Source organism: Lactuca virosa, chromosome 9, assembly GCF_052849685.1.
Source record: "Lactuca virosa cultivar CGN04683 chromosome 9, Lactuca_virosa_CGN04683_v6, whole genome shotgun sequence".
In the NCBI taxonomy this organism is placed as follows: Eukaryota; Viridiplantae; Streptophyta; class Magnoliopsida; order Asterales; family Asteraceae; genus Lactuca; species Lactuca virosa.
In genome coordinates, this window is record NC_136434.1 from 25,305,282 (window position 1) to 25,377,370 (window position 72,089).

The window sequence follows — 72,089 nt, forward strand, 5'->3', positions numbered from 1 at the left end:
AATTAAAACGTTGTAATTCTAATATATTTGCCACTTGTTATAAACTAAAATTAAAACATGCCTTGTTTATTTTAAAACAAAAGCAAAACTCAAGGTCATTTGAGTCCACTGAAGTAGTTGAAATGTGGTTTTGAATAACATAGTCAAATCGAAGTTCCCTGGTTTGACACCCCACAACTCAGCTAGTCAATATTAGAAAAGATCAAACCAGTTTATAGTTTAGTTCTTGATTTCACCAAACCGCATTTATATATACCATAAAATTGATTCATAAATGTATATATAGAAAGTTTAATTGGTTGAAATTGTGTTTTTCTAGACCGACTAACTTCTCTCAAATTCTATTGATTTGAACCTTCAACCTATTGACTAATAATGAATATATTTCAAACGCATGATATAGCAGAGTGCAAGTCCTTTGGTTGAAATTAATTTGACATTAGCTTCAAACTTGGCTAACCATATAATTGGATGGGTAAGTGTGAAAGAGTTCGGAATAAAACACTTCAAAAGAGTTGCTTTAAATTTTATTCATATATGCTTCAACTTTTGGGAAAGGTTTGCCCGGTGGCCTTTACATAAGAGATAAGACAACAAAGTTGGTTCTTATGAAGTTTACCCTCATTAACCAAAAGAGCCTGGCTGTTGGATTTTTTTTTTTTTTTTTTTCCATTTATAATCTTTTATTTCAAAATTTTAAAATGTGTTTAACCCCTAACATTTTACTTTTAAGTATAGATTGTTTGTTTTTGATTTGTTATTTGAAAATTGAACTAATTAATTTTCGAATGTACAGGTAAGTATATTTTAAACAATGTGAATGAATTATATGTTTTGATCTCTAATGTTTTCATATGATTAAATCTATCTCCACGCAATACAATGGAATCTGTAGAAATGATTAAATAGAAAAAATGGCAACATTGTTTTGGATCATATTATAGAATTTGATTAAAATTTTGATTAGAATTGTACGCATGAGAAGTCAGAACATCTTCAGTGGTTAACCTATATTATCATATAAAATTATTGTCACCTCATCATTCCATTAACTTTAACCTATAATAAAATATCACCTAATCTATCATTATCTATTTAAAATGTTCTATAAAATCTCCTCCATTTAATTAATCATTTTTTAAAAGCACATAATATTTTATAGACGTTGATAGCCACAAACGAAAATAGAAATAAAAGTATATACCGGGTCTTTATTTTATAAACATAGAATACGAAAAAAATTAATATGCCATAGTTATAAAAAGAGATTGAAAATATTATACACTTGTTATAAATTTATATTTCATAAATAAAATATCATTAAATATTCGATAGAAATAATTAACTAGTAAATAAATTAAAAATATTTAAAACTAAAATATAATTAAAAGGTAAAATGAAATATGATTAGAAGATGAGGGGTTAAATATACAAAACATGAAAGTATTTTGATTATTAATATATATCGAGTAATACAAAAAAACAAATAAATTATAGCTCCAATTGTAATAAGTTATAAATTGAATAAAACAAATAATAATAAGCTATAAGATAAGCTCCCGTTGGAGATGTTCTGAGATTATTTAATCAAATTATGTAAAGTAGTTTAATATTTTTTTATGGATAAACAAGAACTCGACCGAGATTCGTATTTTGATGATATTTTCTGTTGAGATAAACTACAAAGAACTTATCATTGAACTTGTTAATATATATGACTACAATTTACAACAGTGAAATTAGTTTGTAAACCGAATGGTATTTTAGGTATCAAGTTAGAATGGAAATTATTTACAATTTATTAAATTAATGTGGTTTCAAACCTTCGTAAAACTTCATATTTAGTATGATATATAAGAACATACTTTATAATGATATAAAAACATATTTTTTAGTGATATACATAAAAATGAATTTTAAGACCAAGAATGTGTCATGTTTGATATATATTAAGACAGATTTATATAATTATTATGTAGATAAAGATGAGACATTGTCAATAATATATTTGAATTTATACCCAGCATTATGCAATAAAAATTATGATAGATAATTAGATTTTGCAAATTTAATCAAATATAAGAACAACAAATTAAAAAACAATACAACTATTTGTGTCTTTTTATTATTATTATTATTATTATTAGAATGACATATCTACACTACTTCTAATACCATATATGTCTCCAATAAAACTTGAACCTTCAACCTTAAGGAGGGAGAACAACATCCAGTACCGCTGGGCTAAAAGCCATTTGTGTCTTTAATGATGCACTTTAGTAAACACAAGAATCATTCGCATAATTTAATCCAATTTTAACTTCGAAATTTAAAAATAATAACACAAAGCAAGTTTTGACACATCATAAAGTGTGCTATGTAGAGAAAATATGTTAATATAAAAGTATTGATTTTTATTTAGTAATTTCTAGATTACTTGACATATATCATCACCGACTTATTGTTGATCTTCATCAACTAAGTTCGGTGTTTCTTCATATTCATTGATTCAACGTTTTCTTCTTCATTGATTTAGATCAATGTCTTCTTGATCCTCATTGATTTAGATCATCGCCTTCTTTATCTTCATCGATTTAGATAAAAGCCTTACCCATCCTTATCGACTTACGACAAATGGCATGTCATTCACATTCTTTGATTTGTCTACCAGTGTTTACTTCATTTTTAAGTCCTATCTTCTTTGTCTTCATCAAAGTTAGGTCAAAACATTATAATGTTTGCAACCACACCCAAATGTATGATCAATATCATTTACAATATCCTGTTTGTTTTTTTGGTTGATCCTAGAATCAATACGAATCTCATAAACAAGTTGTTCATTTCGATCGAGCCAGATTTCAACTCCTTGTGTTTGTGTTGACCCTGAATTGTAACATCTATCGTGGGTACTTTAATAGACGTGCCATGGTTCTTTAAGATGTAGTACGGTGTTGCTTAGATATAGTCATATAATAATGTCAAACCAAGTTATATGCTAAATTTAAATAAGGGTACCCTTTAAATAATGCAGTAATTATATTTTGTAACAGTATATTATAAATAATAAATCAAACACTCGAAAGAACCGATAATCTAATTCTCATCTAAGCAAAACGCGTCAAAATATATATCTCGTGCAGTGCACCACTTCGAAACTTCCTGTAACTTTGGGTTGCCTTCTTATATATTATATTATTATATATCCCTCGTTTTTTTTACAACAAAATGTTCTGATCTAATTTTCCCATTTTGTAATAACATAAAAATTTATCGACCTACTTTTTATTCGGTTTTCAATCTCTAAGAACTTATATGAAAACAATAATCACGAAACGTTATCAAAGAATGCTCAAAACTACAGATAAATGAAGCCAATAAAATAGTCAAGATCACATTTAATCAATGACTTGTTTTGATTTATTCCAAAAAAAAAAACTTTTACAGTGTCCACATTTGAAAATTGACCCCAACAATTTACATCGATCACCACACAATTCACGACTTTGACGGACAACCATTCCATCCCTTTTTCTCACTTGTTTAAATACTCCATCTGATCTCCTTCAAAATTCATCGTTCTCGTGTTCTCGAGCCGATCCCGACCTGACTCATTTTCGGACTTCTTCTCCCTCCACCTTCCCTCTTCGCCAGTCCATCTCCTCACCCACCACCTTCCACCTCCCACAACTCCCATTCCTCCATGGATCTTTCCGATCTTCATCACCTTTTCCAAATGTTCGATCACAATGGTGACGGAAAGATCACAAGACAAGAGCTATCAAAGTCTCTTGAAAGCCTCGGGATTGACATTCCTGATCCTGATCTTGAACACATGATTGATCATATCGACTCAGATGGTGATGGGATGGTGGACATAGAGGAATTTGAGGTGTTGTATAAGATGATATTAATGGAGGAGGAGAGGGACGAAGAAGAGGATATCAGAGAGGCGTTTAATGTATTTGACAAAAACGGAGATGGGTTCATTTCGGTTGAGGAGCTTCAGTCAGTGTTGATGTCGCTTGGGTTGAGACAAGGTCAAACCATCGAGGATTGTCGACTCATGGTTAATAAGGTGGATGTTGATGGCGATGGGATGGTGGATTATAAAGAGTTCAGGCAAATGATGAAAGGTGGTGGCTTTGTCAACTTTGAAACCCTTTGACATTAATTTTCATTCGTGTGAACATTCTTTCTGTTACCATCTTGTTTGATCATCATGTATCTTTCCGAATTTCAAATTCAATCTAAGAATCTAATCGTTTCTTTCTTATAATTGTGTGGTTATAGTTGACTCGTGTTTGTGTTCTTTGAATCGTAAATCACTACTCAATTGGAACAAAACCATAATTGGAACCCAACCAACTTATAAATTTATGGGTCGCAAAAAGTTTTTGCAATGGTTAAAATTTATCAAAAAAATTGGAATTCAAAAGAATGGGGATATGAAGGAATTATAATTTATCACGTGTTTGATTGGTATAATATAAAACATGATTCAATCACATTACTTTATAATGATTGAGTGACGCGTGAACAATGGAAAAAAAAGTTGGAATGCGGTTTGTTTTGATGGGTTTATGAAGAAGATTTGATATTTTAATGAAAAAAAATGACCAATGGAATTCAATTTTTAGCATCCTCATCTATCAACAATGGAATTCGAGATTCCTCAGCATTCCACCAATATCCGCAAACCAAACACACACTAGAGTTAAACATACATTTTGTTTTAACGGAAGAAATATAATAAGCCCATTCTATTCAATGTATATTTATTATTCTAATAAATAAAGATCTATGCTGTGACATGTCAATATCTTTTTACACTTATTATTTTATGGTATTTTTAAAATAAATAATATTCACATGTTATTTTTATTATTATTATTATTATTTTTAGATTAAAAAGCCACATAATACAACAAGAATTTGGAGTATTAGGGACGTCGCTTTTTGCGACGACATAAGCAATAGCGGCGACACCAGAGTAGACGCGTTTGGTGTCGCCGCTAAAACATAGTTGTCGTCGCTAATAGCGTCGTCGCTAAAGATAATCACCGGCGATCCATCGGAGACACGCCACTTTCAATCCTCACCCTTGGTTCGGCAAATAATCCAACGGATAGGGTTTGTTCCTGTGATAAGGCATTAGAGACGACACTTTTAGCGGCGACATGTCGCCGCTAAATGTGTCGATCCGTTGACCAACCTTAGACCAGATACTGGCCCTACGATGCTTACCCAATCCAACGGTTGGGAATCGCCAGAAAGCGCGCGTATGCTTCCCTCCAGTTTGTCGCCGCTAATGGCCCTACGATCCTTTTAGTTCCAGTTCGTCTTTCCAGACTCCATTTGCTCCCATTTGTTTGATTCCACGGCGATCGTAATTATCTCCGGCGACGACCACTGATTTCCACCGCTGATTGGGCTCCAAACTCGACTCCCACCCCCGATTTGCCTCCAAAGCCGAGTCCCACCACCTCCTCAGCCGACTGCCGCCAAATTTCCGACTGGAACTTCGATTTCCTGATCATATCTCCGGCGAGGTTTGTTTTCAAGACCAATTTCTCTTTCAATTCTTCTGTTAACACACATAAAAACCATCGATTCCTATTTCAAGTGTTTTTTTTTCTCGTTCCAGTCGGAGACACCGACGACTGCAGCTTCACCACCGCATTTACCTTCGTTTTTCCGGGCAAGAAGAGGTTAGTTTCATCTGTTTCAGTTCTTAATATTGATTGTATGTGGATATTCATAATTCATGAAACTGTGAAATTTGGAAACTGTGAAATTGATTTTGACTTTGAAATTTGGAAAGTGTGAAATTCATAATTCATGGAAACTGTATGAAATGAAACTGTTAAATTGAATGTATATGTAAAATTGATTGAATGTATGTGATTGAAACTTGTTAAGTTTGTTAACTCATGGAAACTGTATGTAAAATTGATGGAAACTGTATGACATGAAACTGTTAAATTGAATGTATATGATTTTGATTTTGACTTTGGTTATTTTGATTTGTTTCACTTGTTTGAATGTATGTTGTATGTTTAACTTGTTTGAATGTATATGTAAAATTGATTGAAATTGTTAACTTTGTTTGAATGTATATGTAAAATTGATTGAAATTGTTAACTTTGTTTGAATGTATATGTAAAATTGATATGTTTGAATGTATGGAAACTATTGTATGCAGGAACATGGTAGTTTGATTAGTTTGATATGTTTCATTTGTTGATAATGTAAGAATTGATGAATTTATATGTAAATTGATATGTTTCACTTGTTGATCATGTATGATCATGTATGAGTTGATGAATTTATATGTGAAGTTGATGTATATATATGTGAAACTATTGTATGTTTAGTGTGAATTTATATGTAAAATTTAAGAATGTTCATATGATTATTAGAAATATATGTGCGTGGTATAGAGGCCACAAAAATATTGCAAAAAACCGTTTTGATGATTTTGCAGGGAATGTGGAGGCAGCAAGGGCTCAAGCCCCTAGGGGTATGGATCGGCAGCTTTGGAATGCTGGTATTGACCATTTCTTAACAGAAAAACATCAAAAACGATCCGCTGGAAACAAAGAATGTCGGAAGAAGCAAGTAGTGAAGAATCGTGGAGGGACGTGCAGCTACGGTAGTGTTTGTTTCAAGAAAGTAAGTTACAATAATGTTTATTCAGTTATAACATATTTTTTAATGTTTATTCAAATATAACATATTTTGTAATGTTAAACAGAATTTGAATAGACTTGAAGTATTTCATCGTGCGCATGTAAATAAAAGAGGGGAATTTGTTGATCCTTTGGTTGAAGAGCAATATGTAAGTTATTATTATTTAAAAATGAAGTAGATTGTTGAATTTTTTTTTTGTTAGTTTTAACGTATATTAACAATCTTTGTGAAATACAGAATGCCTTAGTTGCTGAGGTTGCTCTACAGACTCATCACATAGCCGACTCTGGTGGTAATCCAGACACCATTGATTGGATCGCAATATTTGAGAAGGTGTTGGGTACTCGAAGGGGGCATGTGAGAGGCATTGGGCCTAAAGCTTCTTCAGCTGCGGGTACAAGTGCTCCATCTCAATGGCAGTCACAGTCACAAGCATCGCAACCAACACAGGTACTTGTTAAATTGTTAAAGACTTAATTGATTTGGTGCTTTGATGGTTTGATAGTTTGTTGAATTGTTCATGACTTAATTTGTTTGTGACTTAATTGTAGGATGTTGATGTGAATGCTTTTCTTCAAAACCCGATATTTGTGACGGCCATTGGAGACATTATTCGCTCGTTTAAAAACCAAGTCAACGAGGAAAACAACGATGGGGAGGACGGTGGGGAAGACGAAGACAACTAGTATTTCTTGTTTTATGATATGGAGGATGTTATTTTGGATTTGGAAAATAGTTTATGTATGATATATATTAGATGTTTGTTTGAGATTTATTAGATATGGTATGTTTGATGTTTGTTTGGAAAATAGTTTATGAAATATGGTATGTTTGATGTTTTTATATAATGTGGTATGTATTTATTTATGTATTTTTATCAAAACAACATTTTATAATATATATAAATTAATATTATAAAAAATAAGTTTTTTCTCAAAAAAAAAATTAAAAAAAAAAAAACATTAGCAGCGACGCCTTTAGAGACGACTACGATCAATTGCGACGACATGGACCTCCGGGGATATTTGCCGGAAAAACTCCGGCCGGTAGCCGGAATATTAATAGAGACGACGGTTTTTGCGACGACAGTGGTGTATTAGGGACGACATTTATTAGAGACGACAAAGGGGCTATTAGCTACGAGCCAATTGCGGCGTCGCTTTAGCGACGACATGTCGTCGCTAATACCTTTAGCGACGACAGTCGTGATCAATTGCGACGATTTTTGTCGCCGCTAAATGTTAGTTTTCTTGTAGTGTAATTATATATGTAAAGTATTAAATATAATAAATATGATACTAAAATTCCAATAAATATATTTATTCTTTCCTTGTTTTGAAATTTTACTTTAAAAAATACTTATATCTTACGCTTTGATATTTAATTTTTTTTAATCAACCTATGCAAAACATAAGTTTCACACATAATAAAAGAACGTATAAAAGGTCTTAAAATAACCACGAGATTATAAAAAAGCTTGATAGGAAAGTAGGAAATCAATAGAAAAACTATTATATATATATATATATATATATATATATATATATATATATATATTAAATTACAAATTCTCAAAGAAAAGTAATATAGAGATCAAGGGTAATTTTATAGAATTTAAAAAGCTTAATTAAATTTTAACTATTTGAAAAAGTGTGAAAAGTAATATAGAGGTCAAGAGTACCTTTAATAGTACTTTTTTTATAAATGTTTTATTATTATTTGAAAAAGACAATAATAGTCTTTTTTAATCATGGGAAAATAGAGTTCTTTTAACATACCACTCCAACCATTTAAACGTCTTAACCCTAAGTCCCTAACATCATTGTTTGATATAAAAAATGTGTAAAGAATGGTGCAAAGATGAATCTCCAACCTTATATTACATTTTACATCAAAAACAATATCCTAAATGTGTTCTCTTTTTGTGGCTTATTTAGATTTTCAAAAACACTTTTTCATTTATTATGGTTTTTTTTATAATAAAGTTGTTTTATAGCCTTTTGTTACAACTTTAAAAATATATTTAAAACAATCATTACATCTAAATATAGTGATCAGATATATTTTATTTCTTTCAAATATATTTGAAATAATTTTTATATTTAAAATATAATTATACAATTAACATGACTCAAAATTTATAAACTCAACCTTTAAACAACTAAGATAAACTACATATACGTTAACTCAAACTTAAATGACCAATAAAGACACACAAAACCTTAACAACACCTAATTTGACAATAACCAAAATATAAAACCAAAAAAGTTGGTGTTATATTATTTAAGGTGGACAATATTGTGTTTGGTTTGACGAGTGATGAGGATGTACCATCGGTACCTCCATGAATACCATTTCCACCATAAAATTGCTTTCAAAATGCTTGTTTCAGCAGATTGGATAATACGCTCCATCATTTTCAATCTATGCATTGTATGTTTATACCACATATAGTTTTGTATATTTTTAATTATTTTATGAATTAGTATTGTATGTATTTAATATTTTATGAATTAGTTTTGTATTATTTTAATTAGTTTGTGTTTATTAAATTAAAAATCTAATGGGTTGAGAGAGATGAGAAAAATAAGTTTCCATATGTTGTAGGACAGAAGGATGGAAGTGAGAGAATAAGAAAAAATTGATGTGAGAGTAATATGACAAATAAGTTGTAAGGAATAGGAAGTATGAACTCCCTCCACCTTAATTTAAATAACACCAAATTTGATGTAAAAATTGTGTTTGTTAGAATGTATTTACATCATCTTTTACATAAAAAAATGCCAACATAATATATGGTATTAGGTTGGCCATATCCTCCTACAAATGATTCCTTTTATAAGTTTTATACATTTGGCCTCTACATTTAAAAATAACATTTCATTCTAAATCTTAAGGGGAGTTTGAGTTTGTTTTTGGAACTCTAAAAATACTTTTGGACAAAAATGTTTATTGACTTATGATAGTGATAAAATGAGCTTTTTAAAAAGTTTTTGGATTAGCTTTTGTGGTAAAAAATCAGTAAGTCAATGAGTTAAAAATATTTGGCTTAAAATCTCATTTTTTTTAAGTTATTATGGTTAAAAAGCTAAAAAAAGTTGCAAAAAAATCAAGTTTTACATATTTTTTAAATCTCTTTTTTGAAGGATTTTTGAAGCCAGTGAAAAAATCATTTTAGAAAATGTTTTTGAGATTGCCAAACAATTTTTTTGACTTATTATCTTTTCAAAAAAAAACCCCAATAAATTGATTTGAAAAACAATCACAAACACCTTCTTAATCATATTTGCATGTTAAATGTTCATTATCATCAAACTAGTTAATCTATTTTATTACATAAACAAAATAATAATAATAAATATACTTTATAATAGATTATAATAGATGTATATGTAAAGTCATTTGAGAAATATATTGTTTGTTTAAAGTGACAAATTAGATGTTATATACTCAATACAACCATCTCAATGTACTTGATTTTGAAAGATATATTGAAACCCAAAGCATGAAGAGAATAAGGAAACATTTAGGTAGTATTTGTTTTTTGTCTGCAGATCTGCATGGCCTCTTTTGTCTGCGCCGCGCAGACAACGCGCAGACATTAGCCTTCACAGACTGTTTGTTTTTTTGAAGACTGCATACCTAAAAATGTCTACACGTCCTCTTCTTGGCGCAGATGTGGACCAGAGTCTTCTAACATCTTCAGACATCTTCTAGCCTCAAAAAACATATATATCTTTATTTTTTTTAAGTTTTTTTTTTAATTTATATTTTTTCCAACTTTATTAATGATAAACAATTTGAAAAAAAATTACAAACTTAAAAAAAAACGTTCGACGATACAAACATGATATTTTTGACAAATTTATAAATAAAGATTTATTACACTAATAGTCGTTGAAGTTGTTTATATAAATATGAAAAAAAAATCATAATATATTCTTAAATTTTTTTGCCAAATTTTGTAAAACATTATTTAATACAGTATCGTCAATTTATCGAGAAAATATTTCTGGTACGTTTTTAATGGATTTAATTGAAAAAATTGAAGTTTATTTCCATCCATTTATGTATCAAATTCGTTGATCACTAATTATAATGTTTAGTTATAACTTTGCAACCAAAGTTGTTGGTTTTTATCAAATATATACGTTAATTCATACCATTTTTATTTTTATTTTTTATACAATAATACATAAAAGTTGATCTAGATTCGTTCATTATTTATAACAAAGTCATAAAAATATTAAAAAATCATTTTGAAGGTTAAAAAAATCAGTTTATTTAGATTTCAGTTTATTTTAGTAGTCCGCAGATGTTAAAAAAACAAACAGTCTTCTTTTTTCAGACTGCAGACGTTTGGTCCACCTCTTCTACTGCAGAGGTCTACAGATGTGGTCCGCAGACTGCAGACATTTTGCGTCATAAAAAACAAACAGCACCTTAGAGTGGTTGTCTATGGATGCAAAATCAACAAATAATAATTATTATATATCTAACTAAATGCAACTGACAAATGAACAGTAGGTTTTTTCATTTTATACTTTTAGCACAAAGATTTTGGATATTGCCACATTTAGTCCCTAGAGGTTTTTTCTTTACAAAAAGGTCCCTATGTTTAAGTGTGGTTTGGATATTGCCACATTTAGTACCTAAAAGTTTTTTTTTTAATAAAAAAAGTCCATGCGTTTAAGTTTTTTGTATGTCAGGTATGTTTGACCTCTAATAGAAAATTTACAGATTACATTCCCCACAATATATTGCCATGTTTTGTCCCTATCTTTTTTTGGTTTCACATTTTGGCCACATGAATTTTATATATTTGCATAATTGCCCCCTATATTTTTGTAGTTACGTAAGTTTTGTCCACCCGTAAAACAGGGATAGTAACCTACTAGTTTACAACTAAAAACTAACGATGTAGGACAGAAAATGTATAATAGCACCCCATCATATTTCATTAAATAAAAATGGATGTTAATATAAATATTCAAAAACAAGATAAATATTCAGAATAAAGTCCCTTGTAACTATTACATAAATATACATGAGGTGATAAAGTTATTCAACGACAATGATCGTTGTAAAGCCATCTACAATATTCATCAATAACCATTATAATTGTGGGTGTCACATAATCACCATATTCCTATCATTAACCATGAGATACCTACCATTAAACACACCATGACACCACTCCATCTCATTTTTTTTAATTAAATTTAATTCAAAAATACATTAAAAACATATAATTTATTAATACTAGTTTTTCATTAAATTAAAATATCACATTTCATTAAAAAATAACAATAAAAAACAAAATAAAAATAAAACACATAAAACTACCAAACATAACTAAAAAAATTACCCCTTATTCCTATATCGAGCTCGAACGGACTATTTCATCGCGAGAAAAATCTACAAAACTTCGCCTTCAAGATCGTCCACTTTCATCTTCAAAATCTCTATATCGGTTTTTGTTTGAAGTGTCGTTTGCGTCTCTTGGAATGACGTTTGCACTTCTATCATTTTTTGTTCCACCCGACTCAGCATCTCCGACTTGGTTTCTTGAATGTGGACATATCGATCAAATTTCTCTCCAAAATGATCGGTAACACTAGAACCCGTAGCCGACAGATCGATTGGATCATCGTTGATTTCGATGTGTGTCCGTCCGTCCGATTGTTGGGAAGTTGCATCTGGGTTGGGGTTGTTTTTTCATCTTGAAGACATCGAAATCGTTTGACCCGCTTTTGCGGATTTTTTGGAGGTTGTTGTAAATTCCTCAAAATTCGGTGCATTTTAGTCGAATATCACGCCACTTCGAGCTAATTTGATCGTGATTTCGACTTTCTTCCCGTTAATGCATAAAATACACTTCAAACTTTCTTCCATAAACAACTGAATGTTTGATTATCTTTTTCAATTGGGTCTTGGGAAGCCGAAACCCACACCTTCGCTAGCTTTTTTTCTTCCTCTTTTGTCCATGGTACCCTTTCGTGGGTACTGAGGCGAGCCAGGTTTTTTTTTTTTTTTTTTTTCCTTTTTTCTTTTTTGGTTGAGGTGATGGTGGTGAAGATTGTGTTTCCAAAACAAAATCTGACGAATGAGGTGGTTGTGATTGTGAAGGTGGTGGTTGTGACGATTGTGAATGAAATTGTTGAAATTGGTGGAATTGTTGTTGAAAGACCGAAAATGGTTGGAATTATTGTTGAAAGACCAGGAAATGTTGGAACTGTTGTTGAAAGACCAGGAAATGTTGGAATTGTTGTTGGAAAAGTGGTATATGTTGGATAAGGGAACCAGTTTATAGCGAATTCATAAAACCACTTTGAAATGATTCCATGGTTATCTAACACAAAAGCGTTATCAGATTTGTGGTTTCTATAGTTTTGGGGGATATTTTGGTTGGTAACCATTTTTGTTGGTTGTGAAAATGTTGTGTGTATATTGTGTATAGAGAAAGAAAAGAATGGTGTAAAAAATGTGGGTGTATAGTGTGGTATTTTGAAATTTATCCGTTCATCAGCTTGTTCAACGGTCAAAATCAACCGAGCCTTCCCATTCGTCGTTGCACTTCGTCCTCCCCACCACAAAGCTCCACAAAAACGTTGGACCACGATCGTCGAGGATGGTGTTCACGGACCACGAACGTGGCCAGCTAGACCACAAAGTCGTTCGTTTTAGGTATACATGATGGTCTAACTTGCAAAGCTTTACAACTAATTTAAAAGCATACAAAATCTTCGTTATTTTTGTGGAAAACGATGATTAGTGGTGTTGAAGGAGAGGGAGGCAATAACATTAGGTAACAAGAGCAGTGAGAGGTCGATAACATTGTGATATTCACAAGGATGGTGAAGGGGTCTTAAAGTGAAACCCGGGCAGAAACACGACCAAGAAATAAGTTCATAAATCATAATCAATTATGACTTTCAAACATTAGTACAGTATCTATATAATAAAAAATATATGTTATTTATTTTGGATTTTCGGATATCCAAAAATTTATAAAACTACTATCCCAGTCCGAAACCAAAAAACCGAATATGTGAAAGTTAAGTCCCAAGTTGTTTCAAAATTAAGCAACAATATGAAAGGATAAACCAAATTTAGCACAGTAAACACAGCAAAATGATGATTTGATATAAAACAAGATAAATTTATAAAGTTACAAATATAAACTTATCAAGTTTTTAATCCTTCAATTTTAGAAAGACCTCCTCTATCAGGGAAGATGAGTAATTGGTATTTCAATTAAACTGCTGGACACCAAAATCTTGAAACCTAAATCAAAATCACAAATCCAGGGTTTTTTTTTTCTTTCTGAACCAGTTGACCAAACCAGGGATAAAAACTGGTCTCACTTAACCTAAAATCCGACGTGGATACTTAGTTTTCTAAATTGTCCTCTTTGATTTATAGTTATGAAACTTCCACTCTCTTATTATTATTATTATTATTATTATTATTATTATTATTATTATTTTTGCAACCAGAATAACAACTCATTTCATGGTTAAAATAATTTCTCTACAAACAAAATTGAATTAATTTAACAAATACAGATTTCATTCAAGAACAAAACAACGTTAACAAACTACAGTTTCCAAAAACAAAAGAATCTATACATCAGCCACCACGATTAGATAGGACTAATAATTGTTGTAAAATGTAATTTTCCTTACTTATAATCGTTCCTGTTTTCACCATTTTTAATTATGCAAATCAGTAACAACTTATTGGCTACAATATGAAGGAACAATCTATCAAGAAACATTGACGAGCTCTTGAGAAAACAACGCAAAAATCTTTGCAACGCTTTTCATTTGTAGAAGAAAAATTGACACAACATTAACATGCAACATACAAAAAAATTATGAGTTTATTACCATCCATACTTGGCTTGTGTTTCTGCTTTTGTGAGAAAGCCTTTTGAGCGCCTTTCTGCCAATTCCATCTCTTTAGATCTCATATCAAAGTATAAAGATCCAATCTGATGTTTCCTCTTGTGCAGCTTCGTTGGCTTCCCCTTCCCTGAAGAAGCCGGCTGAAAATAATCCAGAATAGGAGACTATAAGTACAATTCTAGAACATCAAAATCATTTTCAATCTTACAAATTGAAACAGGGTTCTTACTTCTTACTATGAGACCAAGAAAATATAACCAACTACCTGATATGAGGGCCCAAAAGCTATTCCAGTTGATTTGACTTGGTCTTCTCGTGGTCGATTCTTCATCAGTTCATCCTGACTAACCTCAATTATCTCATGCGGAATCTCATTCCTACCTCTCTTGCCAGGAACCCTCGTCATATTTTGTATAGCGGCTGCTTCTGAAATTTCTGGCTGCATATCTCCACTTGATCGATCAATCCACTTGCTTTCATACTGCGCATAGTTCCCATAATCACTGTAACCCTCGTAACTATTATAGTTTGCAGGATCTTCACTTGTTGGAGGAGCTAGGCCGTAGCTTGAATGATCCGTTTGAACATTCTCATACGCATACCCTCCATTATTGCTGTAATCATAGCTCGCATAATCTGCAGTTGTTGTAACTGCATTCTCATTTGAATTAGAATTCGCATATCCACTGTAGGTATTATCGTGGTTTACATAACTCTCATCAACAGACAAATTCACATTGGAAGAGCTATCAGTAGCGAGAGAACTGTTATTATGATGCTTCACCTGATTATCACTGGCTTTATTAACAGTGTCCTTTACAACTTTTGAATTTGATAATGCTGGAACTTCAGATTCCAAGATCGATCTTCGACCCATGCCGGCGGAGGAGGGTAAAGCTCCAAGTGAACCCGAGTTCCTTGGCGCAGGGATACTCGACAAAAATGACTTGACAGAGGGCGCTTCAGGTATGGAACTATCCTTTTTCGTTTGTTCTTCCTTATCATCGTCTTCGTCGTCGTCGTCGTCATCAACAACTTTGCTCATTACAGGTGGCCGAAACTGAACAACTTTTTTAGGTTTAGGCCCCAGAGAAAACGGGTCAGATCTTTCGGTTTTTGGTTGAGGAAGTGAAGAAAATAAAGAGGCGGAGGATGATGAATTGAATCCGGATTGTGGCTGTGCAACCTTCTTGGGTTTCGAAGTTGTTAGGGTCTGTGGGGGAGGGTTTGAAAGTTGGGATTTTGGTGTTGGGAGAGAAGATAAGAAGTTTTCCCCAAATTTGGTTGCGGGTTGCGAAGGGAAGTTTGATTGGCTTGCTTGATTCTGTTTACGTGGTTGTTGTTGATCTTCATCTTCATCTGAAGATGCATACGTAGCTAGCAAAGAATCCATTACCGGAATCTGGAGATAAAACCCCCTGATTAATTTGGGGAATATGTAGATAATATCTAGGGTTTTGATCAGAAAATCGATTTCTATTGTTGCAAACAACTCGGAGGCGAGATGTCGCCGACTCGCCGGGTTGAAAAGATTGGGTGAGGAGAGACGTTAGTGGGCCAAAAATGAAATGGTCCAAGACTCCAAGTTCTTTTAAAAAGGTGAAATTTATTAGATATGTGATTGTTAAACAAAATTTATTAGGGAATAGCGATGGTAAAAAAAGATTTTTTAAGATGTGTTTTAAGGACATCCATAAAAATATTAATTATAAAAAATATTAGTATAATTAAATATAAAATATATTTTTATAAAAATATTTTTTATTGAAAAAAATATAAAATACATTGATTATAAAGAATATTACATATAGTTAATATATTTCATATTTAATTATGATAATATTTCATATAATTACTATTTTTTATATGTATCTGAAAGACACATATTATAAAATTTCAAAAAAGAAAATGAAATTTTGATAAACTAGAATTTATTTTTTAGGCTACTTGAATTATCGAACCAATATATTAATTATCAGGTTAATTTATATGGTTAATTAAATCAAAGAAAATATTGGTTTTCCGATTAGACATTGATTCATAATTTTAGAACAAAGATATACATATTGAACTTGTCTAAATGTCATATTCTTGTCATCTACTTATCAAAAGATTATTTTGTTTTATAATTTTATATGTTCTTTTTGCGTTATATTGATCGTGCATGTATTCTCCGACCTTTTCAATAGTTTTATTATATTTTACATGCTATTATTATAAAGTTATGTCAATTTAGTATTCTTGCCTATATTATTTATGATTCTCACAACATTAATCTCATGCACCAATAGAGTCCTAGAGTCTGACACTCAGTAGTATCAAACTAATTAAAAGTATTAATAAGGTGTTAGGTTTGTGATATTTTTCAACATATTTTTAGAAAAAAAAATCATTTTTTAAATGACAGACCACTTCAATGTTGAACTTGGGAGATTCAAATATGAAATTACTCTATTCTGAAGTGTTTATCTCAAGTGATCACTACTAGACCACCTTCAAGTGATCACTACTAGACCACCTTCATGGTGATACTTTTTGTAAGTTATTTACTCTAAATATAACATAATGTAAGGAGAAAACAACAATGGTGTTGCATCAATGTTGTTTTAGTATCATCATGTGATGATGGGTGTTCGTCATAACCATTGTAAAAAAATATCACATTAATTGGTTTTCTAGATTTACAACTAGAAAACAATCAACATTTCCAAAAAAGTTATCAATTTTTAATAACACAAACTATATGAATGTTATGATGGAACAAGAATATATTAGCTTTGATATTTTTTTTAACATGGAGGTAAGAAAGCAACTAAAAGGCCTATTCTAAGTTATATTTTTTTTTAAACAAGAAACTAAATATATTTTAATTTAATTATCATCGTACAATGAGTGGGATGGAAAACGGGTAACAAGCTGCGCCGCTAAACCTTTTTGTATGGTAAGCTAATTCTTTTAAAGACTACATCCATAGATCTAGAGGATGTACATTGCTATGCATGATCCATTGTACTCTATGTTTTACCAATAATGCCACAAGATATTTTAATTGTCCAAGCTATTATCAGAACTTTGGAAATTGTTTTCTTTTAGTGACATAATTATAAATTCAAGGAGGACGTCATTGATGATGGATTACGTTTAAATGTTAGTGATGCTCAAAGACTACTATAAATCGAGGCAAGATGATACAACTTTTGAAGATTGTTTGAGTCCATTAGAAACAGAACTCTTTCAAGATGAAACTGAAAGTCAAAAGGGATATCCAAACACATCTCAATATTGGGGAGGTCCGGAGGTCGGGAATTTGGACGCTTTCAATCTAGCGTTGTTGTACAAATGGAGATGACGGTTTGTTAATGAGAAACTCCTTGTGGGTTTATCTTACTAAACTCTTACATGGAATTGTCGGTGGTGTTGTAGGTGGAATCACCCATACAACTAGTACCATGGTTTGGTAAAAATTATTTGGTCCATAAATAAGTTGCATGATGTGGGGATAGTTGATAGAGCTACCATATTTCGAGTGCTAATATATGGGTCGTCTACTTGGTTCCGGTTCGATTCTTGGTGTGGTGGTCTGATTTTTAAAGATCAATTTGACATGTTGTTTTTTCTGGTGATGGATCGGGAGGTAAAGGTTAGAGATTGTTGGGTCACACAAAATTGGGTTTTTTCTTGGAGAAGACTAATAAGGGGAGGATAAGAGACTAGGCAGTTCGAGAGCATGCAATCCTTGTTGAGTTTCGTTTCTCTTGGGGTGCAAACTGATAAATAGGGTTGGAATTTGGATCTGTCAGGAGTCTTTACGGTTAAATCAACTCGAAACCACATTGATGAGGTTAGATTACAAACAGGAGGAAGGAAAACTAGGTGGAATAGAAGTTTCCCCATCGAGATTAACATATTTATGTGGCGATCAGCTTCCCGCCTTCATACTCGGGTTAATTTTATCCATCGTGGAGTAGACATGGAGTCGACTTTATGTTCGATTTGTGAGGTTCGTCAGGAGGAAGGTTCTCACCTGTTCTTTATGTCCGATTTGTGAGGTTCGTCAGGAGGAAGGTTCTCATATGTTCTTTAATTGTGATCTAGAATTATATGTGTGGATTCGTATGGCGTAAGCATAAAGCTTAGTGAGTTTCCCTCAAAATATCTCATACGATAAACATACTGTTAGATGCATTTCATGCATGCATTTTGTAGTTTTAATCCATAAAAGTGCATTGCATTTAGATTTAAACTCATGCATTTTGCATATTTTTCGATTTTTCATGATGCAATTCCATTCACACACTTTTATGATATTTCAGGGACTTTTGAAGGAAGAATCTTAGTTGAGGTGATGAAGAGGAGATATGGACAAAGTTTCGGGACAATTGGAGCATCGAGGAGGAAGTTATGAAGAAAATGAAGATTTTGGCTTTACAGGAGTTTACACGGCCGTGTAAATGGAAGCCTATAGTTTACACGGGCCGTGTAAACGCATACTCGTGAGCAATGTACTTCAATGACCTGACAGATTTGAGCAATTTACTTTTTTGTATTTACACGGCCGTGTAAACGTGTCGCCAGTTTTTAAAACAATTTTATTCTAATTTAAAGGAGGTAACTGGTTCCAAAAGTGGGGGATCGTTTTGGGGAGTTATAGGAGGCGATTTTGGGAGCTTTTTGAAGACAATTGTTGCTTGAAAACACTTGGATTTTAATTTGTAAGACTTTAATTTCAATTTCTAGGTTTGTGTTTGTTCTAGTCATGAGTGGCTAGAAACCTAATTCTCCAACTTTATGTATTGACATTTGGATGTGATTTCAATCATATGAACTGATGTTTGCTTTCAATTTTCTATCTAGTGAATTTGATTTTGTCTCAATCGAATGTTTGATTTAATTGTGATTCTTTTTGGCCATTTGAATTAGGGTTAGATTATTCAAGTTATCTAATTGCAAAATCTGTAATTGTTTTGTAAATTGGACTAGGTAACAAGCACTAATTTGATTTCTATTGAATGAATTTAGTGTAAATCTTATTCATACACTCTTACGCTCCCGAGCTTGTGAGGAGTATTGGGTGTTGTTGGGAACATTCACATAAAGTTTAATGCAATCTTTCAATCTAATTCTAAGAGCGTGTTTAGATTAGGTTAGTATGGTTAGGGTTAATCAAAGAGCTTGTTTTGGTTAATTAATGTGGTGAATGGGAAGTGTTAGAGCTTGTTAACACTTTCAAGTACCAACTTAGATAGAATTGAGCAAATATCATGTTATCTTGGAATTACATTGCAAAGTTGTCATACATGAGGTTAGAGTCCTTACCATTTCTGAATTTAATTCACTCTTTTAGTTGATTACTTGTGATTTTAATTGTTTGTTTTAATTATTGCATTCAAACCCCCCCTCTTTACTGTTGGTGACCATAGTACCTTGCGCAAAGAGGTATAGACTAATTATCCCGTGTCTCTGTGGATCGACCCTGCTTGCCTTGTACTACCTTTTAGTGCAATATAGTGGGATTCTTTTGGAGTATATCGTACCCCTATTATTTGTTGGGTCTGACACGCCCTAACACATACAAGCATGCATAACGGCCCACAATCATCAGATTGGAATACCCACGCCCAATCAGTCCTCGAACTGGAATGCCAACATGCAACAGGTCCAATCAGCTATCGGGCTGGAATACCCAGGGTTTGTTGGCCTACCGCCTTAATCCAACTGCTCTTCTCGAGCCTCTATGTCTACGGCTTATAGCCGACCCGCACCGGGTATCTTGGCCTACAACACAAAGCAGGACCGCCTCAACCCACTACCACCACATGTCTGTTAGGAAAATATAACCCAAAACTGTGCGAAAGAACAAAATCCAAAAATTCTTGACTGAGGCATGTGTTTAATACAATTTCCTTAAAACAAATTCGCCCTATATGGGTGTTTGTTTCCCAGGATACAACAGTAGAAAGCAGTTCTTCTAGATTGCTCGAACCCTCATTTGGCCCGGATGATACCTTGGTTGCAGCAGGAGAGAAAAGATGAAGCAGAAGCGTAAGAGAGGAAGAGAATGATTTCGTTTCATCCGGTGTAATGAATCAGTCACATAGACGTTGTATATATACTACCCAATGTAACCGGTGTAATGAATCAGTCACATAACCGATGTAATTAAAATGAAATCGTAACTGTCACAATTTAAATAAGAAAATTAATCAAGAAATCAAAACCGAAACCTATGATTAATTGCTCTTAATTCGTTTTTGTAACTATTAACCAAAAGGAAAAAAATGCAAAAAAGGTCCTTGAACTTTTCTGGTCGACCGGTGGTGCATTCGTGCCCGCAGGACGCGCGCTCGCACACAAGTTCAGTGGCCTGAAGCCAATTTGGCTCGCATTTGCACCCCCCCCCCCCCGCCCCTGCGTGCGCGCGCAAGAGAGAGCCTTGGTTCTAATAAGTCTTACAAAGGTAGCTAGTCTTGTAATTATAAACCAATTTCCTTTTCATTCTCCCACCAATGTGGGATGAGTTTTAAAACCCACTTAACTCTTTTATTTTCTCTTCCAATTGCCCTACTTTGAAAAGTAATTTCTCATTCATTTTTAATCCGTTTTGGACGTGTGATATATCAAAACGAAGATATCACGGAGGAGAACACGAATATATAATCAATAACTTGTTTTGATTATACTTAGAGTCCAAAATTTGTGCTCAAAAATGGAGAAAATCCATTTTTTGGAAATTAATAAAATTAATTTTCCAACAATCCCCCACATGAATGAAAATTGCTTCAGCATCCGCATTTCCAAGCTGCTTTAGGTAAAATCCAGCAGTTGAATCATGCACAGGATAGGTAGCTATGACCCTTTGAACCTTCCCTTAAGATACATATTTATTTTACTAGCGGACCAGTAGACTCGATGTCCTTGAATTGTTCTGCCATTTGTGTAAATAATCAATACATGTCTCACATGATTCTCCCTGACCTAGTTAGGTTCTCATTGATGTATCCGTTTTGGTCGTGGACACTTGCCTGGTTCTGTAAGAGCTCTTAGGAACTTGCCCATTCAATTCCCTTTGAAGCGACCCCACTTCTCTCTCACATAGGTGATTATATCCTAATCATTAAAAGCTAAAGCTTGATGATTTCCAACTTATCACCAATTACTATAAGCTTAACCAGTATCACTGTTATTTATAGGAATGGGTTGGGGTTGACCCCCACAGTGATCCACATATGTTATATGCAAGTAGGTTGTCCCATTGAACCTAGATCTTGGGATCTCCAGTCAACTAGGTTGGGTTTTCCTTCACAATAACTTATTCGTTCATGGGTTTTAATCCCATTCCTTTTGACGATTTTGCAACTAACTCCCTGTTTAACCCTTTGGTTAGCGGATCCGCAATGTTATCCTTGGACCTTATGTAGTCAATTGAGATAACTCCTGTTGAGAGTAGTTGTCGAATGGTGTTGTGTCTTCGACGGATGTGTCGAGACTTACCATTATACATAGCACTTTGCGCTCGTCCAATTGTCGATTGACTATCGCAATGGATTGAGATTGCAGAAACCGGTTTAGGCCAACCTGGTATATCTTCCAAAAATTGTCGTAGCCATTCAACTTCTTCTCCACTTTTATCAAGTGCTATAAATTCAGATTCCATGGTGGATCTAGCTATAACTGTTTGTTTTGAAGATTTCCATGATATAGCTCTACCTCCAAGTGTGAACAAAAACCTACTGGTTGACTTGGAGTCTTTAATGTCATATATCCAATTTGCATCACTATACCCTTCTATGACCTCGGGATATCTTGTATAGTGCAACCCATAATTGCGAGTGTACCTTAAGTATTGTAATACTCTTTTAATACTCTTCCAGTGTTCAGCACTTGGATTACTGGTATATCTACTTAGTCTACTTATTGCAAAAGCTAAGTCGGGTCTGGTACAACTCATAAGGTACATCAAACTACCAATGATTCTTGCATATTTGACTTGTGCAAGCCCTTCACCTCTATTTTTACTTAGATGATGACTTGTATCAATTGGTGTCCTAGCTACAGTGGTGTCACCAGAGTTGAACTTCTCAAGAATTTTATCCACATAATGGGTTTGATTCAAAGTAAGTCCATTTTTAGTCATTGTGATTTTCACACCAAGGATGACGTCTGCCAGACCCATATCTTTCATGTCGAATCTTGCCTTTAGCATGTTCTTTGTTGATTGAACCATTTTATCGTTGCTACCAACAATAAGCATATCATCAACATAAATGCACAAGATAACATAACCCTAACTTGTGTTTTTAACATAAACACACTTGTCACATTCATTAATCTTGTATCCATTTTACAACATCACATGGTCAAACTTTTGATGCCATTGTTTTGGGGCTTGTTATAACCCATATAATGACTTCACTAGTTTGCAAACCTTTGATTCTTGTCCTGGGGCAACATACCCTTCTGGTTGTTCCATGTAGATTTCTTCTTCTAAATCCCCATTTAAAAAAGCTGTTTTAACATCCATTTGATGTACTTCAAGATTTCTTATAGAAGCGATTGCAAGTACCAATCTAATGGATGTAATACATGTGACAGGAGAGTACGTATCAAAATAATCAAGGCCACTTTTCTGTCTATAGCCTTTAATTACTGGTCTTTCCTTGTACTTGTCAATGGTTCCATCCGCTTTCATTTTCTTCTTGAAAATCCATTTATAGCCTAGTGGTTTGCAACCTTGAGGTAAATCCACTAGCTCCCATGTATGGTTTTGCAAGATTGAATCCATTTCGCTTTTAATTGCCTCTTTCCATTGAGGTCCTTCTGAGGAGGTGACTGCCTCTTTGAAAGTTTGAGGCTCTCTTTCAACCATGTAAGTGTAGAAATCATCTCCAAACGACTTCTCCACTCGTGCCCTTTTACTTCTATGGGGATCTGTTTCTTCCTCTATTTCTTCTTTATAAGAGGATTCATTGTGCTCAATTAACTTTGAAGCATTTGTCTCAACCTTATGAAGACATGGAAACACATTCTCAAAGAACGATGCATTTCTTGACTCCTTTATTGTGCCTTTGTGAATTTCTGGAATTTTTGAGTCATGTACAAGAAATCGATACGCACTACTGTTTTGTGCATATCCAACAAATATGCAATCAACAGTCTTGGGTCCTATCTTAACCACCTTGGGTGCAGGTGTTGGATTAGATGTCTAAGCCCATAACTATTATTGGTATGTACTTGACCCGAGAGTAGCATGGTCCATTTCGGTTGCATATCATCAGGACAATTTGTTAGGATGGACTTTTGAGAGAAGGTTATTTATGGTTTATTAATATATTATAAGTTATAATATATTAATATGAAATCATATGTTTTAATTAGTATCGATCAAGAATTAATTTGGAATTAATTTAGTGATCAAAAGAGACTAATTAAATCTATGGGGACTAATTATGATAATTAGTTATATTTATATGTGTTGGGCTTATGATCCATGTTGGACCAAGTTTATGTATGGATACATAAAGAGTTGGGCCACATGAATCATGGATCATAAAACCCATGGGTATGGATTATGGGTTATACCCATGACCCTTGGAATCCTACATATAAATAGGTTACTCCATAGCCAAAATCACCACTTCTTTTCTTAGAGAAATATGGAGGTGTTTTGGTGCATGGATTTCTCTCTCAAGAGCCACCTTTGTCCTAGGTGTGTTGTGATTCCATTTGAGGCATTTCATACTATTGGTGCTAAGCTCTTAAGGCCAAATACATCAAGACTTCAAGCCACATAAAAGGTATGTTTCCCTAACTAGTATATTATATGGTTTATGTCAAATGCATGCTAGTTAGAGGTTTAATGCCTTGGAAACCATTTGCATGTATAATAGAGAAAACATAGATCCAAGGTATTTAGGGTTGTATGTGCACCATAGGATGTTGTAGTATACTAAAACCCAACAGTGGTATTAGAGCCATGGGTTGTCTTCTATTATATTTGATGCAAATGTATTTTTTTTTCAAGTTGAAGGAAAAAAAAAGAACAAAAAACATGAAGTTTGTCAAATTTTATGATAATTACTTGATTTTATGAAAAACTAATTATTTATAAAATTTGAGTCACTTTACTACAAGAGTTGAATTAGGTCAATTTATTAAAAGATAGAATGATATGATTATTTTATTTGTTTTAAAAGTTTGATCTAAATGGTTTTAAGGAGTTACAAATTTTGTCATAAAATTTTGGAACTCAAAAGTTTTTTTTAAAGTTATGATCTTAAGAGTTTTGAAACTTCCATAAGTTATGGATGTGAAATGTCTCATTTATTAATTCTTTAGGTTATGAATTCCAAGAGTCTTCAAAGGATAATTGTCAAAGTTTCAAGATTTATATTAGTTTATATGATTATCTAATTTCTTGAAAATTGTTGATGTGAATTATCTTTACTTATGAGTTTAATCTAGATCATAGAAAAATTATTTGATTATTGTGTTAATTGGAATATTTGATCTTAATGGTTTTTATGAACTCCATAACTTGTCCTCAAGTTTTGGAAAGTGAAGAGTTTTTCTTTTTAAAGTGTCATTAAGTCTCATAGGTTTTGAAAATAGAAGAGTCACTATTTTTAATGTCATCATTAAATGATTTAATGTCTTCCATAACTTGTCCTCAAGTTATGGAACTTGAATTTTTTTTTTCATTAAACCTTAATTAAACTCATAAGTTATGAAAAATCCAAGAGTTTTGAAAGGTTTCAAAACTTGTCCTCAAGTTTTGGAATTTGTAAAGTTACCCCCCATGTATACTTTAATTCCAAACTAGACCTTAGAATTTTAAAAGTTTAAAATTCAACCCTTCTACTATTATTATAATTTTAATTATATAGATATGTATAAGATAAAGTCGTCTTACCCTTCCTCATTCACGAAGCCGGTCTATAAGGGGGGTATAAGGTTACTGCCTATAAAATGGCAGTTTAATGGGTGTCCACTCTCACTCACCGCTTCCTTGACCGGTGGAGGGTCGTTAGCCGAACAGGTAGGACAAGGACTATAATTCTCCCTTCATTATAAGTATAATGATAAATACTAAGTAACTAAACACTTATAAATTCCAAATCTTAGTTACTTAGGAAAATGTGAATAAGGTGCTAATCCATGAAATTACACTTTGCACTTTGTTTAAGCTGTTAGTGGAGCGTGTGTGGTTAACCGGCACACTAACCTGGACTTAACAAGGTAGGCAAAGGGTAACTTAATGTTTATCATAGTATCGTTGGAGCGTGTGTGGTTAACCGGCACATCGATTGAGGGGTAAATATTAAGGGTACCAAGTATATTTGCATGGTTACTTCACACCTTGTTTTGTGATCCTCGGCATCCCAGTCACAAAACCTGAAGGGCACACTCGAGATTGAAACATGCCATTGAAAAGTTCAATGAATCTCAAAAGAATCTAGGAGTTTCAAAACCAATTAAAACCTAATAATACATTTCGTTTATCTTGGTGGAAATTGGTGAATCGTCATTCACCTACCTTCAAATATTTTATAGCTTGGATTACGGCATCCCTCTTCCAAGTTATAAAATAGTTTGTTGGCTCCTAGCCTTAATATATCATATTGGGTGTTATATTAAGGACTTAAATCAACTTTACGTGAATTTCTCCCATTGTTGATGTCTGGTTTAGACAACAATGATCTTCCCAAACCAAGCTTTCCTAATGAATATGACTTCCCGAGTTTGGCTCATGGAAGTCATACTTCTCTTCCTCCACCTCCTCCAATTATTCTCCCTAACCCACAAGTTCAAGGTCACTCAAGCCCTAATGGCAAGCAAGGTCTATGTGTGATCACATCTTAGAGATGAAGTCACATATTGACAAGCCAGGAGAGTTGGGTGTCAAAGTCTTGAGAAAGTTGGATGTTTAATCACTTTCTAAGTCACATAGTGAGTTCCTTTGGGACTACTATGAAACAGACTATGACATGAACCTTAATGATCATATCTATTTGCTTGGTGCTGCTGAATCAGCAATGATTTGGAACGATAGTAAAGCAAATTTGATTAGAAGATCAACTTCCAAAAAAATTTATGGACAGTGACAATGGTGACATTGGAAATCCAGAAAAAGCATTCTCTTCCCAATGGAAAGGGATTGGCCATAGTCAACCCGGTTGACCAAATGGTAAAGAGAAAGGCTAAGTCTGAGATAGTCCCATTACCAAAGGGTCCATATGTTTATTTTGCCAAAGGAAGGGGCGTTGATTGCAAAGCTGCCAAATTTACCTAAGGATGTTAAAGTCAATAAGTTTGACTCTACATCAGGTAGAGCCCATTATCTAACTCTGTTAAGTTCTAACTCTGTTAAGTTCTATTCTGAAATCTTAAAGGAAGTATATGATGATTCTGATTGCGAAGGTGGATTTCGATCGCATCAGAATTTTGAGCAGTTGCTTAAGAAGTTATGATATATTGCTAAGGAATAGATAACAACAATTTTCCATGTGGATTGTAAGGATAAGTTTTTCCGCAAAGTTTTAAAATAAAAGAAAATTGTTTAATTTTATTTATTTGAAGTATCCTTACAATGGCATTTGTGGAAAATTGTTGCTTATATGATTCCACTGACAGCAATATTGGAAAATGGATTTGATTCTTTCATTTGTGGTAGTGTCTAAATTTACCAAATCAGGAAAGTTCCTCATCGCCCAAGTTTCAATTGGACCGAAACTTGGAATCATGCAAGTTGAATAGTATGATGAATGAGAACTTTCAAGCATTGGAAAATCAAGACTAATTACTTGTTCACATGGATGTGTGAGTCAAGTGAAGGACTAAAGGGATCGAGTACACATTCTTGTGCACTGGTCATGTCCACCACAAAGCTCGTTAAGACTATTTGATTTACTAAAGTTTAATAAATATGGTTATACTTACAAGTTTAAGTATAATTCTGAAACATTGGAAAAGTCTCAATGTATGGCAGAACGAATGGGAAGAATCAAATTAGGCAGAAAGATAAAAGTTTCTCAAATCTGAAAAGATGGGAGAGTACTTTAGTATCATGTTTGTGATCATCTTAATGATTTAGAAATCATATCACAATTAGTCCTCTAAAGGTCATCTTAGTGCATTCTTATGACTAAGAAGAGGAGTCATGAATTTTTGAAATGGTTAGATCAGGAAGATGAGTCATACTTCGTTCCAAAACAATTCTTAGAGTCATACTCCAAGATTGTAACTTGAGTGACATATCTTAAAGAAAGGTTTAAAACACTTGTCAAATGTAAGAGTAAAAGTGTCCTACTCTTGTACATTTGAAATTGGTAAGTTGTGATGTTTTGGATAAAACAAAGACCAACTAAGGCCAATTGTGTGAAGTGTTTGTCTTGATAAAGAATCCGCACTATCTCTCGAATATTTGGCAAGATAGTCTTATATGTCAAGAGGATAGTGGGAGTCTTAAAGATCCTAAAAAGAATTTCAAGAACTAATCAAGAATAAAACCTGAGGTTCTTCACTAGCACACGACTTGAGGTTTATAACCTATCGTGTTGACATATTCTGTGCCCATTCCAGTTAAAGTTGGTTTTGCATAGGAGTTCTGAAATTTCTAAATTGGTTGCATAACAACTTGGAAGCAATGGCAGGCCCTGTACTGCCAGGTGGCAAGAAGTTAAGATTGCATAAGTTCAGTCCATATGAGTTTGGATTTGTCATTATCCTTGTCTTGTGACTATGGTTTTGACGATTCACATGGATAAGAACACATACACCATAAAATCTAAGGGTCATAAGGTTTCTCTCCGATTCATGAAAATGATGGTGAGGAAACACTTCCACCAAGTAGATTTGAAGCAGATGGCAAAAGGTCTAAAGAATTGAGACTATGATTACGACATCCCTTTTCATAGTTCTGAAATTGTTTAGACACACATGCATGCTATCTAAGGAAAGGTGTATGATTTTGATAAAGTTTTATCAAAGCATCTCGTATCAGAAATATGAACTTTGGTAAGAAAGTCAATAAAGTATTGATTTCTAGAAGTCCAGCTGATTTCTGAGTACATGTCAAAGCTAGTGGGAGCATAAGTGTTATGCTAATAATCATCATGTTAGTGGGAGCATGATAATTATTGTTAGTGTTGAAAGTTAGCAATGTTAATTATAGAAAACAAAAGTTTCAATTCGTGAGGCTGCAGGGATTGAAAAAGTTGTTTTGCTATAATTAAGGGAGAGGATATACTTCATTTCAGTTCTAAAGGCTTAGATTGAGACCTTAATCATCTTTAGTCAAGAATATATATATGAATTTCATGTTGGATTGGTTCAACTTAAGGAAATTCTATATATTGCGTTCTCAAAATTCGATTATGATTACGGCATCCCTCTTCATAGTCAAATTTTGAAAACATGGCAAATAAAAATATTGTAGCAAAAGACTGGTCTAGAATCATGTCTTTATGTGAGACATCATGAATCGTGTACCATTTGCTTTGGGTACAGGATCGATTGCATGTGCTATAATATTTGTCATTTCTAAATTTTTTCCAAATGCCCAGAGGCATTAAGAAGGGAAAAGGTCTAGAATTGGATATGACTAAAATGATTAAGCAAGTGTCGAGGACAATCTGAGGTTTACCAAAGATTGGTTGCTCAGGGACAGTTGGAAGTATAGTGCTAATTTTGGAAGGACCATATTGACATATTCTGAAAAGAGGCATCTCTTATTCAGAAGTGATAGTCAAAATGAGAATATGGAGTTGTCTCCATAGGTGGAAGTTATCTGTGTAAGATTAGAAAACTTAATGCAAGAAGCATGTCCAAAGCAATGTACTTTGAATATGAGACTTAGTTTCCATGGAGTTGATCTCCATTGGAATACCTTATAATGACTGTTGACAAGTCTTTGTGACTTTGTACATATTCATTACAGGAGGGTCAGTGCATATAAGTTTAAAATCTAAACAGATTTCGATAAATGATAGGAATTTGAAATTCTCAAATTTTTCGATAAGGATTTGGGAGTGTGAAATTAGAATCATTGAAATTATGTTCAATTGGTTTATTTCACAAAGTAAGGATCATAGACAAACATAGAGTGCATACTTGGTGTATGGCAAAGCTATTGTTTAAGAAAAACATAATGTACATATTTGGAGCATGGGACAACTAGTGTTTTTAATTCAAGTATAAAGTTGATAAAACCGAAACAATGAATAATGAGTAATCAGTATGGTGATAAATAAAAGTGTTTATTTATATTCATAGGGTTTGATACCATATTTGATTCATTTATTCTTGTGTTTCACTTTGCATGTTTTGACTTCCAGAATAACTAAGTCGCTCTTCCTGAATGATTAAGTTATTCAAACCATCCACAGTCGGTCATATGTTGGAAGTAGATATGAATCAAGACTGTCATGGGTTGGTTTGTAGAGGTCCAAGTTGGTGGACAAAGTGGTGCTACAACACTCATGAGTACTCATAAGTTCTGAGTATTGGATTCAACCCGTGCTCATTTGAATCACTTCATGGATTTTATCACGAGTGATCATGAGACGATAATATCTTATATTCTTAAAACCTAGAGATATGAGTTGTTACTATGAGTTGGTTGTACATTGATTGCACGAAAACGCATTCGGTAACTCGATGTTATAAAACGTGCCTTTGTGTATGATTCAACAAGTAGTAGAACAAGCCATATGAGTCGAAGTTTATCCATTCCTTTTACCTTCGGGATAAAAGCGATATCTGTGGGCCCCTCGATGATTTAGCGATGACACATGTGGGTGCTTGGCCAAGCCAGGACTGATTTGATTTGTTCAATCAGTCAGTCATCATAAATCGAAAATCGGGAAACAACAAATGGACAGAGAGAATGATTATAATCCATGTCTCAGTCCATATGATATCTAGAATGGAGGAATATATGATCCCTTATCTAATGGACAAGTCATTGATTTGTTCAGAGTTCGACAGCGGCTTTAGGAGCTACGATTGCTAGTCGGGTTATGAAGTCATACTTGCAATAATAGTTTTAGACTTATCCAAGTGGGAGACTGTTGGATTAGATGTCTAAGCCCATAACTATTATTGGTATGTACTTATCCGAGAGTAGCATGGTCTTTTGGAAAAAATTTATAAATGACAAATATTATAGCACATGCAATCGATCCTGTACCCAAAGCAAATGGTACACGATTCATGATGTCTCACATAAAGACATGATTCTAGACCAGTCTTTTGCTATAATATTTTTATTTGCCATGTTTTCAAAATTTGACTATGAAGAGGGATGCCGTAATCATAATCGAATTTTGAGAACGCAATATATAGAATTTCCTTAAGTTGAACCAATCCAACATGAAATTCATATATATATTCTTGACTAAAGATGATTAAGGTCTCAATCTAAGCCTTTAGAACTGAAATGAAGTATATCCTCTCCCTTAATTATAGCAAAACAACTTTTTCAATCCCTGCAGCCTCACGAATTGAAACTTTTGTTTTCTATAATTAACATTGCTAACTTTCAACACTAACAATAATTATCATGCTCCCACTAACATGATGATTATTAGCATAACACTTATGCTCCCACTAGCTTTGATATGTACTCAGAAATCAGCTGGACTTCTAGAAATCAATACTTTATTGACTTTCTTACCAAAGTTCAGATTTCTGATACGAGATGCTTTGATAAAACTTTATCAAAATCATACACCTTTCCTTAGATAGCATGCATGTGTGTCTAAACAATTTCAGAACTATGAAAAGGGATGCCGTAATCATAGTCTCAATTCTTTAGACCTTTTGCCATCTGCTTCAAATCTACTTGGTGGAAGTGTTTCCTCACCATCATTTTCATGAATCGGAGAGAAACCTTATGACCCTTAGATTTTATGGTGTATGTGTTCTTATCCATGTGAATCGTCAAAACCATAGTCACAAGACAAGGATAATGACAAATCCAAACTCATATGGACTGAACTTATGCAATCTTAACTTCTTGCCACCTGGCAGTACAGGGCCTGCCATTGCTTCCAAGTTGTTATGCAACCAATTGAGAAATTTCAGAACTCCTATGCAAAACCAACTTTAACTGGAATGGGCACAGAATATGTCAACACGATAGGTTATAAACCTTAAGTCGTGTGCTAGTGAAGAACCTCAGGTTTTATTCTTGATTAGTTCTTGAAATTCTTTTTAGGATCTTTAAGACTCCCACTATCCTCTTGACATATAAGACTATCTTGCCAAATATTCGAGAGATAGTGCGGATTCTTTATCAAGACAAACACTTCACACAATTGGCCTTAGTTGGTCTTTGTTTTATCCAAAACATCACAACTTACCAATTTCAAATGTACAAGAGTAGGACACTTTTACTCTTACATTTGACAAGTGTTTTAAACCTTTCTTTAAGATATGTCACTCAAGTTACAATCTTGGAGTATGACTCTAAGAATTGTTTTGGAACGAAGTATGACTCATCTTCCTGATCTAACCATTTCAAAAATTCATGACTCCTCTTCTTAGTCATAAGAATGCACTAAGATGACCTTTAGAGGACTAATTGTGATATGATTTCTAAATCATTAAGATGATCACAAACATGATACTAAAGTACTCTCCCATCTTTTCAGATTTGAGAAACTTTTATCTTTCTGTCTAATTTGATTCTTCCCATTCGTTCTGCCATACATTGAGACTTTTCGAATGTTTCAGAATTATACTTAAACTTGTAAGTATAACCATATTTACTAAACTTTAGTAAATCAAATAGTCTTAACGAGCTTTGTGGTGGACATGACCAGTGCACAAGAATGTGTACTCGATCCCTTTAGTCCTTCACTTGACTCACACATCCATGTGAACAAGTAATTAGTCTTGATTTTCCAATGCTTGAAAGTTCTCATTCATCATACTATTCAACTTGCATGATTCCAAGTTTCGGTCCAATTGAAACTTGGGTGATGAGGAACTTTCCTGATTTGGTAAATTTAGACACTACCACAAATGAAAGAATCAAATCCATTTTCCAATATTGCTGTCAGTGGAATCATATAAGCAATAATTTTCCACAAATGCCATTGTAAGGATACTTCAAATAAATAAAATTAAACAATTTTCTTTTATTTTAAAACTTTGCGGAAAAACTTATCCTTACAATCTGCATGGAAAATTGTTGTTATCTATTCCTTAGCAATATATCATAACTTCTTAAGCAACTGCTCAAAATTCTGATGCGATCGAAATCTACCTTCGCGATCAGAATCAGCATATACTTCCTTTAAGATTTCTCTCTATTCTTTAATTCTTATAACATCAACATGTGACCCAGTCACATCATGTAATGAGGATCTCAGAATAGAACTTAACAGAGTTAGATAATGGGCTCTACCTGATGTAGAGTCAAACTTATTGACTTTAACATCCTTAGGTAAATTTGGCAGCTTTGCAATCAACGCCCCTTCCTTTGGCAAAATAAACATATGGACCCTTTGGTAATGGGACTATCTCAGAATTAGCCTTTCTCTTTACCATTTGGTCAACCGGGTTGACTATGGCCAATCCCTTTCCATTGGGAAGAGAATGCTTTTTCTGGATTTCCAGTGTCACCATTGTCACTGTCCATAAAGTTTTTGGGAAGTTGATCTTCTAATCAAATTTGCTTTACTATCGTTCCAAATCATTGCTGATTCAGCAACACCAAGCAAATAGATATGATCATTAAGGTTCATGTCATAGTCTGTTTCATAGTAGTCCCAAAGGAACTCACTATGTGACTTAGAAAGTGATTGAACATCCAACTTTCTCAAGCCTTTGACACCCAACTCTCCCAGCTTGTCAATATGTGACTTCATCTCTAAGATGTGATCACACATAGACCTTGCATGCCTTTAGGGCTTGAGTGACCTTGAACTTGTGGGTTAGGGAGAATAATTGGAGGATGTGGAGGAAGAGAAGTATGACTTCCATGAGCCAAACTCGGGAAGTCATATTCATTAGGAAAGCTTGGTTTGGGAAGATCATTGTTGTCTAAACCAGACATCTTTTTGGGAGATATTCAAGATAGTTGATCTAAAGTCCTTAATATAACACCCAATATGAAATATTAAGGCTAGGACCCAGCAAACTATTTTATAACTTGGAAGAGGGATGCCGTAATCCAAGCTATAAAATATTTGAAGGTAGGTGAATGACGATTCACCAATTTCCACAAAGATAAACGAAATGTATTATTAGGTTTTAATTGGTTTTGAAACTCCTAGATTCTTTTGAGATTCATTGAACTTTTCAAAGGCATGTTTCAATCTCGAGTGTGCCCTTCAGGTTTTGTGACTGGGATGCCGAGGATCACAAAACAAGGTGTGAATAACCATGCAAATATACTTGGTACCCTTAATATTTACCCCCTCAATCGATGTGCCGGTTAACCACACACGCTCCACCGATACTATGATAAACATTAAGTTACCCTTTGCCTACCTTGTTAAATCAAGCTAGTGTGTCGGTTAACCACACACGCTCCACTAACTGACTTAAGCAAAGTGCAAAGTGTAATTTCATGGGTTAGCACCAAATTCACATTTTCCTAAGTAACTAAGATTGGGTATTATTAAGAGTTTAGTTACTTAGTATTTATCATTAATACTTTTAATGAAGGGAGAATTATAGTCCTTGTCCTACCCGTTCGGCTAACGACCCTCCACCGGTCAAGGAAGCGGTGGGTGAGAGTAGACACCCATTAAACTGCCATTTTATAGGCAATAACCTTATACCCCCCTTATAGACCGGCTTCGTGAATGAGGCCTACTATTGGTAAGACGACTTGCTCTTATACATATAATATATTAAACTTTTAATATTATAATAGTATAAGGGTGTATTTTAGACATTTAAAATACTTGGTGGTTTAATCTATTAATTAAACTAAACTTTTAATTTAATTAAGCTCAAACCATATCTTTATTTATGGATTTAATAATACTCTTTTAATTAAACGCTTTAATTAACTATTAATAAAGTCCATAAGATTTAATTTGAATTATTCAATAAAACATCATAATTCCAATTATTAAATTCAAAATTAAAACCATTTAATTAATTGTTTAAGTTATGAACCCAAGAGTTTTAGAATTCAATTCTTTTTTTTTTTTCATAAAAAGCTTTTTCCAAATTCCAAAACTTGAGGGCAAGTTTTGTAACTCTTGAAAACCTTTGGATTCCATAACTTATGGAGTTAAATACTTGTTTTATGATGAAACTTTTCATGTTCCATAACTTAAGAACAAGTTATGGAATTCTTTAAAACATTAACTCCAAATTTTGTAACTCCATAAAAACTTTAAATCAATTTTTTTTTTAAAAAAAAAAACTTTCATATCCATAACTTATGGAGGTTTCAAAACACTTAAGATCACAACTTTAAAAAAAAACTTTTGAGCTCCAAAATTTTATGACAAAATTTGTAACTCCTTAAAACATTTAGATCAAACTTTTAAAACTAATAAAATAATCATATCATTTTATCTTTTACTAAATTTGACCCAATTCAACTTATATAGCAAATGATTCAAATTTTACAAATAATTAGTTTTTACCAAAACAAGTAATTATCTTAAAATTTGACAAACGTCATGTTTTTTTCCTTTTTTTTCCAACTTGAAAATAAAACATTTGCATCAATATAACAGAAAACAACATGACTCTGATACCACTGTTGGGTTTTGAGCATTATAACACTCCTATGGTGTACATGCAACCCTATAAACCTTGGATCTATGTTTTCTCTATTATACATGCAAATATTAACTATTCCAAGGTTTCATCCTAACTAGCATATTATGAAGCACCTATACTACAAAGTTCTAGTTAGATGACATACCTTTTGATGTAGCTTGATGTCTTCAAGCTTTAAGAGCTTAGCCCCAATAGTGTGGAAGCCTCAAATGGAATCACAAATCACCAAAACACCTTGGAAGAACTTGAGAGAATATGTATGCACACTAAAATCGGCCCACTCTTATTTTCACACACTTGTGCCAATTTTGTGAGCCAAGGACCCCTTTATATATTATGGAGGATTAGGGTTACATCCATGTAAACCCTAATACCCATGACCTTTCATTTACATAGGATCCATGGGTTAAAAGCTCCATGGACCATCCATGAAAGCTTAGCCCAACCTAAATGAACTTGGCCCATTCCATATATATAAGAGTCCATATTTAATTAGTTCTTTTTGATCAGTTAATTAATTCTAAATTAATTCTTGATCAATACTAATTAAATAATATGATTGCATATTAATATATTAGAACTTATAATATATTAATATAAATCATAAATATACTATTCTCAAAAGACTATCCATATAAATTGTGCCGGTGAAGTGCAACCCAAATGGACCATGCCGGGTCGAGTCAAGTACATACCAAATATAGTTATGGACTTAGACATTAATCCAACAAAGGAGTCTCGTAACCACCATTCTGAAAATACCAATAAGGTATCAAATAATCCGCATAATAACAGGGGACCAACTTCTAACTAAACTCTAGGGGTTGTGATTGTTGGATTAGGTGTCTAAGCCCATAACTATTATTGGTATGTATTCGACCCGAGAGTAGCATGGTCCATTTGGGTTGCATATCATCAGGACAATTTGTTAGGATGGACTTTTGCGAGAAGGTTATTTATGGTTTATTAATATATTATAAGTAATAATATATTAATATGAAATCATATGTTTTAATTAGTAGTGATCAAGAATTAATTTGGAATTAATTTAGTGGTCGAAAGAGACTAATTAAATCTATGGGGACTAATTATGATAATTAGTTATATTTATATGTGTTGGGCTTATGATCCATGTTGGACCAAGTTTATGTATGGATACATAAAGAGTTGGGCCACATGAACCATGGATCATAAAACCCATGGGTATGGATTTGGGTTATATCCATGACCCTAGAAATCCCACATATAAATAGATACTTCATTGCCCAAAATCGCCACTTGTATCTTTTTAGAGTTCATGGTGTCTTTTGTGTGCATGGAATTCTCTCTCAAATTCATCCTTTGTCCATGGTGTGTTGTGATTCCATTTGAGGCTTCCACACTATTGGGGCTAAGCTCTTTAAGGCCAAATACACCAAGAATTCAAGCTCCATCAAAAGGTATGTCATGCTAACTAGTATATTATAATTTTATGTTAAATGCATGCTAGTTGTAAGATTAATACCTTGGAAACCATTTGCATGTATAATTAGTGAAAACATAGATCCAAGGTATTTAGGGTTGTATGTGCACCATAGGATGTTGTAGTATACCAAAACCCAACAGTGGTATCAGAGCCATGGGTTGTTTTCAATTATACTTGATGCAAGTTGCTGAAAAAAAACTGAAAAAAATCGAATTTTTTGCTGTCGGGACAGCAGACTCAACGAGTCCAGTGATGGACTCGACGAGTCCATGAACAAATTCATCCAACTCGTCGAGTTGGTTCTTGCACTCGACGAGTTGGACCCCCTGACAGCTTATCTTCGAGTTTTTTTGGCCTGTTTTGGATTAGAATCATTACCGCAAAGTGTTTTTGTTCATAAAATTTGTTTTTTGATACTATGGTAATGTTTATTCTCATCAAAATAAAGGATAATAATCAAAGTTTCAAGTTTTATACATGTTTATATGATGTTTGAAAAATGTTGATTATGAATGTTCATGTTTATGAGTTTGTTTAGATTAATAGGAAAAATTATGAGATAGTTGTTTTCAATCCAAATTAATCTTGAAGTTGTTCATAATATGTGTTTTTGTAACTTGTCCTCAAGTTACATGAAAAGTCACATTTATGAATTTTCAAACCCATAAAAATTCCATAAGTTATGAAAAAATGAAGAGTCACATTTTTAATGCTTTTAAAGTCTTCCATAACTTGTCTACAAGTTATGGAACTTGAAGGGTTTTTTCCATTAAACCACTTTAAAATTCATAAGTTATGGAAACCATAAGTTTTTTGAATTGTTCAAAACTTGTCCTCAAGTTTTGGAATTTGTAAAGTCAAACCCCATATACACTTTAATTCCAAACCCAAGAATTTTAAAAGTTAAAGTTCAAACTTTATGGACTTCATTAAATTAATTAAAGTGTCTAATTAAAAGAGTTAATAATTCCATAAAGACATGGTTTAAGTTTAATTAAATTAAGAGTATAGTTTAATTAATAGATTAAACCACCAACTATTTTAAATGTTTAAAATACACCCTTATACTATTATAATATTAATAGTTAATACTTATATATATATATATATATATATATATATATATATATATGTATAAGAACAAAGTCAGTCTTACCGTTAGTAGGCCTCATTCACGAAGTCGGTCTATAAGGGGGGTATAAGGTTACTGCATATAAAATGGCAGTTTAATGGGTGTCCACTCTCACCCACCGCTTCCTTGACCGGTGGAGGGTCGTTAGCCGAACGGGTAGGACAAGGACTATAATTCTCCCTTCATTAAAAGTATTAATGATAAATACTAAGTAACTAAACCTTTTATAAATACCCAATCTTAGTTACTTAGGAAAAAGTGAATAAGGTGCTAATCCATGAAATTACACTTTGCACTTTGTTTAAGTCGGTTAGTGGAGCGTGTGTGGTTAACCGGCACACTAACTCGTATTTAACAAGGTAGGCAAAGGGTAACCTAATGTTTATCATAGTATCGATGGAGCGTGTGTGGTTAACCGGCACATCGATTGAGGGGTAAACACTTAAGGGTACCAAGTAATTTGCATGGTTACTTCACACCTTGTTTTGTGATCCTCGGCATCCCAGTCACAAAACCTGAAGGGCACACTCGAGATTGAAACATGCCATTGAACAGTTCAATGAATCTCAAAGATCTAGGAGTTTCAAAAACCAATTAAAACCTAATAATATATATTTCGTTTTCATGGTGGAAATTGGTGAATCGTCATTCGCCTACCTTCAAATATTTTATAGCTTGGATTACGGCATCCCTCTTCCAAGTTATAAAAGTATTGTGTTGGGTCCTAGCCTTAATATTTCATATTGGGTGTTATATTAAGGACTTTAAATCAACTATCTTGAGTATCTCCCAAAAGATGTCTGGTTTAGACATTTATGATCTTCCCAAATCTCTTGAAACAAGCTTTCCTAAATGAAGATGATGTCCCATGGAAATCATACTTCTTTCACCTCCTCCAATTATTCTCCCTAACCCACAAGTTCCTGAAAAGTTTAAGGTCACTCAAGCCCTATTGGCAAGCAAAGGTCTATGTGTGATCACATCTTGGACATGTAGTCGCATATTGACAAGCCGGGAGAGTTGGGTGTCAAAGTCTTGAGAAAGTTGGTGGCTCAACCACTTTCTAAGTCACATAGTGAGTTCTTTTGGAACACCTATGAAACAGACTATGACAAGACCCTTAATGATCTTATCTATTTGCTAAGATCAACTTCCTAAAAACTTTATGGACATTGACAATGATGACACTGGGAATCCAAAAAAGCATTCTCTTCCCAATGGAAATGGATCGGCCATAGATGACATACCTTTTGATGTAGCTTGATGTCTTCAAGCTTTAAGAGCTTAGCCCCAATAGTGTGGAAGCCTCAAATGGAATCACAAATCACCAAAACACCTTGGAAGAACTTGAGAGAATATGTATGCACACTAAAATCGGACCACTCTTATTTTCACACACTTGTGCCAATTTTGTGAGCCAAGGACCCCTTTATATATTATGGAGGATTAGGGTTACATCCATGTAAACCCTAATACCCATGACCTTTCATTTACATAGGATCCATGGGTTAAAAGCTCCATGGACCATCCATGAAAGCTTAGCCCAACCTAAATGAACTTGGCCCATTCCATATATATAAGAGTCCATATTTAATTAGTTCTTTTTGATCACTTAATTAATTCTAAATTAATTCTTGATCAATACTAATTAAATAATATGATTCCATATTAATATATTAGAACTTATAATATATTAATATAAATCATAAATATACTATTCTCAAAAGACTATCCATATAAATTGTGCCGGTGAATTGCAACCCAAATGGACCATGCCGGGTCGGGTCAAGTACATACCAAATATAGTTATGGACTTAGACATTAATCCAACAGTCTCCCACTTGGATAAGTCTAAAACTATTATTGAGTATGACTTCAAAACCTAACTGGCAATCGTAGCTCTTAAAGCCGCTGTCGAACTCTGACCTTGTCAATGACTTGTCCATTAGATAAGGGATCATATATTCCTCCATTCTAGATATCATATGGACTGAGACATGGATTATAATCATTCTCTCTGTCCATTTGTTGTTTCCCGATTTTCGATTTATGATGACTGACTGATTGAACAAATCAAATCAGTCCTGGCTTGGCCAAGCACTCACATGTGTCATCGCTAAATCATCGAGGGGCCCACAGATATCGCTTTTATCCCGAAGGTAAAAGGAATGGATAAACTTCGACTCATATGGCTTGTTCTACTACTTGTTGAATCATACACAAAGGCACGTTTTATAACATCGAGTTACCAATGCGTTTTCGTGCAATCAATGTACAACCAACTCATAGTAACAACTCATATCTCTAGGTTTTAATAATATAAGATATTATCGTCTCATGATCACTCGTGATAAAATCCATGAAGTGATTCAAATGAGCGCGGGTTGAATCCAATACTCAGAACTTATGAGCACTCATGAGTGTTGTAGCACCACTTTGTCCACCAACTTGGACCTCTACAAACCAACCCATGACAGTCTTGATTCATATCTACTTCCAACATATGACCGACTGTGGATGGTTTGAATAACTTAATCATTCAGGAAGAGCGACTTAGTTATTCTGGAAGTCAAAACATGCAAAGTGAAACACAAGAATAAATGAATCAAATATGGTATCAAACCCTATGAATATAAATAAACACTTTTATTTATCACCATACTGATTACTCATTATTCATTGTTTCGGTTTTATCAACTTTATACTTGAATTAAAAACACTAGTTGTCCCATGCTCCAAGCATGTACACTATGTTTTTCTTAAACAATAGCTTTGCCATACACCAAGTATGCACTCTATGTTTGTCTATGATCCTTACTTTGTGAAATAAACCAATTGAACATAATTTCAATGATTCTAATTTCACACTCCCAAATCCTTATCGAAAAATGTGAGAATTTCAAATTCCTATCATTTATCGAAATCTGTTTAGATTTTAAACTTATATGCACTGACCCTCCTGTAATGAATATGTACAAAGTCACAAAGACTTGTCAACAGTCATTATAAGGTATTCCAATGGAGATCAACTCCATGGAAACTAAGTCTCATATTCAAAGTACATTGCTTTGGACATGCTTCTTGCATTAAGTTTTCTAATCTTACACAGATAACTTCCACCTATGGAGACAACTCCATATTCTCATTTTGACTATCACTTCTGAATAAGAGATGCCTCTTTTCAGAATATGTCAATATGGTCCTTCCAAAATTAGCACTATACTTCCAACTGTCCCTGAGCAACCAATCTTTGGTAAACCTCAGATTGTCCTCGACACTTGCTTAATCATTTTAGTCATATCCAATTCTAGACCTTTTCCCTTCTTAATGCCTCTGGGCATTTGGAAAAAATTTAGAAATGACAAATATTATAGCACATGCAATCGATCCTGTACCCAAAGCAAATGGTACACGATTCATGATGTCTCACATAAAGACATGATTCTAGACCAGTCTTTTGCTACAATATTTTTATTTGCCATGTTTTCAAAATTTGACTATGAAGAGGGATGTCGTAATCATAATCGAATTTTGAGAACGCAATATATAGAATTTCTTTAAGTTGAACCAATCCAACATGAAATTCATATATATATTCTTGACTAAAGATGATTAAGGTCTCAATCTAAGCCTTTAGAACTGAAATGAAGTATATCCTCTCCCTTAATTATAGCAAAACAACTTTTTCAATCCCTGCAGCCTCACGAATTGAAACTTTTGTTTTCTATAATTAACATTGCTAACTTGCAACACTAACAATAATTATCATGCTCCCACTAACATGATGATTATTAGCATAACACTTATGCTCCCACTAGCTTTGACATGTACTCAGAAATCAGCTGGACTTCTAGAAATCAATACTTTATTGACTTTCTTACCAAAGTTCAGATTTCTGATACGAGATGCTTTGATAAAACTTTATCAAAATCATACACCTTTCCTTAGATAGCATGCATGTGTGTCTAAACAATTTCAGAACTATGAAAAGGGATGTCGTAATCATAGTCTCAATTCTTTAGACCTTTTGCCATCTGCTTCAAATCTACTTGGTGGAAGTGTTTCCTCACCATCATTTTCATGAATCGGAGAGAAACCTTATGACCCTTAGATTTTATGGTGTATGTGTTCTTATCCATGTGAATCGTCAAAACCATAGTCACAAGACAAGGATAATGACAAATCCAAACTCATATGGACTGAACTTATGCAATCTTAACTTCTTGCCACCTGGCAGTACAGGGCCTGCCATTGCTTCCAAGTTGTTATGCAACCAATTGAGAACTTTTAGAACTCCTATGCAAAGCCAACTTTAACTGGAATGGGCACAGAATATGTCAACACGATAGGTTATAAACCTCAAGTCGTGTGCTAGTGAAGAACCTCAGGTTTTATTCTTGATTAGTTCTTGAAATTCTTTTTAGGATCTTTAAGACTCCCACTATCCTCTTGACATATAAGACTATCTTGCCAAATATTCAAGAGATAGTGCGGATTCTTTATCAAGACAAACACTTCACACAATTGGCCTTAGTTGGTCTTTGTTTTATCCAAAATATCACAACTTACCAATTTCAAATGTACAAGAGTAGGACACTTTTACTCTTACATTTGAAAAGTGTTTTAAACCTTTCTTTAAGATATGTCACTCAAGTTACAATCTTGGAGTATGACTCTAAGAATTGTTTTGGAACGAAGTATGACTCATCTTCCTGATCTAACCATTTCAAAAATTCATGACTCCTCTTCTTAGTCATAAGAATGCACTAAGATGACCTTTAGAGGACTAATTGTGATATGATTTCTAAATCATTAAGATGATCACAAACATGATACTAAAGTACTCTCCCATCTTTTCAGATTTGAGAAACTTTTATCTTTCTGTCTAATTTGATTCTTCCCATTCGTTCTGCCATACATTGAGACTTTTCGAATGTTTCAGAATTATACTTAAACTTGTAAGTATAACCATATTTACTAAACTTTAGTAAATCAAATAGTCTTAACGAGCTTTGTGGTGGACATGACCAGTGCACAAGAATGTGTACTCGATCCCTTTAGTCCTTCACTTGACTCACACATCCATGTGAACAAGTAATTAGTCTTGATTTTCCAATGCTTGAAAGTTCTCATTCATCATACTATTCAACTTGCATGATTCCAAGTTTCGGTCCAATTGAAACTTGGGTGATGAGGAACTTTCCTGATTTGGTAAATTTAGACACTACCACAAATGAAAGAATCAAATCCATTTTCCAATATTGCTGTCAGTGGAATCATATAAGCAACAATTTTCCACAAATGCCATTGTAAGGATACTTCAAATAAATAAAACTAAACAATTTTCTTTTATTTTAAAACTTTGCGGAAAAACTTATCCTTACAATCCACATGGAAAATTGTTGTTATCTATTCCTTAGCAATATATCATAACTTCTTAAGCAACTGCTCAAAATTCTGATGCGATCGAAATCTACCTTCGCGATCAGAATCAGCATATACTTCCTTTAAGATTTCTCTCTATTATTTAATTCTTAAAACATCAACATGTGACCCAGTCACATCATGTAATGAGGATCTCATAATAGAACTTAACAAAGTTAGATAATGGGCTCTACCTGATGTAGAGTCAAACTTATTGACTTTAACATCCTTAGGTAAATTTGGCAGCTTTGCAATCAACGCCCCTTCCTTTGGCAAAATAAACATATGGACCCTTTGGTAATGGGACTATCTCAGAATTAGCCTTTCTCTTTACCATTTGGTCAACCGGGTTGACTATGGCCAATCCCTTTCCATTGGGAAGAGAATGCTTTTTCTGGATTTCCAGTGTCACCATTATCACTGTCCATAAAGTTTTTGGGAAGTTGATCTTCTAATCAAATTTGCTTTACTATCGTTCCAAATCATTGCTGATTCAGCAACACTAAGCAAATAGATATGATCATTAAGGTTCATGTCATAGTCTGTTTCATAGTAGTCCCAAAGGAACTCACTATGTGACTTAGAAAGTGATTGAACATCCAACTTTCTCAAGCCTTTGACGCCCAACTCTCCCAGCTTGTCAATATGTGACTTCATCTCTAAGATGTGATCACACATAGACCTTGCATGCCATTAGGGCTTGAGTGACCTTGAACTTGTGGGTTAGGGAGAATAATTGGAGGATGTGGAGGAAGAGAAGTATGACTTCCATGAGCCAAACTCGGGAAGTCATATTCATTAGGAAAGCTTGGTTTGGGAAGATCATTGTTGTCTAAACCAGACATCTTTTTGGGAGATATTCAAGATAGTTGATCTAAAGTCCTTAATATAACACCCAATATGAAATATTAAGGCTAGGACCCAGCAAACTATTTTATAACTTGGAAGAGGGATGCCGTAATCCATGCTATAAAATATTTGAAGGTAGGTGAATGACGATTCACCAATTTCCACAAAGATAAACGAAATGTATTATTAGGTTTTAATTGGTTTTGAAACTCCTAGATTCTTTTGAGATTCATTGAACTTTTCAAAGGCATGTTTCAATCTCGAGTGTGCCCTTCAGGTTTTGTGACTGGGATGCCGAGGATCACAAAACAAGGTGTGAATAACCATGCAAATATACTTGGTATCCTTAATATTTACCCCCTCAATCGATGTGCCGGTTAACCACACACGCTCCATCGATACTATGATAAACATTAAGTTACCCTTTGCCTACCTTGTTAAATCAAGCTAGTGTGCCGGTTAACCACACACGCTCCACTAACTGACTTAAGCAAAGTGCAAAGTGTAATTTCATGGGTTAGCACCAAATTCACATTTTCCTAAGTAACTAAGATTGGGTATTATTAAGAGTTTAGTTACTTAGTATTTATCATTAATACTTTTAATGAAGGGAGAATTATAGTCCTTGTCCTACCCGTTCGGCTAACGACCCTCCACCGGTCAAGGAAGCGGTGGGTGAGAGTAGACACCCATTAAACTGCCATTTTATAGGCAATAACCTTATACCCCCCTTATAGACCGGCTTCGTGAATGAGGCCTACTATTGGTAAGACGACTTGCTCTTATACATATAATATATTAAACTTTTAATATTATAATAGTATAAGGGTGTATTTTAGACATTTAAAATACTTGGTGGTTTAATCTATTAATTAAACTAAACTTTTAATTTAATTAAGCTCAAACCATATCTTTATTTATGGATTTAATAATACTCTTTTAATTAAACGCTTTAATTAACTATTAATAAAGTCCATAAGATTTAATTTGAATTATTCAATAAAACATCATAATTCCAATTATTAAATTCAAAATTAAAACCATTTAATTAATTGTTTAAGTTATGAACCCAAGAGTTTTAGAATTTAATTCTTTTTTTTTTCATAAAAAGCTTTTTCCAAATTCCAAAACTTGAGGGCAAGTTTTGTAACTCTTGAAAACCTATGGATTCCATAACTTATGGAGTTAAATACTTGTTTTATGATGAAACTTTTCATGTTCCATAACTTAAGAACAAGTTATGGAATTCTTTAAAACATTAACTCCAAATTTTGTAACTCCATAAAAACTTTAAATCAATTTTTTTTTTTAAAAAAAAAACTTTCATATCCATAACTTATGGAGGTTTCAAAACACTTAAGATCACAACTTAAAAAAAAAACTTTTGAGCTCCAAAATTTTATGACAAAATTTGTAACTCCTTAAAACATTTAGATCAAACTTTTAAAACTAATAAAATAATCATATCATTTTATCTTTTACTAAATTTGACCCAATTCAACTCATATAGCAAATGATTCAAATTTTACAAATAATTAGTTTTTACCAAAACAAGTAATTATCTTAAAATTTGACAAACGTCATGTTTTTTTCCTTTTTTTTCCAACTTGAAAATAAAACATTTGCATCAATATAACAGAAAACAACATGGCTCTGATACCACTGTTGGGTTTTGAGCATTATAACACTCCTATGGTGTACATGCAACCCTATAAACCTTGGATCTATGTTTTCTCTATTATACATGCAAATATTAACTATTCCAAGGTTTCATCCTAACTAGCATATTATGAAGCACCTATACTACAAAGTTCTAGTTAGATGACATACCTTTTGATGTAGCTTGATGTCTTCAAGCTTTAAGAGCTTAGCCCCAATAGTGTGGAAGCCTCAAATGGAATCACAAATCACCAAAACACCTTGGAAGAACTTGAGAGAATATGTATGCACACTAAAATCGGCCCACTCTTATTTTCACACACTTGTGCCAATTTTGTGAGCCAAGGACCCCTTTATATATTATGGAGGATTAGGGTTACATCCATGTAAACCCTAATACCCATGACCTTTCATTTACATAGGATCCATGGGTTAAAAGCTCCATGGACCATCCATGAAAGCTTAGCCCAACCTAAATGAACTTGGCCCATTCCATATATATAAGAGTCCATATTTAATTAGTTCTTTTTGATCAGTTAATTAATTCTAAATTAATTCTTGATCAATACTAATTAAATAATATGATTGCATATTAATATATTAGAACTTATAATATATTAATATAAATCATAAATATACTATTCTCAAAAGACTATCCATATAAATTGTGCCGGTGAAGTGCAACCCAAATGGACCATGCCGGGTCGAGTCAAGTACATACCAAATATAGTTATGGACTTAGACATTAATCCAACAAAGGAGTCTCGTAACCACCATTCTGAAAATACCAATAAGGTATCAAATAATCCGCATAATAACAGGGGACCAACTTCTAACTAAACTCTAGGGGTTGTGATTGTTGGATTAGGTGTCTAAGCCCATAACTATTATTGGTATGTATTCGACCCGAGAGTAGCATGGTCCATTTGGGTTGCATATCATCAGGACAATTTGTTAGGATGGACTTTTGCGAGAAGGTTATTTATGGTTTATTAATATATTATAAGTAATAATATATTAATATGAAATCATATGTTTTAATTAGTAGTGATCAAGAATTAATTTGGAATTAATTTAGTGGTCGAAAGAGACTAATTAAATCTATGGGGACTAATTATGATAATTAGTTATATTTATATGTGTTGGGCTTATGATCCATGTTGGACCAAGTTTATGTATGGATACATAAAGAGTTGGGCCACATGAACCATGGATCATAAAACCCATGGGTATGGATTTGGGTTATATCCATGACCCTAGAAATCCCACATATAAATAGATACTTCATTGCCCAAAATCGCCACTTGTATCTTTTTAGAGTTCATGGTGTCTTTTGTGTGCATGGAATTCTCTCTCAAATTCATCCTTTGTCCATGGTGTGTTGTGATTCCATTTGAGGCTTCCACACTATTGGGGCTAAGCTCTTTAAGGCCAAATACACCAAGAATTCAAGCTCCATCAAAAGGTATGTCATGCTAACTAGTATATTATAATTTTATGTTAAATGCATGCTAGTTGTAAGATTAATACCTTGGAAACCATTTGCATGTATAATTAGTGAAAACATAGATCCAAGGTATTTAGGGTTGTATGTGCACCATAGGATGTTGTAGTATACCAAAACCCAACAGTGGTATCAGAGCCATGGGTTGTTTTCAATTATACTTGATGCAAGTTGCTGAAAAAAAAACTGAAAAAAATCGAATTTTTTGCTGTCGGGACAGCAGACTCAACGAGTCCAGTGATGGACTCGACGAGTCCATGAACAAATTCATCCAACTCGTCGAGTTGGTTCTTGCACTCGACGAGTTGGACCCCCTGACAGCTTATCTTCGAGTTTTTTTGGCCTGTTTTGGATTAGAATCATTACCGCAAAGTGTTTTTGTTCATAAAATTTGTTTTTTGATACTATGGTAATGTTTATTCTCATCAAAATAAAGGATAATAATCAAAGTTTCAAGTTTTATACATGTTTATATGATGTTTGAAAAATGTTGATTATGAATGTTCATGTTTATGAGTTTGTTTAGATTAATAGGAAAAATTATGAGATAGTTGTTTTCAATCCAAATTAATCTTGAAGTTGTTCATAATATGTGTTTTTGTAACTTGTCCTCAAGTTACATGAAAAGTCACATTTATGAATTTTCAAACCCATAAAAATTCCATAAGTTATGAAAAAATGAAGAGTCACATTTTTAATGCTTTTAAAGTCTTCCATAACTTGTCTACAAGTTATGGAACTTGAAGGGTTTTTTCCATTAAACCACTTTAAAATTCATAAGTTATGGAAACCATAAGTTTTTTGAATTGTTCAAAACTTGTCCTCAAGTTTTGGAATTTGTAAAGTCAAACCCCATATACACTTTAATTCCAAACCCAAGAATTTTAAAAGTTAAAGTTCAAACTTTATGGACTTCATTAAATTAATTAAAGTGTCTAATTAAAAGAGTTAATAATTCCATAAAGACATGGTTTAAGTTTAATTAAATTAAGAGTATAGTTTAATTAATAGATTAAACCACCAACTATTTTAAATGTTTAAAATACACCCTTATACTATTATAATATTAATAGTTAATACTTATATATATATATATATATATATATATATATATATATATATATATATATATATATATATGTATAAGAACAAAGTCAGTCTTACCGTTAGTAGGCCTCATTCACGAAGTCGGTCTATAAGGGGGGTATAAGGTTACTGCATATAAAATGGCAGTTTAATGGGTGTCCACTCTCACCCACCGCTTCCTTGACCGGTGGAGGGTCGTTAGCCGAACGGGTAGGACAAGGACTATAATTCTCCCTTCATTAAAAGTATTAATGATAAATACTAAGTAACTAAACCTTTTATAAATACCCAATCTTAGTTACTTAGGAAAAAGTGAATAAGGTGCTAATCCATGAAATTACACTTTGCACTTTGTTTAAGTCGGTTAGTGGAGCGTGTGTGGTTAACCGGCACACTAACTCGTATTTAACAAGGTAGGCAAAGGGTAACCTAATGTTTATCATAGTATCGATGGAGCGTGTGTGGTTAACCGGCACATCGATTGAGGGGTAAACACTTAAGGGTACCAAGTAATTTGCATGGTTACTTCACACCTTGTTTTGTGATCCTCGGCATCCCAGTCACAAAACCTGAAGGGCACACTCGAGATTGAAACATGCCATTGAACAGTTCAATGAATCTCAAAGATCTAGGAGTTTCAAAAACCAATTAAAACCTAATAATATATATTTCGTTTTCATGGTGGAAATTGGTGAATCGTCATTCGCCTACCTTCAAATATTTTATAGCTTGGATTACGGCATCCCTCTTCCAAGTTATAAAAGTATTGTGTTGGGTCCTAGCCTTAATATTTCATATTGGGTGTTATATTAAGGACTTTAAATCAACTATCTTGAGTATCTCCCAAAAGATGTCTGGTTTAGACATTTATGATCTTCCCAAATCTCTTGAAACAAGCTTTCCTAAATGAAGATGATGTCCCATGGAAATCATACTTCTTTCACCTCCTCCAATTATTCTCCCTAACCCACAAGTTCCTGAAAAGTTTAAGGTCACTCAAGCCCTATTGGCAAGCAAAGGTCTATGTGTGATCACATCTTGGACATGTAGTCGCATATTGACAAGCCGGGAGAGTTGGGTGTCAAAGTCTTGAGAAAGTTGGTGGCTCAACCACTTTCTAAGTCACATAGTGAGTTCTTTTGGAACACCTATGAAACAGACTATGACAAGACCCTTAATGATCTTATCTATTTGCTAAGATCAACTTCCTAAAAACTTTATGGACATTGACAATGATGACACTGGGAATCCAAAAAAGCATTCTCTTCCCAATGGAAATGGATCGGCCATAGATGACATACCTTTTGATGTAGCTTGATGTCTTCAAGCTTTAAGAGCTTAGCCCCAATAGTGTGGAAGCCTCAAATGGAATCACAAATCACCAAAACACCTTGGAAGAACTTGAGAGAATATGTATGCACACTAAAATCGGACCACTCTTATTTTCACACACTTGTGCCAATTTTGTGAGCCAAGGACCCCTTTATATATTATGGAGGATTAGGGTTACATCCATGTAAACCCTAATACCCATGACCTTTCATTTACATAGGATCCATGGGTTAAAAGCTCCATGGACCATCCATGAAAGCTTAGCCCAACCTAAATGAACTTGGCCCATTCCATATATATAAGAGTCCATATTTAATTAGTTCTTTTTGATCACTTAATTAATTCTAAATTAATTCTTGATCAATACTAATTAAATAATATGATTCCATATTAATATATTAGAACTTATAATATATTAATATAAATCATAAATATACTATTCTCAAAAGACTATCCATATAAATTGTGCCGGTGAATTGCAACCCAAATGGACCATGCCGGGTCGGGTCAAGTACATACCAAATATAGTTATGGACTTAGACATTAATCCAACAGTCTCCCACTTGGATAAGTCTAAAACTATTATTGAGTATGACTTCAAAACCTAACTGGCAATCGTAGCTCTTAAAGCCGCTGTCGAACTCTGACCTTGTCAATGACTTGTCCATTAGATAAGGGATCATATATTCCTCCATTCTAGATATCATATGGACTGAGACATGGATTATAATCATTCTCTCTGTCCATTTGTTGTTTCCCGATTTTCGATTTATGATGACTGACTGATTGAACAAATCAAATCAGTCCTGGCTTGGCCAAGCACTCACATGTGTCATCGCTAAATCATCGAGGGGCCCACAGATATCGCTTTTATCCCGAAGGTAAAAGGAATGGATAAACTTCGACTCATATGGCTTGTTCTACTACTTGTTGAATCATACACAAAGGCACGTTTTATAACATCGAGTTACCAATGCGTTTTCGTGCAATCAATGTACAACCAACTCATAGTAACAACTCATATCTCTAGGTTTTAATAATATAAGATATTATCGTCTCATGATCACTCGTGATAAAATCCATGAAGTGATTCAAATGAGCGCGGGTTGAATCCAATACTCAGAACTTATGAGCACTCATGAGTGTTGTAGCACCACTTTGTCCACCAACTTGGACCTCTACAAACCAACCCATGACAGTCTTGATTCATATCTACTTCCAACATATGACCGACTGTGGATGGTTTGAATAACTTAATCATTCAGGAAGAGCGACTTAGTTATTCTGGAAGTCAAAACATGCAAAGTGAAACACAAGAATAAATGAATCAAATATGGTATCAAACCCTATGAATATAAATAAACACTTTTATTTATCACCATACTGATTACTCATTATTCATTGTTTCGGTTTTATCAACTTTATACTTGAATTAAAAACACTAGTTGTCCCATGCTCCAAGCATGTACACTATGTTTTTCTTAAACAATAGCTTTGCCATACACCAAGTATGCACTCTATGTTTGTCTATGATCCTTACTTTGTGAAATAAACCAATTGAACATAATTTCAATGATTCTAATTTCACACTCCCAAATCCTTATCGAAAAATGTGAGAATTTCAAATTCCTATCATTTATCGAAATCTGTTTAGATTTTAAACTTATATGCACTGACCCTCCTGTAATGAATATGTACAAAGTCACAAAGACTTGTCAACAGTCATTATAAGGTATTCCAATGGAGATCAACTCCATGGAAACTAAGTCTCATATTCAAAGTACATTGCTTTGGACATGCTTCTTGCATTAAGTTTTCTAATCTTACACAGATAACTTCCACCTATGGAGACAACTCCATATTCTCATTTTGACTATCACTTCTGAATAAGAGATGCCTCTTTTCAGAATATGTCAATATGGTCCTTCCAAAATTAGCACTATACTTCCAACTGTCCCTGAGCAACCAATCTTTGGTAAACCTCAGATTGTCCTCGACACTTGCTTAATCATTTTAGTCATATCCAATTCTAGACCTTTTCCCTTCTTAATGCCTCTGGGCATTTGGAAAAAATTTAGAAATGACAAATATTATAGCACATGCAATCGATCCTGTACCCAAAGCAAATGGTACACGATTCATGATGTCTCACATAAAGACATGATTCTAGACCAGTCTTTTGCTACAATATTTTTATTTGCCATGTTTTCAAAATTTGACTATGAAGAGGGATGTCGTAATCATAATCGAATTTTGAGAACGCAATATATAGAATTTCTTTAAGTTGAACCAATCCAACATGAAATTCATATATATATTCTTGACTAAAGATGATTAAGGTCTCAATCTAAGCCTTTAGAGCTGAAATGAAGTATATCCTCTCCCTTAATTATAGCAAAACAACTTTTTCAATCCCTGCAGCCTCACGAATTGAAACTTTTGTTTTCTATAATTAACATTGCTAACTTGCAACACTAACAATAATTATCATGCTCCCACTAACATGATGATTATTAGCATAACACTTATGCTCCCACTAGCTTTGACATGTACTCAGAAATCAGCTGGACTTCTAGAAATCAATACTTTATTGACTTTCTTACCAAAGTTCAGATTTCTGATACGAGATGCTTTGATAAAACTTTATCAAAATCATACACCTTTCCTTAGATAGCATGCATGTGTGTCTAAACAATTTCAGAACTATGAAAAGGGATGTCGTAATCATAGTCTCAATTCTTTAGACCTTTTGCCATCTGCTTCAAATCTACTTGGTGGAAGTGTTTCCTCACCATCATTTTCATGAATCGGAGAGAAACCTTATGACCCTTAGATTTTATGGTGTATGTGTTCTTATCCATGTGAATCGTCAAAACCATAGTCACAAGACAAGGATAATGACAAATCCAAACTCATATGGACTGAACTTATGCAATCTTAACTTCTTGCCACCTGGCAGTACAGGGCCTGCCATTGCTTCCAAGTTGTTATGCAACCAATTGAGAACTTTCAGAACTCCTATGCAAAGCCAACTTTAACTGGAATGGGCACAGAATATGTCAACACGATAGGTTATAAACCTCAAGTCGTGTGCTAGTGAAGAACCTCAGGTTTTATTCTTGATTAGTTCTTGAAATTCTTTTTAGGATCTTTAAGACTCCCACTATCCTCTTGACATATAAGACTATCTTGCCAAATATTCAAGAGATAGTGCGGATTCTTTATCAAGACAAACACTTCACACAATTGGCCTTAGTTGGTCTTTGTTTTATCCAAAACATCACAACTTACCAATTTCAAATGTACAAGAGTAGGACACTTTTACTCTTACATTTGAAAAGTGTTTTAAACCTTTCTTTAAGATATGTCACTCAAGTTACAATCTTGGAGTATGACTCTAAGAATTGTTTTGGAACGAAGTATGACTCATCTTCCTGATCTAACCATTTCAAAAATTCATGACTCCTCTTCTTAGTCATAAGAATGCACTAAGATGACCTTTAGAGGACTAATTGTGATATGATTTCTAAATCATTAAGATGATCACAAACATGATACTAAAGTACTCTCCCATCTTTTCAGATTTGAGAAACTTTTATCTTTTTGCCTAATTTGATTCTTCCCATTCGTTCTGCCATACATTGAGACTTTTCCAATGTTTCAGAATTATACTTAAACTTGTAAGTATAACCATATTTACTAAACTTTAGTAAATCAAATAGTCTTAACGAGCTTTGTGGTGGACATGACCAGTACACAAGAATGTGTACTCGATCCCTTTAGTCCTTCACTTGACTCACACATCCATGTGAACAAGTAATTAGTCTTGATTTTCCAATGCTTGAAAGTTCTCATTCATCATACTATTCAACTTGCATGATTCCAAGTTTCGGTCCAATTGAAACTTGGGGGATGAGGAACTTTCCTGATTTGGTAAATTTAGACACTACCACAAATGAAAGAATCAAATCCATTTTCCAATATTGCTGTCAGTGGAATCATATAAGCAACAATTTTCCACAAATACCATTGTAAGGATACTTCAAATAAATAAAGTTAAACAATTTTCTTTTATTTTAAAACTTTGCGGAAAAACTTATCCTTACAATCCACATGGAAAATTGTTGTTATCTATTCCTTAGCAATATATCATAACTTCTTAAGCAACTGCTCAAAATTCTGATGCGATCGAAATCTACCTTCGCGATCAGAATCAACATATACTTCCTTTACGATTTCTCTCTATTCTTTAATTCTTAAAACATCAACATGTGACCTAGTCACATCATGTAATGAGGATCTCAGAATAGAACTTAACAGAGTTAGATAATGGGCTCTACCTAATGTAGAGTCAAACTTATTGACTTTAACATCCTTAGGTAAATTTGGCAGCTTTGCAATCAACGCCCCTTCCTTTGGCAAAATAAACATATGGACCCTTTGGTAATGGGACTATCTCAGAATTAGCCTTTCTCTTTACCATTTGGTCAACCGGGTTGACTATGGCCAATCCCTTTCCATTGGGAAGAGAATGCTTTTTCTGGATTTCCAGTGTCACCATTATCACTGTCCATAAAGTTTTTGGGAAGTTGATCTTCTAATCAAATTTGCTTTACTATCGTTCCAAATCATTGCTAATTCAGCAACACCAAGCAAATAGATATGATCATTAAGGTTCATGTCATAGTCTGTTTCATAGTAGTCCCAAAGGAACTCACTATGTGACTTAGAAAGTGATTAAACATCCAACTTTCTCAAGACTTTGACACCCAACTCTCCTGGCTTGTCAATATGTGACTTCATCTCTAAGATGTGATCACACATAGACCTTGCTTGCCATTAGGGCTTGAGTGACCTTGAACTTGTGGGTTAGGGAGAATAATTGGAGGAGGTGGAGGAAGAGAAGTATGACTTCCATGAGCCAAACTCGAGAAGTCATATTCATTAGGAAAGCTTGGTTTGGGAAGATCATTGTTGTCTAAACCAGACATCAACAATGGGAGAAATTCACGTAAAGTTGATTTAAGTCCTTAATATAACACCCAATATGATATATTAAGGCTAGGACCCAACAAATTATTTTATAACTTGGAAGAGGGATGCCGTAATCCAAGCTATAAAATATTTGAAGGTAGGTGAATGACGATTCACCAATTTCCACCAAGATAAACGAAATGTATTATTAGGTTTTAATTGGTTTTGAAACTCCTAGATTCTTTTGAGATTCATTGAACTTTTCAATGGCATGTTTCAATCTCGAGTGTGCCCTTCAGGTTTTGTGACTGGGATGCCGAGGATCACAAAACAAGGTGTGAAGTAACCATGCAAATATACTTGGTACCCTTAATATTTACCCCTCAATCGATGTGCCGGTTAACCACACACGCTCCAACGATACTATGATAAACATTAAGTTACCCTTTGCCTACCTTGTTAAGTCCAGGTTAGTGTGCCGGTTAACCACACACGCTCCACTAGCAGCTTAAACAAAGTGCAAAGTGTAATTTCATGGATTAGCACCTTATTCACATTTTCCTAAGTAACTAAGATTTGGAATTTATAAGTGTTTAGTTACTTAGTATTTATCATTATACTTATAATGAAGGGAGAATTATAGTCCTTGTCCTACCTGTTCGGCTAACGACCCTCCACCGGTCAAGGAAGCGGTGAGTGAGAGTGGACACCCATTAAACTGCCATTTTATAGGCAGTAACCTTATACCCCCTTATAGACCGGCTTCGTGAATGAGGCCTACTAATGGTAAGACGACTTGCTCTTATACATATAATATATTCAACTTTTAATATTATAATAGTATAAGGGTGTATTTTAGACATTTAAAATACTTGGTGGTTTAATCTATTAATTAAACTAGACTTTTAATTTAATTAAACTCAAACCATATATTTATGGATTAATAATACTCTTTTAATTAAACGCTTTAATTATCTATTAATAAAGTTCATAAGAGTTAATTGAATTATTCAATAAAAACATCATAATTCCAATTATTAAATTCAAAATTAAAACCATTTAATTAATTGTTTAAGTTATGAACCCAAGAGTTTTAGAATTCAATTCTTTTTTTTTATCATAAATTTTTTTTTCCAAATTCCAAAACTTGAGGGCAAGTTTTGTAACTCTTGAAAACTTTTGGATTTCATAACTTATGGAGTTAAATACTTGTTTTATGATGAAACTTTTCATGTTCCATAACTTAAGAACAAGTTATGGAATTCTTTAAAACATTAAGACTAAGTTTTGTAACTCCATAAAAAACTTTGAATCAATTTTTTTTAAAAACCTTTTCATATCCATAACTTATGGAGGTTTCAAAAAACTCTTTAGATCAAACTTTTAAAACTAATAAAATAATCATATCATTTTATCTTTTACTAAATTTGACCTAATTCAACTCATATAAGAAATGATTCAAATTTTACAAATAATTAGTTTTTCACAAAAACAAGTAATTATCTTAAAATTTGACAAACGTCATGTTTTTTTTCCTTTTTTTTCCAACTTGAAAATAAAACATTTGCATCAATATAACAGAAAACAACCCATGGCTCTGATACCACTGTTGGGTTTTGAGCATTCTAACACTCCTATGGTGTACATGCAACCCTATAAACCTTGGATCTATGTTTTCTCTATTATACATGCAAATATTAACTATTCCAAGGTTTCATCCTAACTAGCATATTATGAAGCACCTATACTACAAAGTTCTAGTTAGATGACATACCTTTTGATGTAGCTTGATGTCTTCAAGCTTTAAGAGTTTAGCCCCAATAGTGTGGAAGCCTCAAATGGAATCACAAATCACCAAAACACCTTGGAAGAACTTGAGAGAATATGTATGCACACTAAAATCGGCCCACTCTTATTTTCACACACTTGTGCCAATTTTGTGAGCCAAGGACCCCTTTATATATTATGGAGGATTAGGGTTACATCCATGTAAACCCTAATACCCATGACCTTTCATTTACATAGGATCCATGGGTTAAAAGCTCCATGGACCATCCATGAAAGCTTAGCCCAACCTAAATGAACTTGGCCCATTCCATATATATAAGAGTCCATATTTAATTAGTTCTTTTTGATCACTTAATTAATTCTAAATTAATTCTTGATCAATACTAATTAAATAATATGATTCCATATTAATATATTAGAACTTATAATATATTAATATAAATCATAAATATACTATTCTCAAAACACTATCCATATACATTGTGCCGGTGAAGTGCAACCCAAATGGACCATGCCGGGTCGGGTCAAGTACATACCAAATATAGTTATGGACTTAGACATTAATCCAACACATACAACACATCATTCAACGTCAGCTCTCTTCCGGACGTCATCTTCAACACAATATTTCCAACACCTTGGATATCAGAAGTGGCCGAGTTTCCCATGAACAGTTTGTCACCATTATCCACAACCTTGAAGTTTCTGAACCAATCTCTATTTGAGCAAACATGACGGGTAGCTCCCGTATCAATCCACCACTCCCTTGGATTGGACTCCATAGGATTAACTTCAGAAATAACCGCTGCAAGATCGATGCCAGTCACATCTTTGGTTATCTTCTCCACAACATTTTCCTCCTTAGCCTTCTTTGGAAGCTTGCAATTTGCAGCCCGATGACCCCGTTGGTCACAGTTATGGCAGTTTCCTTGAAACTTTTTCTTAAAAGTTCCACCTTTGGCTCCCAAGTTTGAACCCTTGCCTTTCTTTTGGAATTTTCCCTTTCCAGATTTGTTCTTCCCAGAAGTTTGACCATGCTCCACCACATTAGCTTTCTCAGAAGTAGGGGTATAACTACTACTTTGAGCTATCTTATTGTCCTCTTCAATTTGAAGGCGAACAATAAGGTCCTCAATGGACATCTCCTTTCTCTTATGTTTCAAGTAGTTCTTGAAATCAACCCAACTAGGGGGTAGCTTCTCAATCATGGAAGCTACAGAAAAAGGCTCATTCAACCCCATACCCTCGGCATGCATGTCATGTAAGAGGACTTGTAGTTCTTGGACTTGGGACATAACAGTTTTGCCATCCACTACAAATTTCTTTGTCCCGACATCTTCGGTTTTATACTTTTTGTCCAATGAGTCCCATAGTTCTTTGGTTGTCTTTGTTACACAATACACATTATACAATGAATCAACAAGACCATTAAGAACATAATTCCTACACAAGAAATCAGAATGTTTCCAAGCATCAATAGCAGTTAAAGCTTGCACATCTCCTTCTCCTTCGGGCATCCGAGGAGCCTCTTCAGTTAAGAATCTAGCAAGATTCAATGCGGTAAGATAGAAGAGCATCTTCTGCTGCCACCTCTTAAAGTTCAGTCCAGAGAACTTCTCAGGTTTCTCAGCATGATTGACCGGCATGGTCATCATTGGAGCTCCTTGAGCATTAGGAGTTCCATTAGGCTTTGGTGGTTGGGAGCCTTCACCAGTAGTCATGCTACAAAAGGAAGCAAATATAAAACTGTTAAAGATTAAAATTCAGTAACCACTAAACTGTTAAATATTGTCTGTTTCCAGAAAGCAGGTTCTGAAAAATTGTGAAACAAAAGAAAGAATCTGAAAATTGTTTTAGAAAACAATTTCTGAAAACAGTAACAGATTATGGATGCAATAAACTTAAACAGTTAGATTATGGATGCAATAAAGTTAAACAGAAAACAGAAGAAGCAGAAAATGTCTTAGAAAACGATTTCTGAAAACAGATTCTGCAATTGTTATGTAGAGGAAAGAAAATCGTTTTTATAAACACTTAAAGACGAATCAGAAACAATTTTTTTTTCCAAGTTCGTTTCGCACAAACAATTTGTTTTAAGACTGTTAGGAAAATATAACCCAAAACTGTGCGAAAGAACAAAATCCAAAAAATTCTTGACTGAGGCCTGTGTTTAACACAGTTTCCTTAAAACAAATTCGCCCTATATGGGTGTTTGTTTCCCAGGATACAACAGTAGAAAACAATTCTTCTAGATTGCCCGAACCGTCACTTGGCCTGGATGATACCTTGGTTGCAGCAGGAGAGAAAAGATGAAGTAGAAGCGTAAGAGAGGAAGAGAATGATTTCGTTTCATCCGGTGTAATGAATCAGTCACATAGACGTTGTATATATACTACCCGTGTAATGAATCAGTCACATAACCGATGTAATTAAAACGAAATCGTAACTGTCACAATTTAAATAAGAAAATTAATCAAGAAATCAAAACCGAAATCTATGATTAATTGCTCTTAATTCGTTTTTGTAACTGTTAACCAAAAGGAAAAAAGGTCCTTGAACATTTCTGGTCGACCGGTGGTGCATTCGTGCCCGCAGGATGCGCGCTCACACACAAGTTCAGTGGCCCGAAGCCAATTTGGCTCGCATTTGCGCCCCCCTACGTGCGCGCGCAAGAGAGAGCCTTGGTTCTAATAAGTCTTACAAAGGTAGCTAGTCTTTGTAATTATAAACCAATTTCCTTTTCATTCTCCCACCAATGTGGGATGAGTTTTAAAACCCACTTAACTCTTTTATTTTCTATTCCAATTGCCCTACTTTGAAAAGTAATTTCTCATTCATTTTTAATCTGTTTTGGACGTGTGATATATCAAAACGAATATATCACGGAGGAGAACACGAATATATAATCAATAACTTGTTTTGATTATACTTAGAGTCCAAAATTTGTGCTAAAAAATGGAGAAAATCCATTTTTTGGAAATTAATAAAATTAATTTTCCAACAATGTCAACATATAAACAATCAAGGATCAAGTAGGAACATAATACATGCAAACATCAATCATACAACTAACTACTGTCTACTAGTCCTCTCACAGCGCACTGTTGATCGATCTATATTTATAGCACAATAAATTATACTAATTATGTTGAATTGATGTATAATTGTCCAATAATGGCACTACTTTGATGAAATGTTGAACATTATGTGCAGGCAACTATTTAGTGCTAAAGTGGGCAGAACCCGCAAGAAAAACGAGCAAAAAGGAAGCTAACAAGCATGGGAGACGAATTGTTAAAGGAATGAAGAAAAATGGTACTGAGAAATTTGTCCACTCTTCAATGTTTTCATCATATCTCAGGATTTGGAGCTCCTATTGACATGAATGAAAAAGTTTCGGAAACTAGACAAAATTTCCTACAACTTTTATGTTTTGCGTTTTTGCTGATTTTACCGTTTTAATCACCAAAAGGGGCACCGAAGATGAAGCACGCCTGGAAGATGTCTAAGACGTCCCCTAGGACGCCTACTACGACGCCGACGCGGAAAAAGACCCGAAAATCAGTTTTTCAGCACCTATTTAAGGGAAATTAAACCCTAATCGACTTTGGACCTCTCCCCTGCGATTTTTCCCAGTTTTAGAGGGTTCCAAACACATTCAAAGCTTCTCCAAACACATTTTTGATCATCAATTTCCGAATATGAGGCTACGAATCATCAAGTACACAATCATTCGACGTTTGAAGATCGTTCAAAGGGTGGATCTACATCAATTCTATCAAGTTCCAGAATTGATTACTTTCTCCCCAAGGTCCCGTTGTTCTATGCTTTAATGATTATCAAACATCATTAGCTTTATGATTCTTACATTAGATTTCATTGTTTTTATCCTAGTTGTGTGTTTTGTGAATTTTATGGAAGACTAAACACTCATTGTTCCTAATCCATTTAGACATAGGGAGTAAGATAATTAGTAGGAATAACATATTGTGTGCCCAAAGTTATTTATTTCATGTTAATTGACCTTAGTTATGTTTTCATAATTAATTTGGAATTTGAGGGGAGATAAACACATGACTCTTAATCATCCGACACTAAACCATAAGTAACCTTGTTTTTCTCATTGGTAATCCTTTGCAATATAAAGTTTCTAGTTTTATTATTATTATTATTATTAAATCTTAGTTTAAATATTTTTCGTGACAATTACAAGTAGTTGTTTTTCCATTGACTATTCTTACACAATATTTGACCACAAACTCTTCGTGGATTCGACCCTTACTTACCCTAGCTATCTAGTGTGTGTGTGTGAGGTTTATTTTTGACCGAGACAACGACCTCGATCAACTGTCCTACTACCAGCTATCCTCCATGAAATGTGTAACCATAAGTAACCCGAGGTGAGATAGCCACTCGAACAGATGATCCCATTGTAGAGCCATGGCCAAACAAGGAACAAGCAAGAAAGCCTAGATCAAGAGTTCTCAGGCTATCCTCATGACTACATACAACCCCTAGGGCACTCCACTAGATGATAACTAGTCTACTATCACTCTAACTAGCGTACCACTACTACAACATCCTATCATATAAGGATATATACATCGATTTAGCAGATTACTACAACACAACAACATCCTATATACCAGGATACATATATATATATATATATATATATATATATATATATATATATATAGATCATCACAACATAACAACATCCTATATACCAGGATACATAACCTAGCGGGCTGGCATTGGTGCCTTCGACCCACATGTACAGTCACGAAAAACTCACCTGAATCGAGGAACTTTGAAACATTGTGATACGATCCCTTTTTTGCACTGCTCGCACCCACGAACCCACTAACACCAGAACTAGATAAAATCTTAATCAATAGCCCAACATCATCAAGTGTGACCCGAAGTCAAACTTGGTAAAAAAGTCAACGGTCAACGGAAGTCAAAGTCCAAGGCTGATGAGTACGCCCAACGTACGCGGCCTATCTTCACTCCTCCATTAAGCACTTTATCCATTAAGGCCTTTTTTCCAGAGCTCAAATCTAGACTCAAAACATCGACTTAAGTCATAAAGTTTCCACCTTTATGAATTTCCATGGCTACAAAATGTCCAAAAGCTAAAACCCTAACTTATTAATCCATTAAGACATCATAACTCTTGCATGGAAGGAATAGAAGGACCAATATCACAATTTTATGGTTCCTAATAGCTCCATAATGGATAAAGTTTCCAACTTTATCCATTAGAATGGTCCAAACAATCAAGATCTCGTTTTTAAGTCTCAAAGGGACCAAAAGTGCATCTTTCTCAACTTAATCCATTAAGTCCAAGTCTCTAACCTTCAGATATGAATCAATATGATGATTAGATGGATAAAGTTTCCAACTTTATCCATAAAAAGGTCACAAACTTTCAAGATCCAAAATTTATGCTAAAGTGACCAAAAGCTCATAATACTCAAAACTAGCTAGATCTAACAAATGCATAATCAAGATTCAAGCTTTATACCTCCAGAAAAAAGATCAATGTGAACAAGGTCTGGATCTACAAACTCCAATGCAACCAACACTTCTCCAATGAGCTCCTTCTCCAAGAAGCACAAAGAACACTCCAAAGCACTCAAAAACTAAAGGATCTCACAAATGGGGATAAGGTTTCGAAATTAGGGTTAGAGAGGATTGAGGCTGAAGGTAATAAAGGTTTGGAATGAGTTAAGGTCTTTAGATAGGGCCCAAAACCCAAATATTAGGGTTTGCATCAGGCTTTCGTACGCCCAGCGTACCCCAACGTACCAGGTTGGACCTCCGCGATCAGCCATGCCTAGTACGCCCAACGTAGACCCTATACGCCAAGCGTAGTAAGCTAAACCAAAAACCTTCCTAACTTCAAACGGTAAGTTAAAGTCTTTATTAGTTACTGATTTTAATTATGTTGCCTTTATTTAGCTAGATTGGAAAAAACGCATGAAAACACAAAATACCACAAAAGTCTAGCATTTGGGCATAGCTCCGCCACACTAGACCTTCATGGCTTCATAAGAATTATTGACATAGATGTGGGCCATGCATTTTTTAACCCTGGCTTACAGGTGCACAAATAATAGTTTTTGAAAATCGGTGTTATCTTTGACCGTTTTCCGTTATTTGGAAGTAAAATTGCATTTAAACATATTACTAACTGACATTTCAATTTTAGTTGAACGTCATATTTAAAAACAGATTCAGTTTTTTGAGTTTAAAAAAAAAAACAGTTGGCTTTGTGCATCTCTTCCCTAGCTAGTCAGAGTAAGGCGCCTAGATGTGCAACTTTACTATAAACTAAATATAGTAGACAAAATGAAACTTTTGATAAAGTATGAAGGTTTATTTAAATAGTTAAGTTTAACTAAAAAACAAAAATATTAGGTCTTTAACATAATTAACCAAGAATTTTAAAAGCCTAATATCATAAAAGTCCTAAGTTTTTAATGCGTAATTGGAAAAAGTCATAACATTTTTTTTTATTATTGTTATGATCATAAGTTTCTCACAGAATTATCACCGAGCCCACTTAACGAGTTTCATGGTTAACTTTTTTTTGCAAAATCAGTCTTAAAACTGGATTTAAAGTTCAAAATTGGTCCACGTAGTTTGCAAAAATTACACCACATAATTTTTTAACTTTATTTTTCGTTTTTTGTATACTTTATTTATTTTCGTTATATATATATATATATATATATATATATATATATATATATATATATATATATTCGTTTTTTATATATATTTTATTTATTTTCATTTTTAACTTTATTTTTCAACAATTTGATTTTTTTTTTTACCTTTTTTACCTTTTGTTTTCTAGTTTTTTCTATTTTAATTATTTATGGTTTTTCTAATGTTCTTTTTATTCAAGTAAATGAACTTGAATTCAATATAAAATACTATAACAATTTTTTTTATAGAAAAACTATTATTATTTCTTTTAGTCTATTATCAAATTGAAAAATATTATCTTGAATTTAAACTATTGATATCACATATAGAAATATGATTTAATTTGAAAGTTATATCACACATTGCAACATTAATTCTCAATAAACAAACTATTTTTTTTAATTTTTATTTTTTCGTAACATAAATATAATAGCACTAAAGAACAAAAAAAATAAAAAGAAAATAAGTTGGACCGAAATTAGAAATATTGTAACGCCTGGTTCCCGGTACGTATTTTTATTACAAGTTTTGTCATATTACACAGGGACTCGACGAGTTGGAGGTCCAACTCGTCGAGTAGGTGCGAGTGATTGGACGCGGGTGGAAAAGTCTACTCGCCGAGTCGGAAACCCCGACTCGACGAGTAGACCTGTCTGGATGAAACCCTAAAATTTAGGGTTTGCACCCTATTTAAACAACTTATAGGGTCTCCACTCCAGCCTCCATCACCCTCAGACTCTCTTCACGAAACCCTAATCTAATATTGAGTGTTCTTGAGCTTTTTGTGCCATTTGTGTGTATTTGAAGCTTAAGAAGAAGAAGGAAGCTTGGGAGATCAAGAGAAAGCAAGTAGATCCAAAGGTTTTGGCACATTCCCAACTCATTTGAGGTATAAAGCTGATACCTTGACTATTCATTTCTTAGATCTCCATTTAGGGCTATTTTCTACCTTTTCTAAGTCTTAGTGGAGCCATATTCGAGATTGTTAGCATCCATGGAGTTGCACTTCAGATCTTGAACCTTTAAGAGTTCTCATGGCATAAAGGTGCCAACTTTATGGCCATGGGAGTCCCATGCATCTTGTAGACTTCATTTTAGGTTCTTATGAGCTAGTTAACCCATGCATGCACGTAAAGTTTATAACTTTACGTGTCATATCGATCCTAGGAGGTCAGATCTATGTTCTGGATGCATTAATCCCGACTGAAATCGGCTTGGTAGACTTGGACTTTAGGGGACTCGGCAATTCGCTCATAGGACTCGGCGAGTCGAGTCATGGTTCCCCAACCTTTTCTATTTCTGATCGATCCGGTTGAGTCTAGAAGAGGACTCAACAAGATGGACCTGAATATGGACTTGAAGATCGAAGAACTCGACGAGTTCAAGGCAATGTCCTAACTTATATGAAGAAGAACTCGACGAGTTCAAGGAAGAACTCGGCGAGTCAAGGACTAAACGCTTCAACTTGTATAAAGAAGGACTCGACGAGTCAAAAGCAAAAAGGTCTCGATTCTGTATGAATGAGAACTCGACGAGTTATTGAAAGACTCGACGAGTAGGAGCGAAGTTCCAGGATTTTGGTGGATTATGGAACTCGACGAGTTGGTGGACCAACTCGGCGAGTTGAGTCAACCAGATGTTGACTTTGACCAGGGTGTTGACCTTGACTTTGACTTGACATGAGTTGACCCTTGAAAGGGTTAAGAGCATGAAATGGTAATTAAGGAAGTATGTTATGTGTAGGAGTTTGAGAGGAGTTGATTCCAACATCGAGGACCATTCAGACACTTCACGACATTGAGGTGAGTTACCTTCTAGTAGAAGTGGGTCTACGGCCAGAATGTCGGACCACTAGTAGGGATTTGTTTGTAAGGTAATTGTCTTTGTGATAATTATTTGGGTTTGCCACTATCTGGGTTTGCCACTATCCAAAAGCAACCAAACGCAAGCAAAAGCACACCGCCACCCAACACGATAGTTAGTGGCGGCAGGAGGCGGCAGCCACCACCTCACGGTGGTGGTTAGAGTTTCTTTTCATTATTCCAATTTCTAATTACATTTTACAATGCTAAGTCTCAAATAAACACACACACCCACTAAGATACACACACGGTGGTACATGGTGGCAGCCACCACCTCATGGTGGTGGTGGTGGTTGTTCTTGTAATTTCCGACAAAAACTAGGCACACACATGATGTACAGCCGTAGTAGAAGCACGACTACTCGTCCTTTGCTCAAAAAATGGACCCAAATCACCCACCTGTGGTGACCGACGATGGCAACTTGATGGTTGTCGTCGACGAACACGGCAGCGGCGACAGTTTGTCGTCAACGAACACGGAGAACGGCAGCGGCGGAGAGAAGATGCGACTGTGGTGGTGGCGTTTCGACGAACTGAGGGAGAAGAAAAGACGAATTGAAACAGCAACGACGGAGGAGGATGACAGCTGCACTAGGAGGCCCCATGACGGTGAAGTAACAGCGACCAGGTGGCGATCGTCTCACCAAGGCGGCGGATGGAGGGTAGTCTAACACGCAACGGCGGCAACAACTCCCACAACTCCGGCTCCCGACGGTCGAATGAACGCGAGGTAGTTTGGGACCTTGACGACGGTGGTGGCGGACGGTAGTTGGGAGGTGACAGCTGCTAGAAGAGGGAGGCATAAGGGTGGCGGCTGGTGTTTGCATTAGGGTTAGGGTATGGACGGGTTATATATCCTATAACCTTTGAAACTTCACCCCATAGTGGCAAGTCTAGTCCCTCTCTTCCCTTTTTCTTTCAATCCTAGCCCAAAATTTACCCTTTAAACCCTGCCTCTTGAACCCTTTACAAATTAAGTCCGAATTTTATCAAACAGCCCCTCCCTCTACAAATCCTTTTCAAATTAGGTACGAATGATACCAAACACACCCTGTCCTTTAAAAATCTTTACAAAATAAGTCCCGAAACTTACACTTTGCTATATAATTATTGAATTTAGGGTCACTATACATTCATTAATTAATTTATTTATTTATTAAATAAACGGGGTGTTACATTGGGCACCCCGATATGCCTGGCAATATGTTTGTAGTATGGTATGTGGTATGATGGGGGAACTCACTAAGCTTTGTGCTTACAGTTTCAGTTTTGTTTTCAGGTACCTCTTCTTCGAAGGGGAAGGAGCCGACACTGTAGCAGCGCATCACACACACAAGATTTCCGCATTATGAGATTCTTGGGATTGTACTCTGACATTGTTACTATTTTATGATATGGTTTTGAGACATGTGACTATGGTTTTATGAAATGATATGGTTCGATGATGTTTTTCAGTAAACAATTTTATAAGTTACTTAATTAAAAACAAAATTTTTGGTCTTGAAAATCGGAATATTACAAATATAATATAACTATTTTATGTACTTGAATAAAAATAAAAAATTACAAAAACTATAAATTACCACAATTGTAATATATAAAAAATGAAATATGTATATATTACAATTTTTTGCAAACTACAGGGATCAAATTTAAACTTTAAACTCAATTTTAGGATTGATTTTGCAAAAAATATAACAAAGTTAACCATGAAACTCGTTAAGTGGTATAGAGTGATAATTCTACGAGAAAGTTGTGACCATAACAATAATAAAAAAAATATTAGAGCTTTGTCAAATTACACGTCAAACACTTAGGAATTTTATGATATTCGTCCAATTTTAAATACGTAACTATCATAGTTTTAAATACATGAACTAATAATGCATTTGAGCAAAGTTGTGATCTTACAATTTTAAGATCATACAAATTAAAAACTATCCCGATCTCACCTCTTTATCTTTATTATAAAGCCGGGTATCAAAAATTCGTCTATTCAACTTGAAATCAAAAGTCACAAGTTACAAGAAGAGGATCACATTTTTATCAATTTCATTTTGAATTAAACAGAAAACACCCATAATAATCTTTTGTGATCTTACGTCTTACTTGTACATGATCAAAATGATCTTATTTTTAATTAAGATTATTTATTTTTAATGTTTACCGTTTATAGTAACAAAAATTGATGATGCTTAAAAAGTTATAGTTGATTACACTATGTTGCGAGCAAATTTGAATATAAATTCATTTTGGTAGGATCTTATGATCCGATCCAATCTTACGATCACAATTTTGCAAAACATAAAACGTTTTTATGTATATCTCAATTTTGACAACATTTGAGGATGTACGGTTTTTATTTTATTTTACCCGTTTAGGTAAATTGTTCTTCGTGAATCCATTGACTTGTTTGATCGATAACGACAGACTGCATCATCAAAGGAAAAAAAACCGACATTCACATGACTTCATTGCCAATGGCATTCTTTATTTTCCCTCAGGAAACAGGAAAGTGACAGTATCCCCCAATCGAATATTTAGGAAGTTCAAGTCCAAAATAGAAAGAGATTTAGTTCGAAAATGATGGAACAAACTGAAAAGAGATCAACCACTGTGATTCAAAAGGGCAATATTTCAAGTATTGTTCAAGCATTATCACAATTTTTAATCAAACAAACTTGAAATTAAAAGTTGAAGGGAGGGTTAGTTGATGAATATATAACGATTCTAATGTAAAAATGCATAAACAGCAGTGGAAATATAAACCAAAAGTGCAGACGTCACCAGGACAATCATGGAGGCAACAGCATTCACAGTGGATCTACTTCCACAAGACAACATCCCCAATCGAATCTCAATCACATTCACCATCGAGAGCATCAGGAACAAACACCCCATAACCGATCCGATAGCCGATCCGAGCATCCCGAACCTCAACGCCTTCAGATTAATGTGTGCCCTAAAAGCCTCATCAACATCGGTACTGTTGAGCAGATTGATGGCGAGTTTAAGACCTTGAGCAACCAGAGATGAGAAAAGGAAAAAGCTGAACGATACAACTTCAAAAACCAAAAGTTTTTTGGCGACGGAGATATCGGCGTCACAGGCGGATCGGTTCTCGAGGCTGCGTTGGCCGGGAGTTGTGAGAGAGAGACCGACGAAGACGGCGATTGTGAAGAGGGAGTTGACGTTTACGAGACCGTCAAGTGCTGTTACGTGAATACTCGTTGTCGATGTTGAAGAAGATCGTGATCTGCTTTGTTGGTCACAGTAAGTTGGGTATCCATTAGATCTGAAAGAATAAAATGCAAATCGAAGATATTGAGATACATAAAACACAGTTAGTATGTGTGAGATAGGTGCTTACTCTGCCATTACTAAAACTTGAAAGCTCCACTTCGTCAGTGAAGGGTAGATTTTAGGGTTTTGTTGCAGTGTTGCGTGAGGAAGACATGATGGTGAGGACAATTAGACACAAGTAGCTTTGCCAATGGTACTTTGTCATAAAAAGATGCAAGTCACATATGTACTACCCAATAAATAGAAGTGTAAATTTGAATCTAAATAAATTAGAAAAATGGAATATAGACAAAATTGCCAAAATGATGAGATAGAAAGGTAACGTAGTTTAGGTTCTGTACACATTAAGATAACAATGTTTTTTTCGTATACATTTGCCAATTGAACTTGTTTAACCTGTACATATTAAGGTAATATGACCGATGATCATAGGTTTTTGCTCATTTGGCATATTACGTGGCATTATGTTGTATTACGTGGCATTAAATGAAATTAATTGGCATTTTTGACACATTATATGAATGCTAATTCGAATTAGGGCTCATAAACACAAAACCCACCGCTTTCATTCCTTCGTTCCATCGTTCCCCTTTTCTCTTCGTTCTCAATGTCGAACCTTTGCAATTGAAATCACTTTTTGTTTCTTCGACTGTAATGACGAAGGGATCATCCCTCATCGTGGATGTCCACTATAATGGTGTTTTTCCCCCAACCCCCTTGTATATTTCGACCCAGACATCGCATCTGTGCGAGATGTCGACTTCAACGCTATGGTATTTTCAGATTTCATTACATTCTTTGAAAAGCTCACAAAGAAAATCAACTGCCAGGATGTTTACTACTGTCTTCCACATGAAAGGTTGAGTGAAGGGTTAGGAGTAATTCAGAATGAAGGAGATTACAGAGAGTTCCTTGAGGTTGGTAATGGAAGCCAAGAAAAAAGAATTAATGTGTACATTGATCAGTACAATGAACCCATTTTCGATTGGATCGAGGAGGAGAATCCTGATGAATATGATTCAGTTATAGATGATGAAGACGAAGTTGATGATTCTACATTTTCGGACGCGATTTTACCTGACCATGAAGAGGATGAGGTGGTGTCAAGTAAGAAACCACTTGATGATTCATTTCTTAATGCCCTTTGTCCTAACAAGAAATCAGAAGATGGTTCCGACACAAATGCAACAGACGAAGAAGTTGATGTGAAACCAATGTATCCCGTCCATGATCCAAACCAAAATTGGAAGAAGATGGTTCCTATGCTAGGTATGAAGTTTTCTGATCCCGATGAGCTTAAATGTTTACTAAGTAATTATGTTGTTAGACATGGATACAATTTATGGTATGAAAAAAGTGATAAGAACAGGCTGTTAGCTAAATGTAGCAAAGGTACAACACATAAATGTCCATTTAGACTCTAGGCCACTTGGATGAAGGACGAACATTATTTTCAAATTAAGTCACTGAAAGATGAACACAATTGCTCCAGGTCATTCAAACTTGGAGCAATTGTGAGTTATAGGTGGATTGGGAAGCATTTTGTTAATGAAATATTACAAAGACCAAAAATGAGCTTAAGGAAAATGAAAGCTAAAATTTCCAAAAAATTTAATATTAATGTTAGTTTGGGGTAGTGTAGAAATGCAAGAAGGTTTGCATTGAGTAAGATTGAAGGTACTTTGGTTGAGCATTATGGAAGGTTGTGAGATTATGGTGAGGAGATTATGAGGTCTAACCCAGGGTCTACGGTAAGAATGGATGTGGACATCATGCCTGACTCAACTATATATTTTTCAAAGTACTATGTCTGCTTCAAAGGTGTTAGGGATGGTTGGATAGAGGGATGTAGAAAGGTGATTTGTGTAGATGGCTGCTTCCTGAAAGGCTTGTGTAAGGGTGAGCTTCTTGCAGCAGTGGGTAGAGATGCGAATAACAACATCTACCCTATCGCGTGGGCTGTGGTAAATGTTGAGAATAAAGTTAATTGGAAGTGGTTTCTTGACATTCTCATGGATGACATTGGAGGGGGAAATGGTAGTGGACTTACTATCATTTCAGATGGACATGGATGTTTGAAGAAGCCATGGATGTAATTAAGAAATTAATTAAGAAATTAGACCCCAATGCCTATGATCATCTTATTGACAGGGAACCAAAATCTTGGTCAAAAGCTTTCTTTGTAGAAGGGAGGAACTGTGATGCTATGGAAAATGGTGTCTCAGAAACTTTTAATAATGCAATCAGGGATGCTAGAAGAAAGCCGATCATCATAATGTTGGAAGAAATAAGGGTTTGGGCCATGGAGGGGATGTATAATCAAAGGATCATGGGTGAAGAGTGGGATTTGGATATTTGCCCAACAATTAGAAAGGAATTAAAAGATAATAATATAACTCAAAGGTGAGTAACATAATGTTTTGAATTTACATTAGCTAATGATTGATTTGATTTGGCGTGTTAACTTATTATTTATTATTATTATTATTATTATTATTTACAGATTTTGGGGAGTTTATCCAAGTGGTTATCAACAATTTGAAGTAAGATTTGGTAATGATGCATTTGTTGTGGATCTAATCAGAAGGGTATGTGAATGTAGAAGTTGGCAGTTGAGAGGTATCCCATGCTTGCATGGCTTGGCTGCACTTGCATACCTGAATCATAATGCAGAGTCGTATGTGGCACCTTGTTTTAGCAAACAAAGTTTCCTTTCAAGTTACACTTACAATGTCCACCCTTTAAATGGTAGTCCAATGTGGCCGAAAACAATTTATCAGAAGCCTTTACCTCCAAAAAAAAGAAGACTACCAGGCAGACCAAAAGTTAAACGAACAAAGGATAAGTCAGAATTAGAAGGTACCGGTAAAAAGACGCATACAATCTCACGTGCAAAAGGGTTGCAAAAGTGTAGTACTTGCAAAGGCATTGGACACAAGAAATCAAGTTGTCCAGGAAAAGGTAAAAATGAATTTATTTATTGTAGTTCTATGTAATTGGAAACTAATACTAGTTTGTTTTCTCAGGAAGGGGAATTACAAGTGGAAGGGGAAGTACAAGTGGAAGTGGAAGTGGACATGTTGAAGCTCCTGTTCAAGCTCCTAAAGCTTCAAGAATTGGAAAGATGCATGTGCGAAAGAGGAAAGTTTTAGAAAGTATAACCGAGATTGGTCTAAGTAAGAATGTTGTCCCCAAAGGAGGGATTGGTTGCAGTCAAAACAAGCCAGTAACTTTAGAATGATGTGCTTGTTTACTACTAGTATCTTTTGTCTAACACAAGCCAGTAACAAACCTTAAGTCTTTTGTAATGTAACTATGCTACCTTACTACTAGAATGATGTAATGCTACTATGATACTAGTTAAGGGGTATTTTGGTCATAACTTGCTTCAAGGTTATGTTGATTAATGTGTTAAGGGTATTTTGTAGTACAACTGTTTCTACTAATGTGCATCCTACATTGAAATCTGTTTCTATGAAATTTGTTTTACCAAAACTGCAAATCCAATGGTAAATTGGTCAAAATAATTTCTATTTTATCATCCTACTTTAAAATCTGTTTCTATGAAATTTGTTTGACCAAAACTACAAATCCAAGGGTAAATTGGTCAAAATAATTTCTATTTTATCATCCTACTTT

General features: G+C 34.2%; 3 protein-coding genes and 1 pseudogene across 4 annotated transcripts; 1 reads left to right on the forward strand and 3 right to left on the reverse strand.

Moving 5' to 3' along the window:
• Nucleotides 1-3,555: 3,555 nt before the first annotated feature.
• LOC145135555 (calmodulin-like protein 3 pseudogene) lies at nt 3,556-4,276 on the forward strand (annotated as a pseudogene).
• Nucleotides 4,277-14,353: 10,077 nt separating this feature from the next.
• Nucleotides 14,354-16,168, reverse strand: LOC145138810 (uncharacterized). Its single transcript, XM_079072831.1, has 2 exons — nt 14,867-16,168; nt 14,354-14,741 (listed from the first exon to the last, which is right to left on the reverse strand). Exons 1-2 carry the CDS (start codon nt 15,992-15,994, stop codon nt 14,580-14,582), a joined length of 1,290 nt encoding a protein of 429 aa, XP_078928957.1. The 5' UTR covers nt 15,995-16,168; the 3' UTR covers nt 14,354-14,579.
• Nucleotides 16,169-22,990: 6,822 nt separating this feature from the next.
• Nucleotides 22,991-58,286, reverse strand: LOC145139050 (uncharacterized). Its single transcript, XM_079073006.1, has 2 exons — nt 57,142-58,286; nt 22,991-23,717 (listed from the first exon to the last, which is right to left on the reverse strand). Exons 1-2 carry the CDS (start codon nt 58,284-58,286, stop codon nt 22,991-22,993), a joined length of 1,872 nt encoding a protein of 623 aa, XP_078929132.1.
• Nucleotides 58,287-67,731: 9,445 nt separating this feature from the next.
• Nucleotides 67,732-68,672, reverse strand: LOC145135850 (maternal effect embryo arrest protein). 2 transcript variants are annotated; one of them, XM_079070053.1, is made up of 2 exons: nt 68,518-68,672; nt 67,732-68,403 (listed from the first exon to the last, which is right to left on the reverse strand). In XM_079070053.1, exons 1-2 carry the CDS (start codon nt 68,523-68,525, stop codon nt 67,878-67,880), a joined length of 534 nt encoding a protein of 177 aa, XP_078926179.1. In that variant the 5' UTR covers nt 68,526-68,672; the 3' UTR covers nt 67,732-67,877. The 2 variants fall into 2 exon arrangements, with proteins under 2 accessions (XP_078926179.1, XP_078926178.1); XM_079070052.1 differs by having other exon boundaries at nt 67,732-68,442; nt 68,518-68,671.
• Nucleotides 68,673-72,089: the final 3,417 nt, after the last annotated feature.

Excerpts from the sequence above, each read along its gene's own strand:
- LOC145138810 (XM_079072831.1), bottom strand. The coding sequence starts at position 15,994 with ATGGATTCTTTGCTAGCTACGTATGCATCTTCAGATGAAGATGAAGAT. Across the intron at positions 14,742-14,866 it reads CTTTTGGGCCCTCATATCAG|CCGGCTTCTTCAGGGAAGGG; the intron begins GTAGTTGGTTAT and ends GATTATTTTCAG.
- LOC145139050 (XM_079073006.1), bottom strand. The coding sequence starts at position 58,286 with ATGACTACTGGTGAAGGCTCCCAACCACCAAAGCCTAATGGAACTCCT. Across the intron at positions 23,718-57,141 it reads CTGACGTTGAATGATGTGTT|TAGTGCGTATCGATTTCTTG; the intron begins GTATGTGTTGGA and ends TGCACAAAACAG.